This window comes from Columba livia, chromosome 4 (genome assembly GCF_036013475.1).
Source record: "Columba livia isolate bColLiv1 breed racing homer chromosome 4, bColLiv1.pat.W.v2, whole genome shotgun sequence".
NCBI classification, from domain to species: domain Eukaryota; kingdom Metazoa; phylum Chordata; class Aves; order Columbiformes; family Columbidae; genus Columba; species Columba livia.
Window position 1 is genome coordinate 46,193,814 of NC_088605.1, and position 57,302 is coordinate 46,251,115.

The 57,302-nt window shown below is 41.2% G+C and overlaps 3 protein-coding genes across 6 annotated transcripts in view; 1 reads left to right on the forward strand and 2 right to left on the reverse strand.

Moving 5' to 3' along the window:
- The window catches only part of SFRP2 (secreted frizzled related protein 2), a 4,024-nt gene extending 3,393 nt beyond the window's left edge, over positions 1–631 (forward strand). Inside the window, exon 3 of the mRNA XM_005500843.4 lies at positions 1–631. This exon is cut by the window's left edge and continues 441 nt beyond it. The gene's annotated coding sequence lies outside the window, so the exon portion shown is untranslated.
- Positions 632–33,294: 32,663 nt separating this feature from the next.
- On the reverse strand, positions 33,295–40,875 carry LOC102084767 (toll-like receptor 2 type-2). The gene is made up of 3 exons (XM_013372151.3): positions 40,751–40,875; positions 38,614–38,681; positions 33,295–36,600 (listed from the first exon to the last, which is right to left on the reverse strand). The coding sequence occupies exon 3, from the start codon at positions 36,590–36,592 to the stop codon at positions 34,241–34,243; it is 2,352 nt and encodes a 783-aa protein (XP_013227605.2). The 5' UTR covers positions 36,593–36,600; positions 38,614–38,681; positions 40,751–40,875; the 3' UTR covers positions 33,295–34,240.
- A 1,666-nt stretch (positions 40,876–42,541) lies between these two features.
- LOC102084454 (toll-like receptor 2 type-1) lies at positions 42,542–52,105 on the reverse strand. Of its 4 annotated transcripts, XM_065062704.1 has the most exons (6): positions 51,944–52,081; positions 51,756–51,873; positions 51,614–51,692; positions 51,187–51,499; positions 47,083–47,159; positions 42,542–45,303 (listed from the first exon to the last, which is right to left on the reverse strand). In XM_065062704.1, the coding sequence occupies exon 6, from the start codon at positions 45,297–45,299 to the stop codon at positions 42,918–42,920; it is 2,382 nt and encodes a 793-aa protein (XP_064918776.1). In that variant the 5' UTR covers positions 45,300–45,303; positions 47,083–47,159; positions 51,187–51,499; positions 51,614–51,692; positions 51,756–51,873; positions 51,944–52,081; the 3' UTR covers positions 42,542–42,917. The 4 variants fall into 4 exon arrangements, with proteins under 4 accessions (XP_064918776.1, XP_064918775.1, XP_064918777.1 ...); XM_065062703.1 differs by lacking the exon at positions 51,944–52,081 and adding an exon at positions 52,088–52,105 and having other exon boundaries at positions 51,614–51,873; XM_065062705.1 differs by lacking the exons at positions 51,187–51,499; positions 51,614–51,692.
- Between the last annotated feature and the right edge of the window lie 5,197 nt (positions 52,106–57,302).

The following is a 57,302-nucleotide window of genomic DNA, read 5'->3' on the forward strand; positions in this document are numbered from 1 at the left end:
GGGAGCCCTCCGTTCCTGTACATAGGGTAAAATGTAATAAAAAAATCATGACTATTTTTGGGAAGTATTAAAGTATCTCACTTAAAGCTTTTTTTTTATGGTTGCAAATGTGACTTTGGTCTGAGGTTTTTTCCTCTTCATTTTGGTAATGCTGGTTCATTTATATTGCTGCTTCTCTGTATACATGCATGTTTGATGTGCAAAAATAGGAGATGCAGAGAAAAACAACCACATATGCCACTGGCCTGTCACGGGGGTATGACTCTTTCACTGAGGTGAAATGGCTTGCCATCTATATTAATGCTATAAAGGTCATGTTATGACTCTTGCATGTGATACATAGGCATCAGTAAGAGTATATTAACCATTCTCACATTTTATTTTCCACAAGTCTGAGCCCTTCTCTCTCAGAAAAAAAAAAAAAAAAAAAAAAAAAAATGAACAAGGTTTGGAGCTGGTTGATCTGAATGCAATTTTTTAAAAAATATTTTGCAAATTAAACCATCTGTAGCCTAACTGTAATATACCTAGTGATTAACCTGAAAGAGTTGTAAAATATTGCTTTAATTAACCTTGTAAATACTCCAGATAAATGTTATATTCTTGTATATAAACTTTACATCATAGTTTACCCATTGTCTCAGTCTGTGTTCACTGCTTTGGGAGAAATGGGAGAAAGCTGTCCAACTGAACTTTGTCAGGGCAAAGCAGAATTTGCCCTTCCAGCACAAGTGGCCAGCAGAGAAGCATGAGGAAGCATCTTGTTCTGTAATCAGAAAAAGCATAGTGGACCTCATTTCCCCAAAGATGAACCCATGAGACACAGGACTGAGGTTCAGTCAACTCATTTTAATATGCGTCTGTTGAGCTCTTCAAGATGAAGAGTTTTCTGTGGCTCCTTCGTTCGACCGCTTGCATTGTCACACAGAAGACTGCTCCTTGCTGATGGGGAATCGCGGTGAGACCATTTGTTTAAAAATCAAATCCATTTATCCATTTCTTACACTTGAAAAAGACATATTAAGGAGTGCTAGAGTAGACTGAAGAATCTCATTTGCAGCTAGCAGTTCAGAACAATGGTGGAGCAAGGCATGTTTTCTGTGTATGTATGCTCACTATTCTTACTGAGAAAGAAAATAAAACCTACCTAATAGTGTAACTAGAGGAATGTTTTTCAGCATTTTTCTTACAAATGTCTTCTGATGAAGAGCATTACCTGCTAGAATTTCATTGTACTCATCCTGAAAAATAGTATTGCTTCCCAGTGCTGTCACACATAAAACATTTTTCTTAACTTCACTGAGAGAATGAGCAGTCCAGTATTCACAAGGACAGTGTTTTATGTTAACCATTCACAGAAAGAATACAAAGCCAACACCAGATTTTTCTTTGAAGTAAAGAAATCATATTAATTTTATACATTTAGTGTTAATTTTTTCACCATCAGGACAAAACCATAAAATCTAAAGATCCAACACGCTACATTTGTTTTAGAAAAATGCTTTTCCCCCCTCTCAAAGTCTTCATGCACTCACTACACTTGGTGCAAAACATGTTAGAACTCTGACCAAGCAAGAGAAGAGCAGTCCTCACAAATGTCCTCAAAAGTGTAACAACAACAACAACAAAAACCAAAACCAAACAAACAAAAACACAAAACAAAACACCAACCAAGAGCAAAAAAACAAAAAGCCCAGTTCAACACTGGCTCTTTATTATTTTGCGAAACAGTATCTTATTTAAAGGCCATCACTAAAATGTCATTCGACCTTGTCTTCTGAATGGATCTGGCTTCCCAGGAACCAGATTTGGGTCTTTGTGCTACAGTGTATTTATCCAGTACTTTGTCCATCATGTTAGAGAGCCATCAGCATCCAGATGTCACATCGCTCTAGCCATCTCAGTGTATACTGTAATACCTGTCACTGAACAGCCTTGGTTTTAGAGGGGAGGAGCTCACAAATGCAGAGAACCCAGCCAAAGACGAGCCTTCAGAGAATGGGCTTGTGCTGCCTGGTGTAGGAAAGTGCTTTGGAGAGGCCGTGATTGCAATGCAGTCTCTGGGGACTGACAGCGAACAGCCAGGACTGCTCCACTCAGCCTGCCTTACAGATACTAAGTCCTCTTACAGCAACCATAAAATTATCTTAATTGGGCTGTCCTAGAAAGCAGCAGTACTGACGCTGATGAGGACAGACAGGTCACAAGTTACTCACTCTGGGGTCGTGTTAAGGCCAAGACTACATAACAGATTTCTGCCAAATCCCTTGGATGTATGACGACACATTACCTATGACTAACATCGTTCTGTCTTAAGAGAGCCCCAAACATTCCCATTCCTCCATCACAAAATAAACACCATTACACCAGCAAAATCCTGTTCCTGTCAGGGCAAATTCAGGAGAAAAAGAATAAAATAGACTGGCAAACATTCAATTTTACCAGTACAATCAGCACCCTGGACTAAGAAAATCCTGCCATACAGTGAGTGCATGCCTGTTGATAAAACCTTATGCCTGTGGCCCTGAGCTGAATCGTGGGGACTGTCCACCCTCAGGGTGGACTGGCAGAGGCAGGATTGCCTTTCAGGGTTTAAGCAGGATGTAGGTAAATGTGAAGAGTAATAGGACTGGTGTTTTCCCAGTTCCGTTCCACTACCTTGTGCTAACAGCACTGTGTTAAAAAATGGGTTATATTCACCTCCCCAAGGAGAGAGTGTGCTGGTGGTTGTTATGCTGTTTCCGAAGGTGTATAAACCAGACAGTGCAAACTATTCAACTGAAAATTAGGATTTTAAAGTCACAGCCTGAGGAAATTTCATCTTCCAGATGCTGGCAAAGAAGTAAACACGTTTTTTTTTTTTTTGCATTTTTAACCTAAATCTTACTCGCTCAACAATAACTGAAAATCCTTGACTGTGCTAGGCAAATAGTGAACCAAACATGTAACAAAACAAAAAATCTCTGCCCCTGTTACTTCTGATCAGTGTGTCACACGTACTTCAGAGGAACTTTATTACCTGGTATGGTATGGTTTAGTTCTGGAAGACTATTTTTTTTTTTTTTTGGTAATTGATGAAAAAAGGCAACCCACTGTTGCATTTTTCAGACACTTTTTGTCTTTTTCTAATTAAAATAACATTGTTAGGCAGCCAATTATTTAGCTCCCATTGTATTTGCTTTCATAAAAACTACAAAAGCAGTTGACTACAATGGATTAGTTTAAGAACAATAATAATGATACTTGACATTTATACAGAAGTTTCCAGTTAAGTTTCTCATACTGCCTTCACAAAAATAGGCATTAATATCCCCATTTTGCAGATCAGGAAAATGAGGCACAGTGAAGCAAAATAACTCACTCAAAACCACCCAGCAAGTCCTTCGCAGGCATGAAAAGCAGCATATTTTTTGTCTTCAAGTTTTATGCTCTAATCACTAGACCACAGTAATCAGAATGGTGTATAATCAAGGCAGCACTTAGATTATGACTTGAAAGCATAACAGCAACCAAGGCTGCCTCCAACTTCTTCCCCCGACTGTGTAAAAAACAGACGACTGCCCAAAGTCAGATTTAAAACCCATCAGCAATATTCTTTGCAGTCTTTTCCTCTCTTCCTCATTTACGATTCTCTCTACCCTTTAATTACTTCTTAATCCCTTCCTTTCTCCCTCACTTCTCATTTATATCAGACACCCACAGAGAAGCCACTCAGTCCCTCTCTTGCCCCCCTCCTACAGACACTTTCACCCTCAGTGTGGTTTATTAAAGAACTCCTGCAGTATAACTACACGCAAGCCACAAAAATCCTAATGATCAGCTTAAGACATAAAGAGACCCATGCGGGAAATTCAGCGAGGGGCATTTAAATGTAATTAATGATTTTCTGTGAGGACAGGAGGGTGGTTAGTTGCCACAAGGAGCACCACAGACACAATGCTGGTCGCCTTAGGCAAAGCCACTATTCCTGTTATGCAGCAGGAGAATGTAAGGATATGTAACCAATATAGGGAGCATGAAGAATGCACACATAAAGTACACCTTCCCCTGCATGGCCAGGTCACCTGCACATCTCAGCCCTGTGGTGATAACCCTGTGTTCCCCCACTGGGGCCACAGTGCACCTCTCTCAACCTTCTTCCAGGTGCCTCACTACCTCTCTTCAGCCCTGGAAGGCATCAGCCAAGAGCAGAGGCACCGTGACTCGAGAACGGGTCACCTCATTGTCCCCCAGGTGCCTGCTGAGGCAACAAGGGACCTCTGTGAAGCTGGCAGGGCAGCTCCTATTTTGCTGCTTCTCCGGCATGCTGCCATCCTGGCAAAACCTACCAGCCAGAGGAAGGGCGATGGATTGATCGCAACCAGAGCAGTAGGCGGCCTTCCTTAGGTCAGGCAGCACAGGCTTTTGTTATTGGAGCCAGAAGTTCTTATTTCTAGGCTTCAGAGATATGCCTGTATGATTTATCTAGAAGTTGCCTACTTATCAGCAGATGTGGATTCAGTACAGCATGACTGTCCAATGAAACAGCCACAGGAATGGATCTTGTTTGCCTCTGTACCAAAAGGAGAGTGCAAGATACTCACATCACAGGAATCCAAGACCCCAAGCTGTCTTACAAACATAAATTAGCTTACGCTATATCCCTTTGGGGTAGGTTTAATAGGGCAACATTTTCCAAATGCATCGACCCCCTTCAGGGTGAGCCATGGGCTCCTAAATCACCTAGATGCCTTGGAAAATATTAGCTGCTATCCCCCACCAGAGTTAAAACCAGTTGGCCGAGGTCAGCCAGCAAGGCTGTCACGCAGCCAGGAGGAACACCTCAGCAATCAGTCAGCCAGCCCATCGCTCTCACAACCCATCAAAATAACCAACCAACACAGAAAGCTGCACTGCGAAGCAGCTGATGGAGCAAACTTCAAAAACAATTACTGCACACACAAAGAAGCTGTCCTGCGAGAAAGACCAGCACAAGTTAGGAGGTATGTTCAGTGTCTTACAGAACAGACTCAAGAAAAAATGTGGATGCCCTATGTCTTATAGAACAGACTCAAGAGCACATATATCTTCTAAGACTGACAATAAGGCAACACTGCCAATGCAACTCTTTCAAAACCCAAAAGATGCCGATCATCCTTCTGGAGTAATTTTGAATCTGCCTTTATGGATGCTAAAATCACAGAGAATTTTCTGTTTGGACAGAACGGGTTGCCGTTAGAGTCACAGCTAAAGCTAGCAGAACTCGCAAATTTAGGAGTGATCTGAAAGGGCAGTAGAAATGCTAATTTAAGCACACTTTCAACTTTCCAGGTCTTTGTTTTCAGAGTTTAACCCTGGCAGTCTTCATTAGACACTAAGCTTCCCATATGGAGCCACTATGGAGGGACAATTTAGAGTTTTCCATTGATACCTGCTTTTATCAAGCAAGAGATAACTAATCCTTCCCTGGCAATTTCCCTGCATTGTTAGTTCCCTTCAAATCCCTTACATTGTCTAATTGCCTTTTTTGTTATGTGAATCTACAGCCATGCACAATAGTGAACCCTGGCTGGTTACACACTGAGACAGGTGCTTTAGTGGCTGCAGGGCTCACATCATTAGGCACACACAGAGCTATTAATCATTCCGGTTTACTCTAAGGCACAAAACTGAATTAAATCAGGCCACTTTTCTAAGCGAAACAATAGCTTAATTGTAATAGGTGAGGCAAAAGCATTTTGAGAGGTAGAGTTTCAGAAACTAAAGCAGCCAAAAAATCAACCAATCAACCAAACAAACCAAAAAAGTCAGACAAACCAAGAAAACACACTTTAATTTAAGAATTAGGGGGTTTAATAATTTGTTTTAAACAGGGGAAGAAAAAGATTTTGAAGATAGTCTTACAGCCTCACTCAGACTCTTCATTTCCTTTAGATGCTGGGGTCTTAAACATGGGAAAACTTTTCAGTACTCTCATTTACATTCTGTGAACTTTAACACTGTAATCATCACAGTGATATGAATGGTGGTTGTTTGTTTGTTTGTTTGTTTTTCACACAATGTGGATTTTATAATAGATCATGGATTTTCAAAAGAGTCTAAAAAACTAAAGCAGAAGCTCAATTTCCAAAGTATACTTAGGTTTTGATTTTTTAAGTACCTTACACAACAAAATAATGAAAAATTAATTTTGTTTGAAGCAACGTAAGAAGGATTAAAATCCTATTAGATGCTTCCAGATGCTTATCTGATGCCTGAGATATCCATATATATTTAAAAATCTGGCTGCAAGACATAACCTTCAAGATGTCAATGTACCGAACATCCAGGGATTTTGGAGATGGCATCTAGACCACTGAAAATATTAGGAAGTGGTAGTATCATAATCTGTCCCACACATGCAAAATGTTAACATTTTCTTAACCCTTTTGTTCCATTATCTGACTCAAATATACAACTTACTGGGAGAGCTCTGGAATTTTAAAGCTAGCTCTACCTTCATGAGAAAACACTGCATGGAAATCAGTCCCTCAGTCCTGAACTGGGTTTTAGAAATCTTGCTGGAACTTGCCTGACAACTGCTGCAACTCACTAGCACATAGCAAGAAGGAGTAATACAAAAGTCAGCAATATAGTTACATATATAGTTAATAAAGAGTCTGTTATTTAATGAGATTTCTCAAAATGGAAGATGGAGGACACTGCATTTTCTCCCATATGAAACTCAAAAGGGTCACTGGAGACATCTAGAACATGGATTACAATATAGCACATCTCCTGTGCTGGTAGAGACCTCCAGCCTCAGTTAGGGTGAAGTTCACCAAGCAATGTGTGCGTGTTGTATCTAAATGTCAGCTGCTCCATAGAGGCTCCATTTTGTTCATCACCCAGCTGCATGCTCCCACCACCTTCCTCGAGGCAGAGGTATCAATCACACAAGGCAGAGAGTCTGTCAGCTCAGCTCTTTTACTCAACCTCAAATCAGCCCTGGATAAGAACAGCAAAACGTGATGAGTGGTTTGCGGTGAGTTCAGCAGCTGACACTTGCGGTGAGTTCAGCAAGAAGACACTTGTAGTCCCATGGCCACACCATCTGATGCATGGGAAAGAGGTGACGCAGGTGGCAGGTAGTGCATCCTCAAACTGGGCCCTCAGCCCAGACATTTGCAAAGAAGCAAGAATGTTACAGCAGGCTCAGTCTCAATTTACTGCTATGGCTTGCCTAGCACTAAGGGAAGTTGCTGGGATGGTGAGAGTTGGCGGTATTAATTTTGTCTCTGTATAGCCTGTCCCTGCAGTGGGTTCCCTGGGGATCTGCCCCTCATACCAGGCAAGGAGCAAGGGCTGGTGTGCTGCTCCAGCTCTGTGAGCTCCCACAGGGCAAGGAAAGCAGGATGCTGGGTCCCTTCAGAGGGCAGCCTGATGTCCGTCTGCAGGGCAAGGCTCAGAGTGCTTGTATCTTGGACTTGAAAAGTGTATCTTTTCAGCCTTAAGGTAATTTTGATAAGGCTGAGCACCCAGAGCCCAGGCTTGCTGTATTTGCCATCTGGGCTCTCCTCCCGCTTGCCTGTCTCCCACACTCATTCTGTCTTTGATCCTCTCAAGGAGAAAAAGCATCTAGAAGAGCTTGTGGAAAACTTTACGCACAGCAGCACTCAAAAAAGAGATAAGAAGAAGGCGCTGGTGAATTTTGTAATGGCACAATCTATTTCAGTGGGAGATTCTCATCTGGCTGATGTATTCCATTTCTGACACTACTGAGAGGATGGTGCAGAAACAGGGCTTTAGAAAAAAAAAAAATAAATAAAAGAAAAAGGACAATATTTGCCAGGGAATTTGGTACCAACACACAATTTAGGTAGACTTTATGAAGTGTGAAATGATGGCCTAAAGCTGATCCTGGGGAAATCGGTGGTAAAATTCCATATACATTAATAGAAACAGAGTAAATCCAGTATTGACTACTTTTGAAAAGTCTGATTCTTTAAAATTATTGTCTAAATGTCATGCTGTACATAAATTTAAGACATCAACAATTCAGAAGAGGCACTCCTGCTTGAACTCCAATTAGAAGAGAAGCACTTTGAATACATTTAATATAGCTCTACTGAAGCCACTGCTCTAAAATAGTATTAATGCAATGGCTGACTAATTCTGAACAAAGCATGCACTGGTATACAAATGCAATAGCAGAAGCTATCTGGAAGGAAAAAGCAGCAACCCTGATTGTCACTGGTTAGCATAAAAAGAGGCGGACAAGTGACTGTGGTCAGGATGAAGTCACTCTCACGATATAGCATCAGGCAACTGGCTGAGTGCAAAACTGCCTGAGGTTCAGCAAAGTCAGCCTGGTGACATGTGGAGAAGATGCTGAAAGTCTGACAGCTGGAAATGTTGGAAGCACTTGTCATCAGGAGGTGGCAGGAAGCTTATGTCAGCTGGAAAAAAAAGCCTGGATGCATGTTGCTAGGGCGGCAGAGAGGGGTTTGACAGATTAAAGTGTTGGTGAGCGACTACTAGAGATAAGAGAGCAGATCCCTGGGAAGGCAGAGGTGGGCTGGTTCTTCAAGTTTATCTTTAAAGATAGGGATACAACAGGTCACAGCGAACCCCCAATTTGGGACAGGGGCTTGCATAGTCCTCAAGCCATCTGCCACTAGTTTAACCCCAGAAGGGAACTGTTAGTTTGACATTTCAATGCTCATTCTCAGTGTTACGGTATAAATACTACAGCTAGCTGGGAGGTTGCCCATGAGGAGGAAAGCAAGTGGGAGAAAAGAAAAGAGTTAGATTATCTAGACTTGGCCTTGAGAACCTGAATGACCAAAGATTGCATATACTTAGTTCTGCGCCTGGAAAAGTGCTTTGTCTTTGTATCTTACTTTCCTCTGGAGGTATTCAGAGTAAAGCAACAGAGACACAGCAGATATGTCAATCTTATTTGATCCTGGGAAAAACAATGGAGAGATAAAAAACAAAGACTCTTAACTGAGATTGCTAAAATTTAAGTATATTAAAGAGCAGGAAGAAAACCCAAGGACTACAAAAATGCAGAAAGACTGAAAAAAAAAAAAAAAAGACCTAGTAGCTGGTTTTATTCCAGAGCCAGTAAAAATACCAGAAAAATAATAAAAAATAGAAAGTCTTTTTTAAGTTTCGGGGTTTTTTAAACAGCTTTGTCCAAGTGTACAAGATTTTCCAGAGCAAAAGCATCTTCAAAAAATATTATAAAAGTTACAGTTTTGATAGCAATTTCAGATAAATGGAAAATCCAAGGTCTTTGTCAATTTTCACACTATGAGAAGTTCCTTTAACCAAGTACAGTTGGCTGAACTTTTTTTCATTAAATGGTTTATTGGTTTGGATGGCTCAAATAAACCAGGGAAACTCACCTAGAGTTGTTTCTTTTTCATTTCCAAGGTTAAGAGTGGACATTTCTGAAATTAAATATTTCAGTTTTGCTAGCAGACTGGCACAGTCACTGGTGTTATCTATACTCACTAACTCAAGCTCACATAGATCGACGGGACAAGATGGCAAACAGTTATCTAGGCTGTGGGAGATCCACGTTTAAATCTGTTTTCTCTTCCCCTCTGTGATCCTTGTCCTAGTTCGGATCAAGAGCTCAACCAGTAACCAGGGAATTTTGTAACTACATGCTTGAATGGGGAGGATGCTGAGTGTTACACTCTCAACTTTTGCTACTGAAGCTTTTCCAGTTTATATAAAACTACAGAATAAATTAGATGATAGAGAAAGAGCAAGCCCATGGCCTGATGACAAGGTTACTCACTTTGTGCAGCAGTTGGAGAACATGAAGCAGAGAGGTCATAGCCCATCTCTGATCCTCAGCCTCCCTCTTGCCCCTGTAGACATGTGCTGTGGCCCCATGTCAGACTTGTAAACAGAGAAGATCCAGCACAAGAAACCTGACCCACAAGTTCTGATTTTGCTTGCTTGATCCATTGGGGTTATTTTTCAACCTAGGAATCCTAGGAAAGAAACAGAGCTCCCTCCCAGAATACTTGATTTCCAGTGTTAAGACTTTAATCTGAGCACTAGGCAAACCTTGCTAAAAGCTTGAAGCAGTTTGGAAACTTGAATTTAAGTTGTTAACATCCCAGGTAAATTGCCCAACTCAACCAGTGGATAAAACGGCAGGGCTGGGACTATTTCCCTCTCATGTTTATGATCCAGTCCTTGGCTTTTATTAAATGTACCTGAAAACCAAATGAAACAGTTTGCCAGGTGTTAAAAAATGTTTCTATGACCTCAAATCAATTCTTGTTGCTGTGCTGACAATTCTGAAGAAATGAAGTTTCCATTCAGTCCATAACTTTCAGTTCAGCTGCCAAAATACTTTAAACCCAGCAACTATTTGCACAGCCCTATAAATTAGGTTTACTGAAGGAAACAATTAGCAAGCCTGTAGCCTACAGGAATTTCAGTTGGTGCTGCTACAGCGCATTGTTTAAGTAATTAGAAAATGATTCCAACTATTGTAACTATTTGCAACACAAATGCAGAGCACATAGATGTTGTCCTATTAATAACAGGAGCTATAAAAAGATTGAAAAGCTAGTCTGCACAGGAGGTTACATGTTTATTAGTCTAACCAATATATGCTTTTATTGTCACTGAACAGCAGTATTAAAATAAAATAGGACTGTACAGGGAAACGTACTCCTGCACTGCTAAATTTGCAAGAAATCAAAAGATACAAATGTGTCACTCCATTCCAGCTTAAACAGATGAAAATCTGAATAAAGACACAAATATAGAAATTAGTTAAGTACCACCAGACTAGAATTTTGTATGAAATACTGAGTAGAGGTAAAAAATCAGCAGCAAGTTTTCATGAAACGAAAATGAGTTTCCAAATCAGTGTCTAGTTCCAAATGGAAATGGTGTCAATCATAAATGTTGATTTTGTGAAAATTAATTTAATGGGAAAACTCAGCAGAGATGCTCAAACCACAATTTAGTACACTCTACAATCTTGAAATGCAGTTAATCTGCTTAAGACGGTAATACTTCCAAGTAATAAGTTCAATTGCAGCCTCAAAAAATTCTGCACCTCAGATTTAGCTATTAAGCTTTAGAGATGGGCTAGCAGCCAGATGTTTATAAACTCTTTTCAGATTCCAATTTAGTTACGGTTACGGAGTTAGACAATGTCCTCTCATTTAGCCCTTCAGCTGACTAGCGGAACCATTATTTGCCACCACACTAGGCGTATGCACCCTGCTGCCTGCTACTGCCCAATGCCAAGTCATCTATTTCCCTGCTACGGCCAGGCTGAGGCTGTTCCATTCATCCCCTCGACAGCCTCCTTTCAGGGGAGCATTACAGGCTCAACAGACCTCTTTGTTGGAGTTCTATTTACACCACCATTTTTTTGTTACTCGGATTGTGAAAGGAAACAACAGGAGATGGAGAGGAGACGGACTGCTAACACAGTGGACCAGAAGTCATCAACTTCGGTTCTTTGAAGTGATATGCACAGTAAATAACGGAAACTATACCATCATGCGAAGTAATCTGTTGGTCTGAGTGCAGTTCACAACAGATGCGTGGATCTATATCTACAAAAAAGTCAGCATCATAATCAGCAATAACTGGCAACCCTCCCCATTATTTACAAAGAAGCACAGTGTAATTATTCACCCAGGTCCCATTGACTATAATGGGATTTGGCTGGATAAATCCCCATGTAACTCTTTGAAAATTTGGAAGTTTTGGGACAGTCACTGCTCAGAGGGGCAAAACCGAACACATTCAGATGGAACATGCTCCCTTCCAACTACAGCTAAAATGCAGCAGCAATATTGTGAGCCTTTAACTTGCTGCTGTCTCAAAGCTGTTTTGAGACAGAAATGGACCTCCCTGCAGCAAGACAGCACAATGGCCTTGCATCTCCTGGACACAGGAATGCTGGAGCACATGCTGGACTTTGAAGACACGTTTCATTCCCTTTGACTTCAGCAAGACTAAAGCATGCACACGACTGCTTCGTGGCACAGATTTCAGCATGTGACCCAGGATGTGAGGCATGTGGCAGGAGTCTGAAGGCCTTGCAGGGGCCTCAGGTATCAGTTTTGAGCCAGGGAAGCTGTGTTGCACACACACCATGCTGCTCAGCAGCTGCCTCCCCCATAGCCACGGGCTGGCCTGCTCCTTGCACACACCACAAAGGCTTTTGCAGCCACATCTCTACCACCCTGTGATTCACCCTGCTGACTTCAGTGGGAGCAACACTCCGCATTTCAGCGAGCATTAGCAAGACCAAGGCTTCAGATGCCGAGGTGAAAGGCACAGTATGTTGAACCATAAGCTAAGCAGGCATAAAGGGCTCGGGTTCAGTGAACTCTGCACTGTTGGGACTGATTTCCTATGCCAGGGCACATGTGTATAGCTCATTTCTTTGCTGTACTCCTGCTGGAATGTACCAGTGATCCCCTAGTCACATTATCTTCTCTGCTGAGTGCAGCCCCGCATTGCCCAGCTCCAGCCCTCAGCTGTCCCACTGCTCCACACTGAGCTCCACGCAACTTTGCTTGCCAGATTTCAAGTTTACAGGCACACAGCACCCCGCGCCCACCAGTCGTGCTATCAGTCGGCCTTCCCAGTGCTCTCCCACTCTCTGCTACTCTCTTCCGAGGCGGTGATGCCTTAGACAACATAAACACCACCGGAGGCAAAAACAATGTTGCTTCTCTGTGACAATAGTTTCCCATTTCTACAGCAGGACAGACGCCAGATAGTGCTGTTGTGTAAGACAGTCCTCCACATGATGCCTTTACCATGAGGTTTTCAAAACATTTTATCAGTGCTCAGAATCTAGGGTCCTGGGCTGACGGAGGGCACACCGTTTTCTTTTTATGAAATGCACATTTTTAGATTTCCCTTTTCAGGGAAGGAAAAAATAAAACAACAAACCTCTAATAACTAAAAAATTAGACATGACTAAGATTTGTAATGTTATTGAGGAAAATTTCCTATTCCTAAACCAGTCACATCACTGGGCGACCAAGGGAATTGGCTCTTGAATTTTCATTATTTGAAGTAAAGAGTTTTGCTTCCCTAACTTCTGCAAATATGAGGAGAAACAGATTTTCATGTCCTGCTTTACAGCAGATAACCTTATTATTTGTGCTTTGTCTGGTGTGCTTTGCTGCTTTTTAAGAGCACCTCCTTCACAAAATAAAAATGTTCCTCTTTTATCTGACAATATCCAGAGGCTGTACATAAAATAGACAATGCACAGAGTACAATGTGTTCATGAATATTTCAGTGCATAGAAATTTGCACTTTTAATTTTAACCAGTGCAAATGACAATTAAAAGCAATAGCCATTCAACTTTTGCAAGAAGAGGTCTCATTTGTGCATTTTACAGGGTAGTTAGAAAAACAATATTACATTGCCTTTATAGGGGAAAATATTTCAGTGATTTAAACTTACAGTGAAACCAGCTGATGTCCATTTTGCTTTATCCATACTGCTCTATTCTTTGAATATAAATGTATCCAATTAATTTTTTTATGTTATTTTCCTTTCTTGGTAAATTGTGTTCACCACAAGATATAAAAAAAATATACTAGTAACTATTATTTTCCTAATGGGTTTTCCTTTCCAGTGCAGTATTGTATTGTAGTTATCACATTGAGAATTTGCCAAAATTATCTGACAGACTTGTTCCAAACCTTCAGCAGTTCTGACAAAATACATATATTTGCTTCCCAGATGTCCAAGAATCCAGCTTAGTCAGCCAGAAAAACTTGTTCCCTTCTAAGGCCAAAGCAAGCCTTTTAAGCATATCAAGTTTGCGAAATCATAGACAAATCCAGTAAAGCAGACTTTAGGGGGTAAGCTCAAAGAATAAAATTAAAGTGTTTGTTGTGTTCTGTTGTGTGGTGGGGTAAAGCCAACAACTGACAGGGCTGCCTGGTCATCAAGAGATTGAGATGGAAAAACAGGGCCCCAGATGTTAATTGCACATGTCATTTAAATTGCTACAATCTGGCTTACACTATTTTACACAGCTCCTTGGCTTTGATTAAATTTTTGCCAAGTGCTCTGAGGCTCTTATTTGATAAGCGTTATAAAGCCATAGTATGTGCATGCTGAACATGGGCACTATTAGTTTACGCAGAAACATTTCTCTGTCACCTAGTTTCATTTTGGTTTCTTAGCACTGAAGAAAGAAAGGGAAAAAGTAGGATAACATATACAAATTTTCTCTTGAATATTTCCGCTTTGTCAGAGATTATTGCTCTGTAGCCTTCTGACTTTCCAAAAGAGAGATCCTGCTGTCGCATTTTTAAGAGCAATTAAATGTGTAAAGCTACTACTTTTATAACAGAAAAATATTTAGTCATTCAAGCTTATTGGGAAGGTTTAGATGCATATTCTGGGTTAAATGGCCAGTATGGAAACTATATAACAAAACCGCAGAAACTGCATAAAATTATGACATGCACCCCACTGTATTAATATATACACATATTTTTAAAAATATATATGTGCTCTTAGGGAAATGGCTAGGAAATGTACCACTACCTTTCCTAGAGAAGGCACTTCCTTCAAACCAGTTGCTGATATTAATTAATTATATTACTGCAGGATTTGTTCGTGCACATACTAGGGGCTGCACGCAGTCCTGCCACATAGGAAGAACTTTGTGGCAAAGACTGCAAAGGTCTTGCTGGCAGGAGACTCAAGCTGGGGAGTCAGCCAGCTAGCAGGGAGCAATTTGTGAGGCCACCATACCTGCACAGCACTTAGTTGCAAAAAAAAAAAAAAAGCAACCAAACAAATAAAAAAACCCCAAAAGACCATGGGCCTTCCCCAACAACTTAGCTATCTATTTTAAAACAAGGCAATAAACACTTGAAAATTAGTACGACACTGTAATAAAGATGAGATCAATGATAATGAAAAAAGCATTTAGATAAATTACCTTTTTTCCAAGATTAAAAAAAAAAAAGAAACAAAAACAAGAAACACAAACAAACAAACAAAAACCCCAAAACAAACAAACAAAAATACCCAAGAACAACACCACCTCTCAGTCATCCAACTGAGGAAATTAGAGCGCACATCAGGGCATCTGGTCGTCTGCTCTGAAGCTTGTATTTCACCCCAGTGTAAATAAACTGGGATTTACCTTAACTCTGACAAGAAAATAGTGCTTCTACTCACATAAAAGCCATTCTGCCTATCCTTTTAAGCCAATATTATTTTCTTGTCCTTTTCTTTACAGTTTTTGGTGGATAACATAATTTACACCCCATTAGCAAGTACTTTTTGCCCAGCAGCCAGAAGAGAGACCCTGCCTGGACAAATGGCATCTAGTCTTTATCCTTATCTGCTGATGATAGACACTGTGTTTAGACAGGAGTTTTGCATTTATAGCAAATATGTTCTTGCCAGGTCACAGTTTGCTACTACTGAGGGAACACTGGCAAGGGAAACGTCATGCCCATGGCCATATGTTCACTGGTCCTCCATTACACACTGGTGTTACAGTCCTTAGCTGGATCTGATACCTTTATTTGTTGTTTTCCTGGGCGCCAAATAAAACTTTCAGATACCTTAGTCTGTCTGCACATTAAAACAGGGCTTCATTATCCTCTCCACATTCCCAGCACCCAAAAATACTATCCTTTGCTTCCATGCCACACAGCAGCCCCCAATGTTCTCCCTTGAGTTGTGTGCCCAACCTTCACGGCCAGGGTTGCTCAGGGTTACTATACCCACTGTTGCACACACAACACCGTGCTGCAGCATAGTATTTGCTTCTACACATCGTATTTCTCCATGGCCACCATCAACATACTCCATCATGCTTCCATGCATATGCTGCTTTTGTTCTTCTTTCTCCTGAACCCTGCACCACGAACTGCAGCAGTTAGCAACATCTCATGGTGCTTTACTTAACCCCTCCTGTCCAGTACTTCGCCCTACAGACAAAGCTCTTCCCAGCTGCCTTGTTGTGACAAGCTTTCCTTCACCTGCTGCCCTGGTCTTTCCCTCATGGTGCAGAGCCACCTCATACAGGGCAGCCCTCGTTGCCACACCATTGACACCACCATAGGGGAACAGGAGAGCAACTGGAAGTTGAAAAGGGAAGTCTGGAGATGCAAGGATTAATTTGGCTCTGCAGTGTCCAAAAGAACCTAAAAACAGTGCGTGTACTGTAATTTTGTTTAAATTTTTTCAACCACTGCCACATCAATGATGCAAATTCTGCCACAAATGGGCTGATACTTTTTCTTTAAACTGTCATTATCAGTATGTGTTGGGGGGAAAAAAATAAAAACAAAAAAATATATCAGCACTTTGTACAAGTTGTTCACTTCAATAAGTTGGATGGAAGTATATAATAGAATATAATTAAATACTAGAAAATAGTGTGCTGTCTTTGAAGTAAAACTCATTTTATACTTAACGCCCAATAACCTTCCTCTTAACCGGTCCTTTGCTTGCTACAGAGTCAAAATATTACTGTGTACTATGTTGAGAAAAGTGGGATCTAAACTAACCCAAGCATATTTCCAGTTTTATTGCATAGCAACAACAGAAATCAGGTTTGATTAGCAAGATATGAATACATTTTCAGAATCTGCAAGTTCTCAGTTATTTGCTAGCTGGTAAACAAATAACACAGTATGAATTGAAATGCATCTCTACTTTGAGCTATATAATGTAATTGTTGCAATTTAGTTCAGCTCTAATGGGATTAGAGTTCGCAGATGTGTAGTCCAGTAGTTTTGTAAAGGTACATTAGCATACACATGAACTACAAAAACAAATCTCCATTTTATGGTATTTGATTACTAAAACTAGAATGTCAACACCTTTACTTGACTCTGCAAAAGTATCCTGAAGACTTTTTTTTTTTTCTTTCCTCATTCCCTTAATTTGATCCTCAAACCTCCAAAGATGAGAGATCAGAAGCCACTTACCTCATGCTTTTTCTGAAAGAAACAGCAAAAGGAGCTGAGGAAGCAGAGTCGCAGCCAGGCAATTAGACAGGCTTGAAGTTTCTGCTAGGTGCAGCTTGTATCTTCTGGTACTTAAATTCTTCTAAAACTCTACCCCTTTCCCTAAGTGACCGGTGACTTGCATTCTGTGTTTCTCCCTTAGATAAGTACAAAGTGCCACACAGTTACTTCAGGCAGATGGTAAAACTAGCATATACCTCCGTACTCAGGGCAAAATGCAAGGACACATCACCCATAGGTCTAAGATATAAATGGCAAACATGAACATCAAGTGGTACCTTGACACCTAAAGTCATATTAAAGACCACCACCACCATACATGGACAATTCAACTGAAAAACAGCCAACATTCATGAAAATTGGAAACATTTATCCCCTTGGGTTTTAGAATTTTTATAAAAAAATGAAAGACTTATTTACAGAAATGGAAGACTTTGAAGGAAAAACAAGAACTAAGCACCATCTTTGATAATGACCTTTTCTGATAGAACTCACTTTGGAACCAGAATTACTATCTCTAGACTTCACTGAATACTCTCAAATTCCCCTGTTCAGCCTTTTTTATGTGTGACCTATACCACTGGTTTTATTGTGTACCTGTGGGTTATCTTCATCGCGGCATGTACCTGTACAGCTGCCTAGAGCACCTGAAAGATCAGACCTACACCTTTTTAATTAAGTCTAGAAGATACCTCATTTAAATTTTGTTGCACTGATTTTGGCTCCATGTTTTGAAGAATGAAAAGAGAATTCACTGCCATAGGAGGCCCAGAGGGGCAGTGAAATATCTATCCGTGTTGATATTAATAATTCAGCTGGACTCAGCCATGAGCAACCTGATGTCCTTTACTCCGTTTTGCTCTGGAGTCTGGCATAAGATAACTGACAAGGTACGCATCGTACATCACAGCCATTGAAATGGCGTGACCACCATTCATCAGCGTAGCTGCAGGTTTCTAAGCAGCTTCCAGGAGAGAGGGGCAGAGGGAACTTATCAACCCATCCAGCAGCTCACAGGATGGGAGGGATGGTGAGGATTAAGAGAAGAAAACCCATCTGGTTGTTGTTCACTGTGAAGTTATAATATTTGTTTTGAATGCATTTCAGGAGGATGATTTATTATCAACAGAGGAAAAATGGAAGTAAGTTAATTTACATGTTGCTTGCAAATGTTTTGTCAAATGAATTGTACATTTATAGCAATACCAGAAACCTTAAATATTTTGTTCTGAGAAATATAGCTAGTGAAGAATTTTCTTTTCTTGAAAAGTTTTACTGCAACTGTTTATTCTGTCAGTTTAATCAGTTTCTCAGCAAAACAAAACAGGGAACTGCTTTACAGCAATCACTACGGAGATTACCATTGTAGTACAATGTTTTTCTTCAGGCATAATAAATATAACGCCTCCTGTCCTTGCAAGACTAATATAAAGAAGTGGTCCTTTAACCATCATTTTAATGCCTGCTTGTGGGGGTGGTAGACAGGAAAAGTTTGTTATCTCCCTGTTGCTGCCCTCCCTTTGTTAGGATGCACATTAATTACACAATTTCCAGCTATAGGCTTTGCCCGCAGCACACACAGCGCCAGTGCACTGCCCATGAGGGGGCACCCCTGGTTGCAGCCTGTGGGACACTGAGCGTATCAGAGCGATGAGCTGCTTCCAGATACTTAAGGCAAGCAATCTATCAGCAAACAAGATGTGGTACTCTGTGCTACTTGTGTAAAGCTATCAGTACTCACTTTGGTGCCAAGGCATCTTGGCACAGCATCTATCACATAGCCATTTCTTTTTAAATGGGCAAAAAAAAAAAGCATGGTTACTGCCACACTTTTGCTTCTGAAGTAGGGATTGGAAAGCTTTAGCCACATATTTTAAACCTATATCCAGATTTCTGCAAAGTCAAAATATTAACTGGATTAAAAGTTTGGTTAACATGGGATAGCAAGTAAGAGCAGCAAAGAATGGCTTCAGCTTTCACATGGTTCCATGCTCAAATTTGGATCCCAGCTAGTTTAGCACTGGCTGTGCCTGACCAGAGTGTAGCTGCTGCCCATCAGCCACCCACCGTGACACAAGGTCTTTATCCACAAATCACCCAGGGCAGGTGTCAACCGGAACATGCTGCGGTTTCCTTCCATCCCATATGCACAGCGTTTCTCCCCACAGGGACCAGAGCACGGAAAGGGAAGGAAGACGGTGCACGTCTGTCTTTAGCTTCATTTCAGGGTGCAGTTGGGGTGCACTCTAGTGCATACACAGATCTAGAAGCCAGGAGGTACTGTTGAGTCCTGAAATGTAAGCCCAGGAAGCTCCAGGTCAGAGGAAAACTATTAACATCCAGGTTAATTTGAGTCAAGCTCAGATGAAGATCAAGATTCTTACTACAGGGCCACAAGGCTCCAATCTAATGCAGAAGATCAGTCAGCTTTAGTTAGGAAGGAGTATGATTTATAGCTCCAATATAGTCCTCTCCTTTCTTAGGGGCTCAAGGAAACTCTCATTTAATCTAGCAGAAAGGTGAATAACAGCTACAATTCTCATTTTATAGGGAAGGAAGCTGAAACAGGTCTTTAAGCCATTTTCTGATTTTGCATTTACCTTTGGCTAAAAGATTATGCAGGGGGCAGATCTGTGATTATAAAACGTCTTCTTAAAATTCATAGGCACTATGTATTTGTGGCCATATTTATGTTCAGGACTGAGTTCCTAGAAAAAGAAAAGTAAAAAAGACAACTAACTCTCTGCCCATTACTTCACTCTACATTTCCTTTTTTCAGGATAATAGTTCCAGTTACAGAGACCAAGTATTCTTATTTAGTTTGCTACCTTATACCTTCATGCATAAAAACACTAACCTGTGTCTTCATAAAGTATCTCTCATATGTAGGCTTACTGTCACCTCTAACAAATCAAAATAGATTTTTTTTTTTTCCAACAACACACCTTTTCTTTTCAGGTTGTGACATCTGAAGATGCATGCAAAGCACCATAGCTGTGAATCAATGCAATGAAGATGGTTCTTGTTTTCATTATAGCCTAGGTTGCTGCCCAGATTTTGCTTGTTCAGTGGAAGCAAAGACACAATCAGCCATACAATGTGAAAAGCTTGTCAGAGAGACAGTAATTTTGGTGCTGTAGTGGGTAAGACACCATATTTCCCAGGTAACAGTGGGAGTCATAACATACTTTTAAGGGTTTGCATCTAGCAAGAGAGCTGAGCCTCTATGGAAAGCAGCAATCTATGGCTTTTGGTCAGGTGAAGAATAGTTTTTATGTAGGAAATGAAACCATCTTGTATTTAGTATTCTCTGTATGTATACTGATGCTGTGGTCAGTCTTGAGTAAGTCAAAGCTCTTGAGGAATAGGCTTTGAGTTTTCAAACAACCATCTAAAAATGGACTAGGTAGGTGAACAAAGTCACTCCCATTATCTAGCTGAAGTAATGCTACAGGAGGTTTACTGAGAGAATCCAAGGCCTCCATTCATCAAGTTATGCAGGCACATGCCTAATTAGAGAGAAATCTTGTCTTGTGGTTAAGGTGCTAAAACTGGGGCTTATGGTGCTTCAGCTCGCTGCCTTTCCCCTACCACATACTTCTGCAAACCTGAGAAAACTAGAGTGACATGATTTCTACCCCTGACCCCCTTATTCAATAGTTTTTTAAAAGTTAGGCATCTCAGAAAGCGCTCATCCTTAAAAGCAATGTGAATTTTAAGTAAATGCTAAAAAAATAATGGGGATTACACAGAAATTTCAGACAGGCAGAATTTTAAGCACACAATCAGTTTCTCAGCTTTTCCCTCTTCATCAGCTGATGAGTGCCCTAAGCCATCTGTAGACTGAAATACATTTTTGTAACTAACAATCTTAACAGCAGTGACATCAATAACTGTCATATGCCTTGGCAATTGCTTTTCAGAGTCTGAAGCATCATAGCCCTGACTGACAGATCTGTTAAACACTAAAGAATGAAATCTTGATACAAGTTACAGAAAGTTTTTTAATGAGGTATATAAACCCAGCCTGATTTATGACAGCTTTCTGTCAGTGGAGTTTCATAGTGGCATAAAATTGCAATACAGAGTTTGTGAAACAGGATCTTCAGCTACACTTTACAGAGTTAGCAATAGTGATGAAGTGTTTCTAATGGCAACATACATACAGGTGAAGTGTCTAATGAAGTCACCGGTAGTGCAGCTCACTGAGGATTTTAGCTTCATGTCACTAACTCTCTACCTTTACAAACACACACTCCTAACCTGAGCACACACAGTAGCTGAGCAAATACAGTATAATCATATAAGATATTACTTTACCATTATGTTCTTTTTAACTTCTAGTCCAGTTCTGCTGTATGACTCAATAATTGTACTTTCATGTTAGCATCTCAGTTCAGAGCTTTTTAAGTATTTCCTTCCTATCACTTTTTGACTTACTGATTTCAACACACATTTAGAATACAGAACACAACACTGAAGTGACTGAAGTCACTCAGACTCTCCACATGTTTGTTTTCCCTTGAAAACACTTTGCATGAGACAGGTACCAAATCAGTGCTGAAACACATTTGAACTCTAAGTACACATACAAAGATGAGCAGCTGAGAAAGGTCCCTTTTCTGCCTGGGAAAGTCCGTGGGGGTCTAATCAGCTTGTACTTCACATTGCTTTGGCATTATCCGCCTTAGCAGTGCTTAATGTTAGTTAATGAGTTCTACATTGATTTAACTTCTATCAGAAATGCCAATAGTCTAAATTTGTTACAGTCCAATTAGTTGTGTATCTTGGTCTTCAGCAACTGAAGCTTCATGTCCAACTATTAGTTTACAGGAGCCAGTCACACCTACAAAGTGACACAGCCAATGTGGAAATAACATGCATTTAAATGCATTTAGTCTAATTTAGGGAGGGTCCAGTATAACTACAATCATCTGAACACTTTAATAATGCATTATGACAGTTTTTGTGGTTTTGCAGTGCATTTTAAAGTAAAACATCTGCACCAGAAACACATTGGGGCTTCAATTTTCAGTACATAGCTGCGTGACAGCAGTGAGACCTCTTTCTCCAGTAAAAGAGGAACTGAAACAGAGTCTCTTTCAGCAAAAATAGCTGCACCAGAAGCTGAAGTTCACTTTGTACTAGTTTTAACAGTTCTGCTTCACGCTCCGTTTAGTTGGGAGAGTAATATATTCTCACACCTACCGTTTATCTGTGTATGAAGTTACTTTATAATAGTGAACACTACTCACAGTGGGTCTCTGCCAGTTGTTGGCTTATTGCATTTATTCCATGTTAGGTAACTCAAAAGTGTCACCAAAGCAATTTACAAATTTGTGTATTAAGTTATAACTGCTCTCATGTACTTTTGCCTAGTTTTGGAACATGTTTGATTATATTGCATTAGCTTGCTTTCTTTAAAAGCATGTCATGCATCAAGGTTAAAGTTACAAATGTCTACCAGTGCAGTAACTGCCAAAATCTGATCGACTGTACTTTTAAGACTAACAAACAGGACAAACTTTAAGATCCAAAGCTGAATGGTTAATGAGATCCTTACACAAGATAGATGTAAAATAACTAGTATACATTGTTATATCAGATAAAGAATTCTGACTTAGGAGAAGAAAATGTAAAGATGGTCACATTTAGGATTCAAACAACTTAGTTGATGCATACAGGAAATTGCCCATTTGACATAAAAATAAACAACAACAAAAAAATCTACTGCTCCCCTAAGTACAGGCAGGTCTAGACTTCTGCATTACAGTTCTTCCAGGTGGCAGTTATTACGCTTGAGTTCATGTGCCTATCATTTTTGTTTGATTTGGTAGGAAACATTTAAATAAGTCAAAATTTGAAAAACAACCACATGCTCAGTAAAGGGAAAACAGCCTTCTAGTTTTGCTTGCTTATGCATTTCTCGTACTTGCCATCCAGCTTTTGACTGCTCAGTTTATGCCTGTACGGTTCACATATAGGTTATGCATGGCGGTGTCTTAATACTGAAGAGAAGAACCCAAACACTTTCCCCTGCTTGTAACAACACGCTTGCACCTTTAGGAGTGAAAGAGGATGAAAATCAGACAAAGAGATAAACATTTTCAATGAGGGGGTAAACCTAAGGCTCCTTTTCTCAGATCAACCACTGCTTTATTTTCTATTTTCCGTCCCAAGACATCAACGAAACAACCCTCCGTTGCATGTTATGGCTTGGAAGGCAGCATCAGGTGACAAACCTTTCTGTCTGATTCTTTGAGGTCTGGGTGGGTGCTCACATGTATATATCCCTGCTCTGGATACTCACACTATTCTCATAGTATGAGCACAGAAAGAATTGCACAGTCCTGTTAGTAGAAGTAAAGCAAAGGATTGCAGTGATTGACTCCCTCCCTCCCCTTCAAAGTGCTTTGCAAACACATAAAAAAAGAAGAGTTTGGTTTCTTTTTGAAAGAAAAAGGAAATGAAGGTCAAAGGGAGCATAAAATCACCCCTAAATGGAAAGGGCATTCATTAACTTGCTCAAAAAGAACAAAAAATAAAAAGCAGTGACTACTTACTAGATGCAAGAGAAACAGCAATGGCCTGTAGCTTCCAAAAGAGCCGTATTCAGGCTTATCGAGAATGTAAAATGACTCCTGGGGGAAAAGAAAAAAAAAAAAGTATGCTGAGGAAGGCTCCTATTTCAAAGAGGCAAGAGCAAAAAAGCTGAAGTAAAGCAACCAAGGCTCAGCTGTGGATAATTTTGGCAAGAAGGAAGAGGTTGCCCTTCAGCAGATGGCTACATATCAAGTAAAATGTGTGTGATACCAGCACAGAGGAGGAGGAAGAAAAAAAAAAATAAAGATGAGGCTTTTATAGTGAGTCTTGGTCTGAAATAAAATGTAGGCCGCTCTGACAATTATGGCTTTTCTTCTAGATGGTAGCTGGCAGTTTGGGGTTAACTTGTATATGATGAGGAAGGAGAATAAATAAAATTATTGTTTCTCATTTACTTTTGAGAATTTTGATGTTGTTATTTGAGATTTTTGAAAAATAAATATGGAGCCTGTGTTCTTATAATTCACACTGTAAAACTCTGATTTTCCATAGGTTTCCATCTGTGTTCAGATAACACTCTCATTTCTCCACTACACTTACAAATTTTGTACTCCTCTGATTCAGTGAGGTGGAGGCAATTATGTGCTTGCAACTGTATTAAGTGCTCTGGGACCGAAGGGAGCAATGAAGAATGTTAGTCAGAGATTTACCATCCTTGAAAAAACATTCCTATCCTGTTCTAGCCTCTCCTACCAGTTTTTGTCAGCATAAAGGCCAGAGTCTAGTATATGAAATGGGGGAAGAAGGAAAAAGCTTATTAGTGTTCATAGAATGGTTCTGGTTGGAAAAGACCTCTAACAATGAGTCCAACCATTAACATAGCACTGCGAAGTCCACCTCCAAACCATGTTCCTAAGAACCTTATCTACATGTCTTTCAAACACCTCTGGGGATGGTGACTCAGTCCACTAATATCAGCAGTAGGTTAAACCACAATAGTAAACAAAGAATTGAAAGTGTGTCTGGCTATGTTTCACTGTCCATCAGATGAGTTCTTTCATTATTACCAGGAGGATTTTGCAGGCTGGAACTAGAACTTCTCCTTGTTGCCTCAGTGATACAGAATATTCCAGTTGCAAGACCAGCCAACAGTGCCCATCCTCCTTGGATGGCTGAGGCCCATTCAAAACCCAGCTTTTCATTTAGAAATCCTCCCAGAGTGGGACCTGCAAATGCATCAAGGACATGGCATCGAAGAGCCCAGACGCCATTCCCAGCCAACTCAGACCTTCTTCAAATCCTTTCTCATACACACAGTGGTGTATCTCTGGAAACACTGGGATAGCACTCATGCCAGTGGAAAACCCAAGCAAAACCAGCATTAGCACAAACATCCACAGCTGACTTTCAATGTGCAGTACAGGAGCAGGTCCTTACACAAAAGAGCACAGCGCTGTCATTAAGCCTCCAGTTACCAGCAGCTACTGCCTGAAGTATGACAGTTCTGACTCTGTGTTTTCCAAAGGAAATTCTGACTATCCAGTAGTCAGCTGATTCTTATAATGCCCTTTTTTTTCTTTTTTTCTTTTTTTTCCACTGGGAGCTGTTCATTGATGGAATTTAAATAAATATGATATATGTGGACAAAATTGTTCTCCCCTGGCATAATAGAAATTTTATAGTATTTGAAATAGAAAGGCAGATCTGTCATGGTCTCAGAACAATCTCAAACACAAAAGCCTTACTTCTGGGCCTGTAAGTGGCTGTGCATTTTACTGTTTATATGTCTTGTATCATGTGGCAGCCACATAATGAGAACTTACCCTGGAATCTAGTTGAAAAATGAAGCAACATACTTACAATAGCATTGATTTCTATACATAAGTAATAAGGCAAATCTTGAAAATAAGGTTGTTTGATTTACTTAATACAGAAATCCCTGCCAATTTCCAATGTTCTATCAAGTATAAGCATACTAGTTTAAACTTTAAAAAATACCCCAAACAGCTGCTTTATTATTTCTTTCATGCATATATTTTTTAGTATTTGAATATGTCTGCATCAAAAGAAACTAGATTTTTAGAGATCCAGTTGGCTTGTGTTGCCAAGTTAACAAGTTCTGGTAAGGTCAGCCTGTCACAATAAATCTAATTATTACACAGTTATTTTCTTTATGTATGCAGTTTTCACCATATGCTATAAGATGGATAAGATAGGCAATCTCACTCGCTCGGAGTGGGGTGAACGTTGTGAGGGAAGCAGAGGACAGATGGACATTTTTTAGTTGATGCTTCTTTGACCTATTTAATCCGTATAATTAGGAAATGGGAAAGTTGTCTATGACGCTGATGCTGACTTCACTTCTAGGTCTTTTTGAGCTCATTTAAAGTATGGTAATGAGAAAAACATTTTACCTTTGGGCAGCAATCTGATTTGTCAGGAAATTCCTCTTGCTATGATGGGTGGATGAGGAAAATTTGGAATAATATGATCCAGATGTTAAAGCTCCCATTTAGCAGCAATGCAGATGTATTATTTTATGGAATTATCCAGATGGTGACCTTCCAGTATTAATAATAAATCAATACTGGGGTTTTCATCTGTGTGACTCAATTCCTAACTTCGTCCCCATTTACATGACAAAATACTCATGTATTTCATGCAGATGCTAATAGCATTAAAATTAACAATCTGGAAGATGTAAAAATCGGTAAGGAAATTTGAAACAATTACTGCAAATAATATATACGAATTGATCTGAAAACAGCATCACCTGAGACAAGGTTGTAATATAATTTTTAGTCAATTATAATTTCATTTTGCAGCTAACATGATAACGAAGTTCTGTTATAGATTTGTATTAGAAAGTGGCTACTTACTGGAGATGTGTGCCCATTCAGTTTTGGCTTTGTCATTTAAATTCAGACTTTCAGTCTACTGAGAAAAAAGCAACCCACATTGGATGGGAATCACATCGGATGGTACCAAGGCGAGCAGGCAACAGGGGGCCTTTGGTGGCCTCTAGTGAAGTCCAAGAGACCTCACGCTCCATGCTCAGGCATGGAAGGAGCTCTGTCACTTTTATGGTCACCAGCAGCAGCCTGTGGTCCTGTAAAGCCATCTTTTACAGGTGTTTCTATCTGTTAATTCATTTAAATTATATTATGAAATATCAGTTTGCTCAATAATTGCATGCTTTCTGGGGTTTTGGTTTTGTTTGTTTGTTTGTTTGTTAAGAGCATCTCCTTTATTTTAGGAGAATAAGAAGAATCTAGTCCTGATTCAGCTGAAATCTATGGCAAAACTCTGTTAGGTTTCACACGGGGTGTCACAAATTCCTTCAGAATTCTACTTCTTGGATTAAGGAAAAAGATTAATGTTCCATAAAAACAGTTTTTTACTCTAGGTGAATTGTCCTTTTTGTTTGTTTTCAAGGAATCCCCCTGCCCAAAACCCAACAAAAATTTGGAAACCACCTCCGTTCCTATTTTTTTATTATTTTTGTTTTTAGTAATCTTTCTGTAAAGATACATGAGCTAACTCTGCAAACACATATTAAAGTCTGTCTTGCTTTGTATGTCTTATCACCAGGCTTCCACAATCCCAAATCCATGGTTTATGAACATGATCATGGAGAGAACTGACATTACAGGGCTTTTGACACTTAGTGGGTTTCAAATATTTGCATATTGGAAAAGACATAAGATCTTTCATCGCTGTGGGCAATTCAAGCAAATATACATATTAAGCTTAGTATAATTTCATTTAGAAAAAAGGCTTCAAGGTTTAAACCACAGTATTTTGTTGTGCTGTAGAAAGAGTTTTTAAGAAAAACCTTCGGTATTGTGGTCATGTAACTGAGCAGCATCCCAAGTTAATGCAGCCAAATGTGCCTTTTTGAAGGTTTATAAGAGCAGCTCTAAGGCCTAAAGGCCAAATCCCCTCCACTGATTTCAGAAAAACTTGCTCTCAAAGCAAGTGACCTGCGGACACCATATATAACTTAAGTTAGAAAACTAACTGTAATTTTTTTTCAGTAACATTAATTCTATCAGTAGATAGTTTAGTTTTTTGGGGATAGGATGTGGGGTCTGATGAGTTGTATCTTAGTGTTATAACCATTTACTACACTGGGATTACTAATTATTTACAGGTTGCAAGGCAGGCTAACATTGTTATTTCAGGGCAAAGGCTCTCCTGTACAAGTCACATTTTTTCATATGAGTTTTACAAATTGGCAATCTGTTAATCAAACCTTACCATGCAAAATGGAAACATAAGATGTCATTACTTCAAAATGACTGTCTTAGTTTTGCCAACAGTTGGTCAGGCTGCTGCAGATGTATCACCATTTCACCATTAGACTTCACTGGTAGAGATCCATGTCCATATGGGGTTATTACCTGTTACATCACTTTCACCCACAAGCCTTTCTCAGCAAGAACACCACCATATGTCCTTTTTTGTCGTTTTTGCCTCGGTTTAGTGGTTTGTTTGGGTACAGGATTTTGTTTTGGTTTGGGTTTTTTTGTGGTTTTTTTTGTTGGTGGTGGTTTTGTTTGTTTGGTTTTTGGTATTGTTTCTTGAAGGAAACCTGTAGAAGGAGAAGAACAAATAAGAATTTTCTGGAACAAATCTTCACAGATTACAAAAAGGGCCATTAGCAGTTGAATTTGAAGGAATCTTCCAACTGCATTAGGAACAAGTTTCTCTAAAACAGTGTTTATCAAACATGATATGCAAATGAAAAACAATTAAACAAAAGTTAAATTAATTCCATCAGCTCCATCTTAGTTTTTCATTCTGCAGACTCTTACCATCAGCAAACATCCTGGATGTTATTGAACCTGAATTATTAATGGTTCAGAGATTTCTTCTGCTAACTTTTAAGTATTTTGGATAAATTTAATTGTGGTATAACTGATTTGACTGTACTACCTCACCTCAGTTGTTTTTTACCTGTTTCTTCGTGTTCTGGCATATGTCTCCTCCTTCACAATTCCCAACTGTTAGTTTTAATTATGTTAGCAATCTAATCACAATTTCCATTTCTTGTGAAGACTCAAGCAAAACAAAAAGTTTTCTGAGTTTTTTTCTGATTGGTTGGTTGCGGGTTTTTTGCTTTGTTTTGGTTTATTGTTTTGATTTGTTGGTTTTTTGTTTTTGTTTTCGTTTTCCCGGTACTTTTTCCTGTATTATACATTTTTATTCACCTTTAAGTACGGAGAAATATAGACGTGTAAAACTTCTATTGGATTTATATTAATTTTTCAGTAGAAGCTACGTATGTACCACTCTGCAAAATATGCAGTCTTGAGCAGTCTTTCTTTTCTCTTATCCTTAGGGTGGTGTACAAATGGTTCCTCCTGATCTATAAAATGAATTATGTAATTGGAATTGTGGGTTATCTAGCCATGATTTTTACCATGTTTGGATTCAATTTGTTCTTTACAGAGGTATCTTCAGGTAAAATTGAGATTGGCAACTGTTATGATTTCCTATTTGATAGATTTTATTTTGCTTGCAACTAAATTGCTCCAGGCTCGTTTCTTCATCACCCACCTCAACACATGTTGTGTACATGCAGGTTCTCTTACTTCTTGATTTTTATTATTGCATAGTTGGTCTGAAGTTTGACATTCAGTCATTTTACAACTTGTGTTTCTGGTGTGAAGAGAGGAGGGGAAAAACCTTAATACAGTCAGTGTTCACTCACTTAATCCCCTAATTTAACTGTTGAGTTAATCCTCAGTCCTTCATTTATGTACCTGAAAGAGATGAGACATAAACCAGCTTGACATAAAGGATAAAAACAGATAAACAGATTAATATCAAAAACCACATTGTAATTGTTTCTGATAATTACTATTTCCCGCTCTACCAGGCTAGGGGCTTCTCTTTTTATTTTGGCTATTGCCAAAGACAATACTGTATGTTCAAATGATTGTCAAACTAACCTCTCAATCCAGCCAGAATTTCTGTCTGGGTAGAATCTGAATTTTCTTCATGTTTGTCCAGGATTTCTGTCTGACTAGAAGCCTAGTCAGAGCTACTGTGTTGGACTCTGTTTGAGACATCGTCTGACCACAAATTCCAGGGATTCCTCAAGAGCATGTAGATCAACTACATAATGCATCTGCTCTAAGTCCAACACTTCTTGGAGGCATTGGAGGTATCACGCATACATAAATCAGCTGTTCCTGTAAGTGTCAGATTTGTTGCCCGTACATTGTATAGTTGATTAACCTGAAAGTACGGAGCTCTGATGGAAAATTCTTGGCAGAAACTTAACAATCTTGTGTTACCAATAATGTTAAGCTTTATTCTGTTGAGGTATTTTACTTAACCAGCTAAATTCCCCCCACCAGTGTATTTTAAAGATATAACTACAAAATTTGTTAGCTCTATTTTAAAGGCTCTTACTTTGTGCCCTGTTGCAGCAGAAATGATAAGAAGTCCTTTTAAATGTTGAGAAGCTCCAGTTTTCTGAGTATTTGGTAGCCAGGTTTCAGTCTCGCAGGATCTGTAACACATACAATCTCAGAGAGATGAGAAGAGATGTTAATATTTTTGCAGACTCAAGTAGGCTGGTATTTGGGGGGGATAAGGGGTTAAATACCGCTTGCTGCAATTTAGCCGATATTTTATTGTGAGGAATTTGTATTCATGAGGACAGTGGGCTCTTTCAGCTATAGAAACTTAACATTTATTTGACTGGCATGTTACACAGTATTGAGATTTGGCTGATCTTGCTGCTTCTGCAAAACAATCATAGAATCATGGAATCATTTTGGTTGGAAAAGACCTTTAAGATCATCAAGTCCAACTGTTAACAACCCTGTCAAGTCCATCTCTAAACCACATCCCTTAGAACCTCGTTGTTCTGTATAATAAGACTCTAAGCAAAGCCTCTTTCTATAAGAAAATGTGTCAGCTTGGCCTTCCTATAACAGAGCTGAATAGCTGTGGCAGGACATTGGATTCAACTTTAAAATAACCCTAAATATTTCTAAGTTTCCTTTGAAACTGATCAGTTATAAACCAAGGGGCTATCCATAATCAGTCCTTAAAATTATCTGTTGATGGTTCGACTAGGTTTGCAGATTTATGAACTGGACCTTGTTTATATTTGAAAGATTCCCTAACAACACACCTGATACGAGGTTTCATGAATTCTGCATCTGTGGTTGGTGCATTGTCAGCAAGAGGCAGCCTTGCTCATACTACACTGAGCAAGTTGATTTGAAGAGGATGTTAAGCCCCTATCCTTACACCCATACCCTTTCCCTAACAAGTGTGCTTTTGATTTGAATTTTCTAAACCATAGCCTGATTACTCGCTAATTCTTGTTTTGATCTGCAATAGAGGGATAAGATGGACGCATTAAATAAATTGGAGGTCAATTATTATTAAGGAACAATTATATTTAGGGAAGATTATAGTTCTGTTTGGCTTTATCTTACCTAAGACCCCAAGGAAGCTAGGAAAAGAGTGTATATATTTTCTGTCTTGATTTTAAGACATCCGGAAATCATTTTTATAATGAGAGGAACATTTTAAAGAATGTAAATTGCAGTTTTAGAAAGACCTTGCAGTGGATTTTGCTCTTTAATGAAATAACAAAATTGATATAATCCACTTTCAGAACAAGTCCTGTTATTTTTCCTTTCTCTTAGTAGTTAGTAAACAACATTTTTCCTTCAACAAATGAAATCATAGTTGAAGATCTGCTGCTGCATGTGTAGAAACCTGCTTGAGTGGCAGAAATGTTTGGCTTACTTTTTGAAGCCTATTTTAACTATATGTGAGGAGGATATTTGAATTTAACTTACCACAGCAAAAAAAGGAAGTAAAATAGAAGAGCTGAAAATAAAGCATTTCAAAATTTTAACCCAATAATTTTTCTTTGATTCTGGCTGAGAAAAACACCCAGATTTATCTATTGTTGTATTTTCTCTCCAGTTTCCGTAACAACAGATTAGGTGGTAACACACACATATTGTACAGACAACGTTTGGACTGACTCTGCTATCTGGTGTTTTGACAACTGGTTACTATAGGCATCATCCAAAGCATTAATTACTCACTGGGTCTAGAACAGGATCCAGATTATTAGTGAGAATGCGAAATGTTGGCTATTTACATGTCTACAATGATGTGCATATTCTGCACCCAGTTTTAAAAGACTAGAGAAAATAGCATTTGGTTGAACTGTGGTGTACTATATAACCTTTTGCAAGATAGTGCCTCTTTACGTATTACAGCAAGACTGTACAGCATGCTATTGAAGCATTTTTTTATTTTCTCAAAGTAAGAATTGAAAGAAATCGCTGTCTTTAATGGGAAGATTGAAGATTGTGCTAGAAAAAATAGGACATATTTTCTTATTCTGAACAACCTTAAAAAAAAAAAAAAAAGGAAAAGAAAGTGCCAATATTTAAATTTGTTTCATTATTATATACATTAGTAGTGGCTTCTAGCTGCAATTCTGACTAGAGAAAGTTGTACAGCAGATAAGGAGAATTCTAAGTCAGATAATGGCTTTGTATACAGCAAATTCTGAAAAAATAGTACCCACATAGTTTGTCCATAAAATAACAAAATAATACTAATATACCACTACTACTACTGCTAATGGAAAACATAATATAAAAGATACTCAATGCAATTCTTCACAAACTCCATCTGCACCAAGCAGCCAGTCCCAGGAAGAGAGCACTCTGGTCCTGAACAGGCACATTTAAAAAATAAAACAAAAACAAACAAACCCCCACACAAACAAAAAATGGATCAAAATGGATGCAGAAGTCTTGCTGCTTAGTGGTCAAATGTCTGACATCTATAGTACCCTGACCACACTGTGAGGAATCGAAATGCAGAGTGTTTATGCATGAATGGGCTGTTCTACTTAGGAGGCAGAGAAGCTGGCTGAAAAAGGTAATTAGCCTAGCTGAAGTAGCTTTTGAAAGCAGATGAAATATGGTCAGTATTTTAAGAATATTTACCTTGTTATTAGGAAACAGAAACACAGATTAGCTTAATTTACACTTTAATATATATATGGGAATAAAGCAGAGATTGTGTGAAGCCATCTACAGATTAAAGTGAGGTTTAAATGTTAAGAATAGGAAATTACGCAATTAAAAAAACCTTAAGTAAATGAAAAAGTACACGGAAAGAAGGTGGCTTTGTTTGCTTAGATGAAGTAGAAAAGTTAATAATTCTTATAATGTGTTATGCCTCTATTCATTCAATAATACATGTAAATAAGTCTTTCCTTTGCATTATGCTGTCAGAGTTGCCTAATTGTTCGTGTAACGGAAGAATGTTTGTCCTCAGCCTCCGCGATGGCTAGCAAAGGACAGGGAGACTTCTGCTCTCACTGATACATTGGCTGTGCAGAAAACTTCCTAAAAGCAGTAACGTGACAGGTAGCTAGCTGTGAGATGCAAATTCCAATACACAAACTCAATTACAAATATTGAGGTGTTTGAACAGATTTTGTACATGTTAGATGCCCAAGACCAAAACACAACAATAAAAACACTAACTTGGGCATGATCTCATCACAGATACAGCAAAATGCTGTAGGTGTTTCCATGTGAAGCCTTTCAAGGTCTGCTTCTGTCCATGTCTGGAGATGTCCCACACTGTGCCTAAGCCCTGAAGTGATCCAGTAGTTAGTTGTCCATTTGTCCTACCAGATTCAACCTGCTAGGAATCAGTCTTTTGGTCCACTGACTAGGAGAGCTAGGACAAAAATCCTTGCAGCATAAGCCAAGTTTTATTGCATTTGATTAAAAGTGATTTATACAAAGAATTAAGAAAAACCTGTGGCTAAGCAGGGTCTCTCCTATCTTTTGCAAAGATAAAGACAGATAAACTACATAGTTGTATATCTAAACAACTTTTCACCATTACATATTTAAAGGAAACAGCTTCTGCTAACACTGCTGATTAATGTATACAGACAATTGTTGTGGTTTAACCCCAGAAGGCAGCTCAGCACCATACAGCCACTCACTCACTCTCCCCACAGTGGAATGGGGAAGAGGTTCAGAAGGGTGAAAGTGAGAAAACTTGTGGGTTGACCTAAAGACAATTCAATAGGTGGAGGAAAAGCTGCACACTCAGGCAAAGCAAAATGAGGAAATCATTCTCTACTTTCTGTCAGCAGGGTGATGCTCAGCCATCTCCAGGAAAGCAGGGCTCTGTTATTCATAACAGTTACTAGGGAAGACAAACACCATCACTCCAAACATTCTCCCTTCCTCCTTCTTTCACACAATTTTTACTGCCAAGCATGCTGTTATATGGTATGAGACATCCTTTTGGTCACCTGAGATCAGCTGTCCTAGCTGCGTCTCACGCCAGCCTAGTCACCAGCAGGACAGCTAGAGAAACAGAAGAGGCCTTGCTGCTGTGCAAGCACTGCTCAGCAATAACTAAGACGTCCCTATGTTATCAACACTGTTCTGCTCACAAATCCAAACCACAGCATCATATAAGCAATAATGAAGAAAAATAACTTTGTTCCAACCCAAACCAGTACAACAATTCCTGACCACTGCTACAAAAAGAAAAAAATCTCACAGCAAGTAACAGAATTTACAGTAGCTGTTCTCAAGATAAAGATAGATGATGAGAAGAACATGCAAGGCAAACAAATCCAATGTACGTTTCCTACATATTCAGGCTTTACTGTCCTTGTCTAGGATTTTAGAGCTATTTTCAAATTAAACCAAAACATTTCCTGCTGCTCTTCACCAGGAGGCCACTCCAGGTAGGTCTTTGTGTTCATGATCTTCCGCAGCTTGCAGAACCTCTTGGGAATCGCTTCACTCTGGATGGGCTCCAGGAGGACGAGAATCGCTGCATCATTGTTCTCGTCGAAGAGGCGGAAGTGCGAGAAGTCCAGCTCGTATTTGCACCACTCGCTCTGCACAAAGTGCTCGGACAGCACAAAGAGCGTTTTGTGGCTCTTCTCTATGGAGTCAATAATGTTGTCCACAATCCACTTCCCGGGCACAAAGTCCCGCTTATGGAGGCAGAGCCGAAAGGGGGGGCAGGCCTGCTCCAGCTCCCGCACCATTATGTTTTCCACCCAGTCGGAGTCATTCTCGCTGTAGGAGACAAAAGCGTCGTAGCAGATGTCCTTTGGGGGAGCTCGCTTGGGCTTCCGCTTGGCTTGCAGCCATGCCCAGGTCATCCTCAGGTACCAGACCGCGTGGAACTTGTAGCCGACAGCCACGAGGATGAGGATGACCAGGAACACCAGCACACAGATCAGTGACACCACGAGGGACCTGTGGCACTCCATCAGGGAGAGGTGCACGTCTCCAACCTGCACCCCTCTCACTGCCAGAGGAGAGTCACAGACATACTGGTCTGGCCATCCCACCAGCACCTGGGCTATCCTGGCCTCATGGTGGATGAAGGAGAGGAATTCACAAGAGCAAATGAAGTTGTTGCCACTGGCATCCAGCAGCTCCATTTTCCTGAACGACTCAAACTCTTCCCTGGAGAAACTGTTGAGTTTGTTCCTTCTGACTGACAAAGCCACTAAGTTAGGAACGGGTGCAGCACCAGGCAAGGTCTTCAGCTGGTTTTTTGTGAGGTACAGCTCTTTGAGGAACGGCAGTTGCAGTCCAAACTCCTTCAGGTTGTTAGCACTAACGTCCAAAACCTCCAGTGTTGGGGGAATGCAAGAAGTTAGTTTAGGAATTTGAGTGCTGGAGAGATTCAAATATCTCAGGTTTTTTGGCCAGTCACACACATCCGGAATCTCACCAAAATTATTGCGGCTAATGTCTAAAAGTATTAGTTTTCTTAGATGAGACAAACTTTTACTTGTCATTTCTAAGTCACTCAGTGAATTCTGACTTAAATTTAGAGTTTGTAGTGAGGGCCAACCACCCGGGCAGGCTGAATGCTCCAAACTCTGGTCTCCAAGCAAATTTGCACTGAGGTCAAGATACTCTAATGACTGAAGATGTTTCGAAAGGCTGCATGGTACCAAAAAGACCTTGGTGTTTTGAACTGTGATTTTGGTAAGAAGAGATAGTAGACTTTCCACATCCCGAAGATCTGTAAACAAATAAAATTCTTCTATAGACAATTTCTCTATTGTCAGAACTCTAAGAGTCTGTGATTGTTTTGCTTGAATTTGCATTTCCCATCTTCCAGTTCCTAAGAACCTACAGTCTGTCAGCTCCACCTCCACTAATTTTGGCATGTCTTCTAAAATGCTGGCAATCTCAGGCATAGTAGCATCTGTTAATAAGGCCTGTTTAAAAGAAATTTTCTTTGCAAAAGAAGATGACATGACTCTCAATAGTTGCATTTCAGCAGGAATACTGAATGCTATTTCTCTCACTTCTAACCAAGTGACAGAGTGCAGAAGGTCCCTCACAATAGCTGCGAATACATTTGTATTTCTTAGGTTTATGATCATGTGATTTATCTTCTTAATCAATTTTAAACTTCCTGGCTCATACTGACTGAGATTACCACTATCAACCCACAACTCGTCAAGAAGCTCAATGCCCTCAAAGTTCCCTTGCTTTATGGTGGAGAACCATGGGTTGCCCAGGTGGAGAGAGCTCAGGTTCCTCAGGCTAGAAAAGGGAGGGATTTTCCCCAGGTCTCTGTACGAATTGCCTCGAAGGTGGAGGTGCTGGAGTGAAAAAAGGTGCCCAAACCACGCAGGGGACAAGTGAGCCAAGCTGTTATTTGATAAGTTCAAGAGCTCCAGCTTCCCAAGGGAGTGAAATGACTCCTCATCTATAGAGCTGATTTTGTTGGACTGCAGCAGCAGGGTTCTCAGGTTCACAGCCTGCTGCAGGTCCTGGGATCGGATGTGCTTTATCTTGTTGTAGGCCAGGTTTAACGTTGTGATTTTGCCTGTGAGCCCTGGAGGGATGAAGTCCAAGCCCATGGAAGAGCAGTTGCAGAGCTGAGTGGCATCACATGAAGGACAAGCCTGCTTCAGCACTTGCTCTTCAGAGAGGTTTCCAGCTAAGACCACGTAGATGGCCCATACTTGCCAGATAGGTGTAGTCATTATTTTGTCTAAAATATCAAATACAATCAGATTAAATATAAGATGAATAGTTTTGAAGAAGCTACATTTTAGATATAGCTAAAACGTAAGCCTTACTGTTCTGCCCTGTTGAAGGCACTCTACTTATGTTTTTAACACTCTTAAGAGATGAAAAAAATCTGTCAAAACAAGGTGCATTAAACATAAATATTTCAGAATAATTTTCTAAATGCTAAGTACGATGAATTTACTCTTATTTTTCCTGTGGTTTCTAATTTTGTAATGAGAACTATCAAATCAATTAACAGCTGCAAAAATCTTTTGCAGGTTCAGCAAAACATCTGATTAATCACAACATTATTATTAATCTGATCCTTGTTTAGAAAATAGTCCCCATACATCCCCTTTAGCCCCACCCTACGTCTTTTTCTCCTGGATCTGTGACTATTATTTTGTTTATTCATATTTTAGTATAATGAGCCTCCTGAATGTGTTTCAAATCATGGTTACATCAAGAAAAGTCAGCACCCTGTGGGAGACAGTGATGTTTACATTTAGTACTCATTTCAAGTATATGTCTTATCTCAGTTCTGACCATAGAGAGAAGAGAGTTGCATAAATTTCAGTCCCTTTCCTCATTTTGCCTACCTTTGGCTATTCTGCTTCCAAATGTGCTAGTGGCAGGGAAATACGTATTGGCCTGGGTGTCTGTGTAGGACATGGTTATCACGTTGCTACCAGTGTAATACTAGCTAATGGAACTCAAGCTGGCAAAACCAACCATTGTAACCTATCCACTCTTAGCTCTTCCTTTTTACTGCCACATCCTTCTCCTCTGCTAGTGTTTTTTTCTGCTTTGCGCCTCTGCAGCAGAGGGAAGTTCAGGCCCAGCCATGAGGAAGAGCCAGGGGCTTTTGGAGCCTCCTGCTGATCAGCTGGCTAGATTAGATCAGCTTTTACCAGACCCACTGCCTGTTCCTCATCTTCTGGACTGAAATGATTCAAGACAAGCCACACAGCTGTGTCACTTCTCTTTCTTCTCACAGCCATGTCATTCACAGTACTGATTTGACAGGGCTTTTTGTGTTACAGAGGCTGCTGCAATACCCAGCCTATTCTAACTCCCAACAAGGTGACTTCAGCTCTTCTGTGCCTCTGAGAAGTTGGAGAAACAATTCTGGAAGCCTGAGAGGGCTGTGTTCCCTTCAAAACGCTTGTTACATATTGAATCATAACTCCTTTTTTATTGATGCTTTCTTGACAAGGATGAAAGAGCACTTTTAAAGTGTAACTTTCCCCAGTGTGTCACAAATGCTCCTACTTCAGTAGGTATCTTACTGAGGGTGAAAAGAGTGAACCAGCCCCAAAGAGGCTAATGAACAGGTTTCCAAAGATCATCATGGTCTCTGTATCAGGTTAAATGTGTTAGATTGCCTCACTGAGGAGTACTTTCTCCTTCAGTCATCCCACTGAAGCTCTGTGCAGAAAATCTCCAGTAGTTAGAATTAATACTGTTATTTGTTTTACAATAGCTGACCCACACAGACAAGTTCATTCAGACAAGTCCTACTCTCCTAGTTGTATTTATTTTAGCCAGAGCTGCTTGAAATGATTCAAAAGGGACAGAAATAGCTGAAATTGTTTGAGCATATGGGGACAGGAATAAAAGTTGTAGATTATTTTTTTTTTTAATAATTCCATCTCTTCCTACCTGAAGGATTATAAACATTTTTACCTTCTGTGTTATTTTCCTGTAATCTCTATCTCTCCCTGATGTAGAGCTTTGGGTCTTGAAGGACACAGTCCTCTCCTTTCTTTAGAGGCCCACAGCTGAGCTGGTCATCCACCATGTCTTCCAACATCAATGGAGAAAAATAATAACTCTTACAGACAATTTACATCATGTCCCTTAGACACTCAAATTAAGATACGATGATTCCAAGAGAAGCGATTCCATCGACTTAAAATGGAGCACCATAGTTTAAGTACCTAGAGATTTATATATGTGCGCATATATATATGCGATTTGTAGTCACACTCACCTGCTGTCCAGCTGAGGCTCTTCTATGGGGCTTTTTTGGTCTTGCAAATCTGGCTGGAAAACATAGTGCTGTAGGCCATAGGAACAAAGCTATGAGTAAGAGGATTTTCACAAGCAACACATTTAAGTAGGATTTTTAAAGTTGCCATCAAAATGCTTACTGTTAGAACAAGAAACAAGCAGATAACCTGGCCAATCAAAATCTATCTAAAGGTAGGTTATTCACAGATGGGAAACTGGCAGCACATAAGGGAACTGGACAGGTACTCCACTGGAAATATTGGATGAGCCTAATGACTCTCCACCTTTCCAGCCTGAAACCAAACAGGGACTGCAGGACTTAACCCCATTTGGTGGTACAGGATGATTTTCTTTATTGTCACTTCCCTGAGCATCTTTTCCAGATTTTTTCTCATCTTTAATGTGAACAGATACTCAGGGAAATCCCATTCCCACCCTCATTCATTTTCAGCCATTCTCTTCCCCTTCCCATTCCTGTCTAATAATTCAACTTAAAACCCTGACTTACAGGGTGATTTCAGGCCTCCCTTCACCCACTCATAAATACAGCCCCAATCCACATCATCACCACCCTGCCAAGGAATCACGTTTCCGTGTTGTGCTGGGAATTAAAAAAAAAAGCCACGCAGAATTTGAAATGCAGCTAATAATATGGAATATTGCACAGATGCCATTATGCCATAGACCACTTTAGTAAACTGGACATTCAAAGTGTTTCTGGGTTATGGACAAAGGGTCTGAGCCACCAGCACTCTTAGGATTATCTTCCCGGGCCCAGGCCAGTAGAACTATTTGAAGAAACACAGAATCATTGAATTGTTTTGCTTGGAAAAGACCTTTAAGATCATTGAGTCAATCATCAACCTAGCACTGCTAAGTCCACTTCCAAACCATGTTCTGAAGAATCTCATCTACATGTCTTTTAAACACCTCCAGGGACAGTGACTGAACCACTTCCCTGGTCAGTCTGTTCCTGTGAAGGAATCTTTCCTAATATCCAATCTAAACATCCCCTGGTGCAACCTGAGATGATTTACTCTGGTCCTACCACTTGGTACTTGGGAGAACACACCAACACTCTCCACTCCACAACCTCCTTTCAGGTGGTTGTAGAAAGTGATAAGGTCTCACCTCAGCCTTCTGTTCTCCAGGCTATGCGCATATTTTTAGACAAAACCATGAGTACCAACAAAATTAGGTTCTCTAAATGCTAACATATGCTAAAGGCTAATATAACTGCTAAAATAAAGTGTGCAAATTGATTTTAGCTTGGGGAATGCTATCAAGCTAAATGAAGGCTGGTAAGTTTGAGCAGTGCCATGGATTCTGCAGCGAAAGGGTCAGTGGCTGGTGAAGGGATCAATCCACAAGCAGGCTGGGGAAAGCTGCTGCTTTCTACTTGGTTGTGTGTGGGTTACACATCCCTGGATATTACCCACCAGCTTTGGCTTACTAGTATATATGTGTGTACACACACACACACACATGTGCACGCATACCCCTTTCTTGTTTCCAACACAGAAGATATGCAACTGGGCAGAGTTAGGTGAGGAAATAACTGATCCCACTGCCCCAAGACCATTGCTGAATGAGCTCTTTTCCTGGTTGAATTCCTAAACCAAACACAGCCCACCTTCACGTCCAGCCTTTCCTGGGCAGACAGTATCAACACACAAGTGGGAAAACATACGAACAGAACAAAGCACGTACAAGGCTCCCACCCACATGGAAAATGAGCAGAAATGGCAGTCTGACCCAACTTGTCTCCTCATTTGCTGTTTTCCTCTCTCCTGACAGCCACTACTCCCATCAACGTGTCCCAGCTCTCTCAGGGAGCCTTCCTCCTGCTGCGTGCCCACTATACAGCCCTGCCTGCAATTGCACCAGCCTGCTACACTTCTGCTGGCAGCCAGAAATCCCTCCCTGCCCCACATTCCTGCAGGAGCTGGCCCCTGCCAGCAGCCCCAAGCACACTGAACCCCCCATGCAGAGGAGGAGGACTCGGTGGCAGAGATTACATAGCCTCTTCCCAGTGCTCCCTCCTTGCTTCTTCCTCTGCTGTTCCAGCTCCACCCTTTTTCCCTGCGTATCCGGCCTCCATCTGCCTGCAAACTCACCTCTTTGCAGAAGAGATTCCTGGGGATGCCAGCTTCAGCTCCGGTGCCTGCATACCAGTTAACCTATGTCGTATTTCACCTTTCTCTTACTGATCACTCTTCACCCAGCTTCCTCTCATGCTGCTGTTTCCTTCCCACTTCACCTCTCAGCCTCACAATGTCAGCAGGGGAATTCCCACCTAGATCTCATGAGCGTAAGAGCAGTAACACTATCGGTCCTTTTAAATGTGCCAACCCATAAAAGCCTGGGTTTATGGTAAAAGTGTACTGTGTGAAAGCCAGGGCTTCTCTTAATTTTCTCTCTGGCCTTCACTTTGAAATGACCAGCCAGACATCTTATCTCTAGGCATACAGTTTCCTAATCTGTTTCATCAGTGTTCAGTGTTTGTGATCAGATGATTCACTCATCACTCACCTGGAGTTCAGCCCTGACTTGCCCTTGAGCTATTCTTGTCCAAGAGAGTGAATAGAAAAATCTTTTTGCAGTAGACTTTGGCCTAACCCTAGAAACAGCATTATAACAGGAAAGTAGAACTGAGTGTTCGCAGGCTACACCCACAGAAACTATCATCTTGTGTCTGTGTATATACATATACACACTGGAGTGTGAATATATACATATGCAGAGGCACATACACAGATATACATCTATATGACCGTGTACACATATGCCATCATAGAGACGTGTATAAGCAAATTTCTCCATTTTTCAAATACTCAGTTCATATACCAATGCTTTTGTACTTCACCACAAAATAATTGCATGTAGAAAGTTTAATCAAGATACATTTAGACTCTGCTGTACTTAAGCCTCAACAACACAAGCAAAGCGGAGCATGGAAGTGCCAAGTTAGAGAAATCCACATCTAACTTTATCCCCTCAGAGACAATTTCAGGTTTCCACAAGAATATCTGAAGCACAAGAAACCCCAAACTGTGACTCAAGGCAGTCAGGGTGGGACCAGCTATCTTAATATAAACTTCTGGATCTATCTGCTTATCTGGATTCCAATTGTAATTGGGGAAGAACAATAGAGCAATTCTAGGAGATACCTCATACTGAAGTAGAAAGACGAACTGAGTCTTATTTGTGTGATTTTCTGCACTGGTTATATAGGAAGCTAAGTAGAGCTGTAAGGGTGTGTGGCCCAATGATTATTTAAATGCGCTATGCAAAGTAGAACAGCAGAAACAAGAAGTGAGCCAGTCTGCAACACCTAGCCCACTCATTAGAAACACAGCCTCATGCCCCACAAATAGAAGGCTTCAGCTGTTTCTGTGGGTAGACAAAAATGAACATGGTGGTAACAATGGAGGGATAAACAAGAATTCACAGGGAGGAAAAAAAAAAACACCACACACACACAAAACCAAAAACCAAACAAACAACAACAAAAAAAAACAAAGAGATCACAAACACCACACACACGTAAACCAAATAATTCAATGTCTCTGGATTTCACCACAGTCACTGTATAAGGTGCAGGCATGCTTCCTTCACATTTAATGAGTAAACTCCAATAATTAATAATTAATAATAATTAGTGGGTAAACTCCAAACTGTGCATGATGGTATGAATTTGGGTGTAACTAGCCAGAATAACAGACTTGTGAATGGAGGTACATATTCAATACTGTCTTCTTTTGTGTTGCACAGGAATGGCAGGGCTTTGGAGGGCATATTTTAATATAAGTCCCCATTTTTTTTTTTTCCAGAATTTAATATTAATTCCCCTGCTATGCATGATGGCAATGAAAATAAATCAAAGCAGTGCAACAGACACAGCAGAGTACTGAAGCACTTGGCTTTTATTTTAATTTGTAAATTGCAACAACATTGTTAGGAACTATTTGTGCATGTGGTAACAGGAATAAAGAGTACAGAATACCCTACATTCAGCTAAATGTACGTAGCAAAGCACATGAAGTCCAATATAGCTTCCAAACATCATAGTTATTGGCAGGGATTCTGAAAGATCAGAGTATCAAATCACTGGAAAGCCTAAAGTAGGTCTTTCTCATTTAGTAAGATCATAATTATTTCTACACAAAACAGAGACAGTTCTCCTTAGTCAGGAAAATAAGAAAGAAAAAATTCTGAGTAGGAAAAAACAATGACACATATCTTTTGTGAAAATATGCTGAAATGGGGGGCTGCTGATTTGTTCTATGACTTCAAGGCTCCTTTCAAGTTTTCCCAAAAGATGTTCTGCTGCTCTTCACCAGGAGGCCACTCCAGGTAGGTCTTTGTGTTCATGATCTTCCGCAGCTTGCAGAACCTCTTGGGAATCGCTTCACTCTGGATGGGCTCCAGGAGGACGAGAATTGCTGCATCATTGTTCTCGTCGAAGAGGCGGAAGTGCGAGAAGTCCAGCTCGTATTTGCACCACTCGCTCTGCACAAAGTGCTCGGACAGCACAAAGAGCGTTTTGTGGCTCTTCTCTATGGAGTCAATAATGTTGTCCACAATCCACTTCCCGGGCACAAAGTCCCGCTTATGGAGGCAGAGCCGAAAGGGGGGGCAGGCCTGCTCCAGCTCCCGCACCATTATGTTTTCCACCCAGTCGGAGTCATTCTCGCTGTAGGAGACAAAAGCGTCGTAGCAGATGTCCTTTGGGGGAGCTCGCTTGGGCTTCCGCTTGGCTTGCAGCCATGCCCAGGTCATCCTCAGGTACCAGACCGCGTGGAACTTGTAGCCGACAGCCACGAGGATGAGGATGACCAGGAACACCAGCACACAGATCAGTGACACCACGAGGGACCTGTGGCACTCCATCAGGGAGAGGTGCACGTCTCCAACCTGCACCCCTCTCACTGCCAGAGGAGAGTCACAGACATACTGGTCTGGCCATCCCACCAGCACCTGGGCTATCCTGGCCTCATGGTGGATGAAGGAGAGGAATTCACAAGAGCAAATGAAGTTGTTGCCACTGGCATCCAGCAGCTCCATTTTCCTGAACGACTCAAACTCTTCCCTGGAGAAACTGTTGAGTTTGTTCCTTCTGACTGACAAAGCCACTAAGTTAGGAATGGGTGCAGCACCAGGCAAGGTCTTCAGCTGGTTTTTTGTGAGGTACAGCTCTTTGAGGAACGGCAGTTGCAGTCCAAACTCCTTCAGGTTGTTAGCACTAACGTCCAAAACCTCCAGTGTTGGGGGAATGCAAGAAGTTAGTTTAGGAATTTGAGTGCTGGAGAGATTCAAATATCTCAGGTTTTTTGGCCAGTCACACACATCCGGAATCTCACCAAACTTATTTTGGCTAATGTCAAGATTAATTAGTGTGGGTAGACGACTTACAGAATTTGTTGTCTGTTTCAGAGATTTTAGAGAGTTCTGACTTAAATTTAAAGTTTGCAATGAAGGCCAAGCATCTTCACAGACTGTCTCATCTAAACGATTATTTACAAGTAAGTTATCATGAAAGTCCACATACACAAGTGATGAAAAATGTTTTGCAATATTGCATGGTACCATGAAAACTCTAGAGCTTACAATGGTGAGTCTTTTCAGGTTTTTTAATTGTGACTCCAAACCTTCCAGGTCAAAAAACAAGTGAAAATGTGGAATAATTATATTTATTATTGATACTGTTTCAACAAAACTTTGCCCACTGCTTGCGATTTCTTCAGTATTCCATGCTCCTTTTCCTTCAAGTACACAATCGATTGCCTCTAACTCTTGCAAAGATGTGATTTGTTTCAGTAATACTAGTATTCGGCTTATATATTTATCTGTGAACCAAGCATCTTTAAATGTAAGTTTTCGTATCCTAAAAGGAAGTGTAGAGTTCTGCACTAAGCTTTTTTCTTCAATCTCTAATTTTATTTCTCTCACTTCTAACCAAGTGACAGAGTGCAGAAGGTCCCTCACAATAGCTGCGAATACATTTGTATTTCTTAGGTTTATGATCATGTGATTTATCTTCTTAATCGATTTTAAACTTCCTGGCTCATACTGACTGAGATTACCACTATCAACCAACAACTCATCAAGAAGCTCAATGCCCTCAAAGTTCCCTTGCTTTATCGTGGAGAACCATGGGTTGCCCAGGTGGAGAGAGCTCAGGTTCCTCAGGCTAGAAAAGGGAGGGATTTCCCCCAGGTCTCTGTACGAATTGCCTCGAAGGTGGAGGTGCTGGAGTGAAAAAAGGTGCCCAAACCACGCAGGGGACAAGTGAGCCAAGCTGTTATTTGATAAGTTCAAGAGCTCCAGCTTCCCAAGGGAGTGAAATGACTCCTCATCTATAGAGCTGATTTTGTTGGACTGCAGCAGCAGGGTTCTCAGGTTCACAGCCTGCTGCAGGTCCTGGGATCGGATGTGCTTTATCTTGTTGTAGGCCAGGTTTAACGTTGTGATTTTGCCTGTGAGCCCTGGAGGGATGAAGTCCAAGCCCATGGAAGAGCAGTTGCAAAGCTGAGTGGCATCACATGAAGGACAAGCCTGCTTCAGCACTTGCTCTTCAGAGAGGTTTCCAGCTAAGACCACGTAGATGGCCCATACTTGCCAGGTGCGTGTAGTTCTGGATTTCTGTTTTGTTTGGCTGGACATTTTGCTGTATAAAAGAGAGAGGAAAGATGGTAGTGTTCACTTTTAGTTTTGAACAGCAACTGACAACAATTGAAAACCTGTGCAATTGTATTAGGAAGTTCAGATTAAACCTTTTTCTTGTAAGAGTCATCCTGCGACGTCTATAAACCTTTCCTAATTGGCCTGCAAAACTTCTCTTGGAGTACAGCCACATCATATTTGAACAATCATAAAGGAGCATTCTCAATGTCCTTGCCTTCTCGTGTGCTTGTTGGCTATGGCTCTCACCTCTTACATCTCTCATATTACAGCTCTCCCAGCAACGAAACCACAGCTGGATGTTTCAGATGTAAACAGGGGAAGACCATTAGATCATGAGTGATCTGGATGAGTGAACTGAGTGTACCCTCAGTGAGTCTGCAGACAACACCAAAATGGGCAGGAGAGTTGATCTGCTCTACAAGGGGATCTGGACAGGCTGGGTTGATGGGCTGAGGCCAATTGTATGGTGTTCAACAAGGCCAAGTGCCAGGTCCTGCGCTTGGGTCACAACAACTCCAGGCAGTGCTACAGGCTCGGGGAAGAGTGGCTGGAAAGCTGCCTGGCAGAGAGGGATCTCAGGATGTTGTTTGACAGGCAGCTGAACATGAGGCAGCAGTGTGCCCGGGTGGCCAAAAAGGCCAACAGCATCCTGGTTTGTATCAGGAATAGTGTGTCCAGCAGTACTAGGGCAGTGATTGTTCCCCTGTACTCCACAGTGCTGAGGTTTTACTTCGAATCCTGTGTTCAGTTCTGGGCCCCTCACTACAGAGGTGCTGGAGAGAGTTCGGAGAAGGGCAATGAAGCTGGTGAGGGGTCTGGAGCACAAGTCTGATGAGGAGCGTCTGAGGGAACTGGAGCTGTTTAGCCTGGAGAAAAGGAGGCTAAGGGGAGACCTTATCGCTGTCTACAGCTACCTGAAAGGAAGCTGTAGCATGGAGGGTGTTGGTCTCCTCTCCCAAGTAAGAAGTAATAGGATGATGGGAAATGGCCTCAGGTTATGCTGGGGGAGGCTTAGATTGGATATTAGGAAAAAATTATTCACCAAAAGGGTTATCAAGTATTGAAACGGGCTGCCCAGGGAAGTGGCGTGTAGATGTGGCACTTAGAGACATGGTTTAGTGATGGACCTGTCAATGTTAGGTTAACAATAAGACTCAATGAATTTAAAGGTCTTTTCAAAACTTAATGACTCTATGACTCTAAATGCTCACAGCCTTCACAGCCTTAGCCTGTCCATCTAGTATGGCTTCCCATGAGGAAGAAGCCCAAACAGAGTGTGTCCTCCCTCTTGCCCCTTCAGGTGGGTTCTGGCTTCTGACACTGCAAACTTTCCCAGAAGAGATTTTGGGGTCCCCTGCATGGAGTCTTACCAGCCTCAAGGCTTCTAAAAAGCAGAACTCTCTAAGTCTCCTGGCACACCCTTTTATACAGTGTGTAAACAATTTACATTCTTTACTGGAAAGGCAGAACAAGTTGATGTGCAACCAAACAAGTCTATCATCCTTTTCTGTAAATCAGCAATGACAATACATGGGAATTAAATATTACCATCACCCGATAAGCCAGGGATGTAATTAGAACAATACCGATTTTAATACACAGAAGGGCTATGTTTCCTGCCATGGGTGCCAAGGAACATTTCACTTTTGGCTACACCAGGAAGTAAGTCACTTATCAATGCTCACAAGTTGCTGTCAACAGCTCCAGTACTGCAGACGAACAGCATTCCCAAATCCCGAATACGCGGAGATTAAATACTTACCTTGTGCAGTATATGCTGTATTTCAGTCTCCTCAGGTGCTGATGGTGTACTCTGTGATCCAAGTGGTCACCTCACACCTGAAAGAAAAACACAAGCAGGAAACCCCTTGGCAGGTCTGATGCAACAATGCTCCTGGAGTGAGAAAATATTTCAGCTTGTGCTTCTCAAATCAAACTTTATGTTTACGGTTTCCCAGCATCCTCTAACTACTCCTTCAGTGAAGCAGACCAGTTTGCATGGCTTTTCCTTAGTATCTGCTCCGCTAGAGAAACCATGGTTTCTGAAGAGTTCAGCATTGTCCAGCACACATGACACTGCTCTTCAAACAGACATTTCAGCCACGTGTATTGCTGCTTCTGACCAGGGACACAAAAATGAGCATAGACTGAGTTTGCACTTGCTTCTTTGCAAGCTGAAAGCAGATCTCTTTTCTCTTGTCAGTCATCGCCCATCACTGGAAAGGCTGATGCAACCATTTTGCGCAAGTCATTCTTTCACAATGACTTCCTCTGGCATTAGGTGCAGAAATAGTTCCTAAGCAGAACTGTATTCACCTCCCTGTGTCTCTGCTTTCGATACTTATTATTTGGTATGCTTTGGGAGGGTGTTAACTGCCCCGAGCAACAAAACATCCCAGCACAGTCAAGTTATTTTGTTGTGTAGGTTCTGTAAAATGCTAACAATGTATAGATTGAGATATATATTATATTGATATAAATGTTGGAGTCAAATTGTTTTGTCAAAGAGTGTACTAGAGAAACACTCCATGTAATCTCCTAGGACATTACAGTCATACATTATCAACAAACATAAAATGCATAAGAATGGGAATAATATTCTACCTGAAATAGAAGACATAATTTGAAAGAAAGTATCCCTCTGTAAGCATCCAAGGCAATCTTGAGAGGGGAGGTTTGATGATAGTTATTTTAGCCTGACTGAATGGAAACACACAGCTGGTCAAATGGCCAAATATGCTACATGCATAAAGGGTTTGGGGCTCTTCCTACCGGCTCTGAAAGGGAAAACCATTAATTTCAAACACCGAACCTTCCTGCTCCAGTTCCTGTGTTTTTTTCTGTGCACAAAAATTGTCATGGTCTGATGCCTACTTGCACCAAGACGTACCTGCCTGGGAGCAGACAGACAGACTGATTCCTGCCAGCTGCTTGGCCACGTGTCAGAGGGCCCATGGTGGCACAGTGCTCAAGGGTGGCAAAGCCCAGGCAGAAGCCTGACCGCATCTCATAACAACCTTCAGTCCTGCTACCTTAAAATCAGCATTGCACATTTGGTTGAAAACTTGACGCTTTCCAAAAAAGAGCATTGAAAGACTGAGATACCCTTGTATTTTCTGTCTGTTGCAGAGTATAGATGATAAGCCTAACAACATTTTTAATGCAGTTTTACTGAGAAGGTGTGGGGGAAAAGAGGTGGAGCAGGCTGTGAGTCACAGCAGGGAAAGGAAATGAGTGAAGGGATGTCAACAACTTCCCAAAAACTGCCTCTTCCTTCGGGAACCTCTCAGCTGGAATAGTTCTAGTTCTTCAAAAAGAGAAGACCTTCAGATTTCAAAATGTTTTCAAATGTTAGTTCTGGGTTTGATGTAACTCATTCCTACATGTTTTTGTCATCAAAATTGCAATCCCTTGATAAAACTAAATATGGTTAAATTTGTGAAGAGCTTTGAAGAAGATCACATATGAGGCCATGTACTTCACAGAATCGGAGAACCACAGAATGTTAGGGATTGGAAAGGACCTCAAAAGGTCATCTAGTCCAATCCACCTGCCAGAGCAGGAACACCTAGATGAGGTTACACAGGAAGGCGTCCTGGCGGGTTTTGAATGTCTCCAGAGAAGGAGACTCCACAACCCCCTTGGGCAGACTGTTCCAGTGTTCTGTCACCCTCAATGAGAAGAAGTTTCTTCTCAAATTTAAGTGAAACTTCCTGTGTTCCAGTCTGTACCCATTACCCCTTGTCTTATCATTGGTTGTCACTGAGAAGAGCCTGGCTCCATCCTCGTGACACTCACCCTTCATATATTTATAAACATTAATGAGGTCACCCCTCAGCCTCCTCCAAGCTAAAGAGACCCAGCTCCCTCAGCCTTTCCTCATAAGGGAGGTGCTCCACTCCCTTAATTGTCTTTGTTGCTCTGCGCTGGACTCTCTCCAGCAGTTCCCTGTCCTTCTTGAACTGAGGGGCCCAGAACTGGACACAATATTCCAGATGTGGTCTCACCAGGGCAGAGTAGAGGGGAAGGAGAACCTTTCTCAACCTACTAACCACCCCCCTTCTAATACACCCCAGGATGCCATTGGCCTTGGCCACAAGAGCACAGTGCTGGCTCATGGTCATCCTGCTGTCCACCAGGACCCCCAGGTCCCTTTCCCCTATGCTGCTCTCTAATAGGTCGTTCCCCAACTTATACTGGAACTTGGGGCTGTTCCTACCCAGATGCAAGACTCTACACTTGTCCTTGTTCTATTTCATTAAATTTTTCCTTGCCCAGCTCTCCAGCCTGTCCAGGTCTCGCTGGATGGCAGCACAGCCTTCTGGCATGTCAGCCACTCCTCCCATCTTGGTGTCATCAGCAGACTTGCTGACAGTGCACTCTATTCCCTCATCCAAGTCACTGATGAATATATTGAATAATACTGGTCCCAGTACTGACCCTTGAGGCACTCCACTAGATACAGGCCTCCAACTAGACTCTGCACCATTGACCACAACTCTCTGGCTTCTTTCCTTCAGGCAGTTCCCAGTCTACCTCACTACCCGATCATCCAGTCCACACTTCCTCAGTTCAGCAGCAAGGATGCTGTGGGAGACTGTGCCAAATGCTTTACTGAAATCAAGATAGACAACATACACTGCTTTGCCATCATCTAGCGACCTTTGTTGAATGTGTAGCGGGCACACTTTTTTGTGTGTTACAGCTTCATCACCATGCATTGGTGGAGACTCAATGTAGGTGCTATTTTTTTCAGAAGTACTGACTTTCTCCTAACACACAAGCTCAGCCCACTCTCATTACACTTCTAAACTGGGCTGGGTTTCTGATTTCTCTCAGAAAGGGAAAACCAGAGTGACCCTGCCCACCTTCCCATGCTGCAGTTCACAAAACAAGGAGTTCAGTTCAGCAAGCTGCTGAAAAAAAAACAAGAAATCAGGGTGGGATTTCTGCTTGATTCCATCAGCAGGGAAAAAAGTCTACAAGCAGCACTTCTCCCTTTCTCATCCCAGGTCAATATGTCAGGATTCATCAGGTTATCCAGAGTTAGAAAGGCCTGAGAATGCTCAAGGTGGCCAGAAATGCTCTCCACAGACTGCTCCGCACACAGAGGTGAGGTAACAGCCAGCTGCCTCCCAGCACATCAGCTTCCAAACTGAGCTGCAGCCTGGACTCAAAACAACTTTTGAAATCACAGAGTCTAGAGTAGGAGAAAACTGCTGTCTTTTAAGGTGAGAATACCTTTAATTTGCTTTTTCTCCAGAGTAACTGCATGCTTAGCACTGAACAAAGTTGCACCTTGTGAGTGCTTTCTCTCCTCCAAGTTCAAGCTATGCTTATCCTTCCTCTTTTATAGTGTTTAAAAAAGGCACGTACCTCCACCTGTGCTGGTTGGTACATTACATTTTCCCCAGCAGAAGGGCACAGGTCCACAACAAGCTTGTGCTTTTGTAACTACAGATGTTCCAATCAGAGGCACCATACAAGCAGATAGATAGGGCTGAAACAGAGCTGTGGTCACCCTTTTTGATGCTCTCTTGCTTTAAACGGTACTGTTTATCTGACAGCAGCACAAGCAGCACATATTTTCCTCAGTCAGCTCTTCCTTAACCCCCAGCGACAGCCTGCTCAGCATCCTTGCCTCCCACAGCTCAGTGCCAGGTGCGATAGGAGCCTATATTAGATGGGTGTTGACCAAAATAGATGTAGATACAGAAATATATTTATGTGGGACAGAACTCCACAGGAAGGCACTTGCTGATCAAAAACAACGAACCAAGTGGCAACACTAGTCTTTAGTCAGTCTATCATCAGGGTTACAAGGGTTATTGCACAGTTATACCCCCGCTGCCTCCTCTTTCTGTACCTGGGGGACATGGCTTTAGGCTCAGGTTCCAGTCACTAAAGCCTGGCAGCCTTCTCCTCTCTGCCAGCCAGAGGTACCGACTCCTCCATCTCCTGCAGCATCTGGGCACGTCAGGCTCTTTAAAGCACTTCGCCTTCCCAGTCTCACATGAGAGTATCCTGCAGCCCATCCCCTTCCTTCCTCTCTTTCCTGAATGTCAGCATCCACGCTCAGAGCTGCTTTTTGCTTTTCCACTGAGAAAGGACAAGTGAGCAGTGCAGGAGGGGTCCAGCCCAGGTGACACTCTGTCCCAAACCTCTGTCTTGAAGAAAAGCTAGAAGCAGTAGAAAAGGGAGGAAGGTCATAAATCTGTCAGCTGGCCTGTGATATGAGCGGAAAAACTTTCCGAATCTTTGCAAGCCATGCAAAACTGCATCCTGAGACTTACCCCCGGTAACCAGGATGTGTCAGCACATCAGCTGGGCCGAGCCTGGTGGTCTCTTCTCCTACTCCCACCCTGGAAAAGGCTGGCAAGGAAAAGTGGTCAGATCTGTGCTTGCAGTCTTTGGAGTAGGAGGTATAATACTCACGTAGCTGAAAGCAGAATGGCCTGGTATTCCTTCATGGTCCTGAAAGCAGAGCCTTGGCATACACTGCTGGTGTCTATACTTTAATTGACTTGCAGGGCTTCAGGTATTCGTCTTCAAACTACAACAAAATGGAACATTATAATGGAAAATAAACAAATTTAACTTGTCCTCTTCTGTATCAAGCCTACCATGCCAGCAGCTCAATCCCCTGGGTAGATCTTCAGACTGAAAGTTTAAATGCAGAAGAGCAAATTCCCCTTATTTTTCCTCTGAGCTGTCCTCACCCTGCGGTTGTGGCAGAGTGTGATAATGCTCTGTAAATGGTTACTCACTCAAAAGCCAGCCTTTGGGACTGCCTCTGCCAAGGAAGTATAATAAAATAAATAATACATTCTTTAAATGGGATAAATACCAACGTGTATTTTTGCATCATATCCTTTCTGGAAGCATTCAGTCAGAATAAAAGAATGCTGATTTGCTGCCTCAACACAGGAACAGCTAGCAGGGAAGTTTGCAGGCTAAGATGCCAAAGCTTATTCTAATAATATGGAAAGTTTTGTTTTTCTAGAATGGTTGCATGAGCATGACTCAACAGGATAAAACCCCTAATTTCTCCCAAAATAATCCTGAAGAGTTCTTGAGTCATAAGAAAACTGCATCAACAGAAAGCAGCCTGCATGCGAGGCAAAGCTGGACAACACAGTTCCTTTCTTACTTCGCACTGGTTTAGGTGGGGTGAAAACAATGTTTTTTTCTGAGAGGAATGTTAGGATTTTCCATTAATACACAGCTGTAAACCAGCAAATACTATAGCAATTCTTGGCACCCTTTTCTGAAGACCAGTATAGCAAAGACGCAAAACCCCATTAACAGCATCACACGAATTTGTTACTCCAAAATGAGAACTTGGAGACAACTCATGCAGAACAGGTTCCCCCTCCAGCCATCACTGCTTGCTCCCTGGACCTGTGTGGGGCTAGACACCAGTCCAGCATGCTGATGGGTAGCTCAGCCGCACATGAATGCTGGACGTGCAGCAGGATCAAAGACTATCTGTGTATGAGCGTGTCTGCCACTGGACTTCTTGGCATTGCACAGGGAGTAAAGCAAAACATAAAACAAACACCAACAACTAAGGAACCTCCCTCAGCACATGTCGGGGAGAGGTCTGTCTAGAAATACATCTGGTTGAGTATAATTTCCTCTGAGCACCACCCAGCGCTTCCTGCATCCCTGCAGATGGGTTCTAGCTCCCAGAGAAGATGCAGAGATGGAACTGGCAGGTGCCCAAGACCCACAAAAAGGCTGCTCAGTGCAGACTTGAGCTCGGCTTTTCTTACAGGCTAGCTTGGCTGTATCAGTCCTTGTGTTTCCCATATTCATGACCCTGGGTCTCCATAGGTGCTCCACATGGAGGCTAAACAGTCTGGATCCTGAAACACAAATATCATGGTACTGGGACCTTGGAGCTCAGCCCAAATGTACCTCTCATCACCTGAGCAAACAGGCTCCCAGCTTGCTGCCGCTAAGGATCCATTCCCTGTAACAGACCTAATCTGGAAATCACATTTTCTTTTAACATATTTTTTGCAAATTTCATACTGTTAATTGGTTCAGTATTATCAATGTACAAAGCTACTTCTTCATATTTTTTAGACATCCTCAGGAAATACCTCTGGGAAGCTTCCCAAAGTACCATTTGCTTAGTATTTTGAAGGACTTCTTTGTTTGCTCTCCGTATAGCACACTCTCATTGCGTCAATCAGCTTGCTTTGCTGTATCCCAAACTATATGACAGAAGTAATCTGTTCTGGGCTGTCCAGAGAGGTATTTGTAGACATAAAACACATTTCCAGTTTTTAAGAAAATGAGGTGCCATTCCTATTTGAAAACAAGAATTTTGCAGGTTTCCAGATAGAGTTGCAATCACCCTCAGCTCTGGCCTCCCAGGAGGCAACAAACTTCCCTCTGCTGAGATGGCACCATCCCGGCAGCCATCGGGGCTGCTGTAGGTAGCTGAGGGTTGGGGTCCTCATGTACCCTACAAGGCACAAGCTGCACTATGGGGGGTCTGGAAGAGAGGAATGAGATCCCTTATGCTTGCTGTTGGAACGCTTCTGCTTCATTTCAGCTCGCCAGAAGAGAAAATACCCTGTCACAGCCCACCGGGTGCAAGCCATCACCAGCAGGCTGTTGTGAGGAAGCTGGGATTTAACATCCAAGCACTGGAATTTCCCGTGAGGAGGAAAAATGGCTTTGCTCAGCTCCAAGGAAAAGCTCCTTCAAGAGAGGTCGGGCAAAGGGACATGCGTGTCAGTGCACTTCAGTTCAGGAAAGGTCCAACAAACCTTGTTTTTCTTCACTGAGAGTAGTGCATGGACACATCTTGTACCTCGGTCTGTCTAGTGCTAATACACTGAAAAAGTGCTTTCATTTTCTTTCTCTCCTTTTTTTTAATGGAAGAGTAACCTTCCTGGGAATGGGAACAAGTAATTGCAGAACCAGCTAGAGTTTGTTTCCTGTACAGAGATAGAAAACACTGTGCTGGGATGCAGAGATACATATTTAACTGCTTGTTATTAAAAATTAAAAAAAAAAAAAAATCATGCTTCAGAGCTGGGCAAGAATCTGAGCAGGAAATGAATCAGATCATTATCATATGCCAGAAAAATATCAAGATTTTTGTGTTTGTTCCAAAAAAGACAATGCCAAGATATATTTTGCACAGGTAGTTTAGGCTTTGCATTCAACTGCTGCCTTCCTCTTTATCTGATGTCCTGAAATATTTCAGATGTGACAGTGCATTTCAGAAAGAGGAAAGCAGCCCATTCCAAATCTTTGTTTGCAGTTATTCAAGACTTCAGAAGCTCTTTCTTTAGTGCAGGTACTCTTATTGATTTATCTCCTATCAAAGCTCCATATTTAAAAAAATAGAATAAAATCTTATGAGACATTTGCAAGTTTCTCTGCACTGGGAAAATGACGTGTTTTGTGAGTTTCTTGCAGAGATTATTTCTGCTGTATTCTTTTGCATTTGTATATTTTTAAACCAACTTTTTAGAAGCTTAAATACAGCAGAGTTGTAAATATCCATGAAAAATATTTTTTTTTTGCTAAACATGAAAATCTTGATCATAAAATGTCAGTAAGTATTTGAAAAATGTGTTGACTCTGACAGAGCCACCAAAGCATCTTCAAATAATTAGGTATTTCCAATATCTGACCATTCTCTGATTTTCCAGAGTTGAAGATGATTGAAAACATATAGCACAAGCTGATTTTCAAATACGAACTCAGCTATTTTAAGCATTCCTCCTAAATTATCCTCAGATTGCATTTCTTGCTCTTCTGGAAGTTTTTCTGAGTGCAGCAGTACCAGCTTAATAATGATAGATTCAGAACGGACCGTGTAAATCCTTTGCCTGTGCTGCAATATGACTTTTTGTCTTTATTGCAGTATCTACAGAAAGAAACGCTCCATACTAGGGCATCAGCCACCAAAACAAGGTGCCTTCTACTGCTGTGAAATACCCATGTTTACAAACAACCAGTCAAATTCTGCTGAAACACCCCAATGCAGTTACCTGGACACGGTACCTCAGGCATGGCTGTGCCTTGGCAATGCAGGTATGGCCAGGGTGGTCAGGAGACACCTGTGACAAGCCCCACCACAGCAAACCATGTTGTCCCAGAGCGTTGCGATTAGCCAACAGCTTGGATGGGAAATGCTTTTCTTCCTTCAGGATTTGTTTCCACCCAGCGGTTTCTGCCAGGTCACAGCACCCATTTGAAGAAAGGCAGCACATGCTGGGCAGCAACGGCACAGACTTGAGAAGGAGTAGTCCTTTCTTAGCAATGTCCCATTACTCCAATAGTGATCATCTAGAAACATTGCTGAACCTGTAGGCGTCCTAGTAGGACTCAGAAATTCCAGCAGAGACCAAAACCCTGGTGCAATAGGTAATTGCAAGCACAGGGTAAGAAAAAACAAACAAAAAAACCCCACTCTTGATTTGGAACCAAGTAGGTAACATACAAAGAATGCAGCAAGGGGTTGTAGTAATGCTAAAAGGACTTCTGTGGCTCTCTAATAAGTGTAGGATGAATGGTAACTCATGCTTTCAAATAATTTGCTCTGTAATTTGCAGCTTTTGGACAGAAGAAATATCAAAGGAAGAGGAATGAAAGGAAATACCATAGTCAAAAAAGAGGTGCAAACAACCAACTTTCATCTCAACAGCTGGAACTACAGGACAACCATAAGTTGGCTCAGAGGTAACCATAGAGTAATAAAATTTGGCTACCTTACCTTACATCTGCTCTACTGCGAGAAAGATGCACTTCCTTACCTTGTATCAAATCAGGTGAAATTCCTCCACCAGTGAACTCACCATGAGGTTTGCACCTGCAGGCACAAGAAGATCTTTGTTTCTTTGGACCTTAACATCCAATGTTTAATAACACTTACCCAATAGACTGGCCACCTGGCTTGTTTTCAGCTTATAACTTACACAAGCGTTGGTATAAAGATTATTTTCTATTTATAGAAATTATGTTACATTTGCACCTCTTTCATGTGCTATTTTTATGACATCATTTTAAATATATTTCCTCTATGTTCCATGATTAATAGGTTCAACAAATTTCCTTTAAAGTCAGTCCTTCAGAGTACTTTGTCTGGGGTTGGTTCCTTGAACTTTTTGTCCACAGCTCACTTCTGGGAACAAAAGGCCAAGCAAAGCAAAGCATACTGAGATGCACAACCCTCTGTCAAGAGGACTCCGTCTTGGTCATGTCTCTGGTGTCTCCATGTTTCCCACCTTGTATTTGCAAAGCTTTCCAGTTGAATACTACCTTTCAAGAATCACTAACGAAAATGCAGTCAGTAAGGGGAGAAGGAATGGATGAGGTAAAGGCTGCCTGGACTCCTCTGCTGTTCAGAGGTCTACATTTTTTTGTAAAATAAGTGTTCCCTACACTTGTCATGATGAAACACAGCCTACGAATGAGTTTGACTTGTTCTCTGTTTCTGCAGGCGGAGAAATCATTTCTTCAGGCTAGGCAGCCCCTTCACTTGAACAGGGAACTCAGCAAGGAGCTGGCAAGCTGGTTTGCTGGACAAAAAAAGCCTGAGAGCTCATAACTTCTCGCCAAGTAACAGGACAACATTGATACCACTGACTCACTCTGGGTAAACCAGGTCTGTAGCTGGATTAAGGGAGAAGGGAATGTTTCCATCCGTTTTGACTCCTCCGGCTGAAACAGGCTCCTGGCCATGAAGGAACCTCTTTATGCTCTGCTCTGCCTTTTACTCCTGGCTAGGAAGTCCCCAAAAGAAACCTCCTCATCCTCCAGGAACACCACCGATCACAAAATAATCCCTCCCCTTTTGCTTTCCATAACTCTGCTGGCACGACAACTACACACACTGCCAAAGTTAACAAGCAGGCACGTTAATCCCCAGTCTTGCAAGAGTCTTTCCAGACTCGCCTCAGCTTTCTGCCAGTGCAGGCGCACAGGGGCAGGTTTCTATCAGGGCGATTCCTT

Bases quoted from the DNA above. Each gene is read 5' to 3' on its own strand.
- LOC102084767 (XM_013372151.3), bottom strand. From the start codon at position 36,592: ATGACTACACCTATCTGGCAAGTATGGGCCATCTACGTGGTCTTAGCT.
- LOC102084454 (XM_065062703.1), bottom strand. From the start codon at position 45,299: ATGTCCAGCCAAACAAAACAGAAATCCAGAACTACACGCACCTGGCAA.